General features: G+C 48.7%; 1 protein-coding gene across 1 annotated transcript; it reads right to left on the bottom strand.

Annotated features, from left to right (window-relative positions):
- Positions 1-7966: 7966 nt before the first annotated feature.
- On the bottom strand, positions 7967-43565 carry LOC125944038 (uncharacterized). Its single transcript, XM_049663775.1, has 4 exons — positions 43361-43565; positions 10644-10787; positions 8506-9387; positions 7967-8391 (listed from the first exon to the last, which is right to left on the bottom strand). Exons 1-4 carry the CDS (start codon positions 43563-43565, stop codon positions 7967-7969), a joined length of 1656 nt encoding a protein of 551 aa, XP_049519732.1.
- Between the last annotated feature and the right edge of the window lie 28524 nt (positions 43566-72089).

A 72089-nucleotide genomic window follows, 5' to 3' on the forward strand; every position in this document is an offset into this window, starting at 1 on the left:
TTCATGTCATGACGTTTATGTCGTGACCTATCACTTATGTTCATCATACACTCCTGTCATACTATGCCAATTTTGGTACTCACCAAGTTAACGAAACGACCATGAGAGCACCAAGACGTAGGCGGTTGCTTCATGACCTACATGACACGCATGTCATTCATGTCATGACATATCATTTATGGTCGTCATATACTCTTGTCACAGTGTGCCAACTTTGGTACATGCCGTGCGCAGCAGCAAGGCGAAAATTTTACCAGCTACATAGAAGACGTCATAGACTTGTGCAAACGCCTGAATCCGTCCATGCCCGAGCAGAAGATTAAGCACATCTTGCAAAGCATCGACGACGATGCCTTTGAAATGCTGGTGGCAAAGGACCCACGCACCGTAGCTGAGCTTACGACCTTGTGCCAGAGCTTTGACGAGCTCGGTAAGCAACGCGTCTTAGTTCGGCGGCCGACAACAGACGATTCCCTCGCCGCCTTAAAGATCGGTGGTGACTACGAGACGCTATTGTCGCGAATCAAAGCATATGTGCGTGAGGAAGTGGCACGGCAGCTCTCTTGTTTATCGTATCTGCCGACCCCAGAAGTGCCTACGCACAATCTTGCGTCGTCTCTCCGACAAGTTATTCAGGAGCAAGTCTACGAGGTGCTGCCGTCCGCCGCTGAGCCAACACCTGTTGCCTCACCACTCACTTATCCGGCTGCCGCTGCAAAGCCTCCGCGTTGAGCGCCAGCGTTGGCCCCTCAACCTCTCCGACAGCAGCACATCGTCAACCCGTGGCGCACTGCGGACACGTGACCGATATGTTACGCTTGCGGAAATCCCGGTTACGTTGAGCGCTTCTGTCGTAGGCGCTTCGCGGCTGCCTCGGGTGCACCAAGATACGGCGACTGTTCTTTCCGGCCCCAGTAATACACTCTAGAAGACGCGCCACCTGAGGTATACGCACGAGACCCCCAGCCTGTCTCCGACTTTCAACCCATTGCTTCCAGTCGCTCACTCTCACCACGCCGCCGTTCTTTGTCACCTATGTGTCGTCGACCCGCCACTGAGACGGAAAACTGACTGCCGCAGCTCCGGAGGCATGAGCTGCGTCGTCATCGACCTGTGTAAGTCCTCGCTTGTCCCCCACCAATATTGTCTAAGTTTTTGTTGCCGGTGTACGAACTCTGGCGCTCGTCGATGCTGGTGCCACTATATCCGTAGTTAGTCAGAAACTTTAGCGATCTCTTCGTAAAGTGACAACGCCACCTACAGCGTTTTCCATCAGTACTGCAAGCGCACAGCGAATCCATCCGATTGCAGCATGCGCGGCTAAAGTCGTCATTGGACACGTACTGAGTTTGAGTTTATTGGAGACGTATTGAGTTTATTGTGTTGACTTCGTGTTCACATGACATGATCGGTGGGATTTCTTGTCGTGCCATCACGCCGTTATAGACTGCGCTTACGCTCGTCTGTATTTGGCGATGTAGCTTCTGCCCATACGCCCGTGCCTGGTGTCGGCAAGCTTGTCGTGGCTGCTGACAATGCCCTTCCCCTCTCAGTGCCATCATTGTTCCTGTTTACTGTGCTGCCCTTACTGAAACTACAGTTCTGTTCACGCCGTCTGACGTATTCAGTCGCCGCCACCATGCGTCGCTGCCATTTGCCGTCCTATCACTTCACCAGGATGCCTCCGGAGTACTTATTTCCAACCTTACCTCATGCGCTCTCACGTTGCGTCGTAATGAGACGCTTGGCCACGTTGAGTCAGTCGACGATGATGTTATCGTGCCTATTGATTCCTACGAGCCCAGTCCGCAGACTGAGCTGAACGTGCTGAGACGTCACCTTGCGTCCGATGACGTGCCCTCGGAGGTATTTTCCCCTTCCATCGACAGTAACCTCACTCCGGATCAACGTGCGCAGCTTCTTACGCTTCTCAACGAATTTAGAAGTTCGTTTGTTTTCCCTCAAGCATCATTACGTCGAACGAACACCGTTGTTCACAAAATTCAAAACCGGAACCAACACCCCTTTGCGCCATGTACACCGCTATATCACCGGCGGAGCGTCGTAGAATTACGGAGCAAGTTAATGACATGTTTCAGCGTGGAGTCATCAAGCCTTCCTGTAGTCCTTCGTCATCCGCCGTTGTGCTGGTTCCATTAGGTTTTGTGTGGACTACCGGGGACTCAACAAAATTACTAGAAAATATGTTCTTCCCCACATAGACGACGCCCTCGATTGTCTACAAGACGCCAAATTCTTCTCTTCGCTCGACTTGCGTTCGGGATATTGACAAGTCTCGATGGCCAAGTGTGACCGTCCGAAGACCGCGTTCGTCAGGCCAGATGGCTTGTACGAATTCACAGTCATGCCATTTGGCTTTTGCAATGCGCCTGCAATATTTGAGCGAATGATGGACAGCATTTTGCGCGGTCTAAAATGGCAGATCTGTCTGTGCTATCTAGACGACCTCGTCATGTTCACCCCCGCTTTCGCTACACATCTCGCTCGCCTACGCACGATTCTCCAGTGCCTTACCAAAGCAAGCCTTCAGCTCAACCTGAAGAAGAGTCACTTGGGGGCTCGCCAGCTCACCAGGTCATGTAGTCTCAAAACACGGCATTCTTCCTGATCCTGACGAAAGTCGCGCCGTTGCGGAGTTTCCTAAGCCGACTACCATAAAAGAACGGCGCAGCTTTGTGGGCTTGTGCTCGTATTTTCGTCGCTTTGTCCGGAACTTTGCCTCCATCATGGCACCGCTTACAAAGCTACTTGCTCGCTCTGTTGACCTATCAAATTGGACCTCAAGTCTGCGACGACTCCTTCACTAAATTACGGCATCTGCTTACCTCTCCACACATTCTGCGCCATTACTACCCCGACTGCGCCAACCGAAGTACACACGGACGCCAGCGGCGTTGGTCAGTGTGCAGTAGTCGCGCAACGCAAACCAGGTTTTTCCGAATATGTTCTAGCTTATGCTAGCCGTGCCCTCACCTAGGTGGAATCCAACTACTCGGTAACTGAAAAAGAGTGTCTCTCGATTCTGTGGGAAATAAGCAAGTTTCGTCCCTACTTTACAACCACACTTTCGACGTGGTGACTGACCATCACGCTCTGTGTTGCTTGGCTTCCCTGAAGGATCCATCTGATTGCCTTGGACGTTGGGCTCTTCGCCTGCAAGAATTTGGCATTCGCTGTGGTGTACCGATCGGGGCGAAAGCACTCTGATGCGGATGCGCTCTCCCGACCTCCCGTGAAATCGACCGAAGAGCCGCATTCAACTGGTGCCTTTCCTTTGGCTGCTCTTACCGCCATAGATATGCCATCTGAACAGCGAAAAGACCCCTGGATTGCCTCTCTCCTGAATGTCCTTTGCGCTCTGCCAACTTCTGCATACCCACGTGCACTTTGCCGCCAAGCCACGCATTTCTCAATATGGAATGAACTATGATATCGTCGGAACTATCGACTTGATGGTCGTAAATGGCTGCTTGTCATCCCTAGCCACATGTGGTCCGATGTCTGCGCGTACTCTAATGCTGAACCCCAACATGCTCACGCCGGTGCGCTGAAAGCGCATGAGCGGCTCCGCCAACGTTATTACTGGCGTGGACTATACACACATGTCCGCAAATACATTCGGTCTTGCCAATCGTGTCAACGACAGAAACCATTTCCCCATTCGCCTGGACTCCTGCAGCCTTTGCCGTGTCCTGGGGCGGTATTCTGTAAGAGTCTGCCTAGTGGACTGTCCATTTCGGCTGTCGCTGATTGGCTGCTGCTTGACGTGCAGGAAGGTGCCAACCAGTTTCCTTCCTGCACGTCAAGCAGCAGCTAATCAGCGACAGCAGAAATGGACAGTCCACTAGGTAGACTCTTACAGAATACCGCCCCTGCACGCCCCTTTGACCATGTCGGAATCGATATTTATGGCTCACTTCCGTCCTCTGTTGCTGGTAACAGATGGGTCATCGTCGTAGTGGACCACCTAACGAGGTATACGGAAATAGCCGCGCTTCCTTCGGCTGGTGCTCGTGACGTTGGGACCTTCATCTTACGTCATTTTGTTCTGCGCCACGGCGCACCACGCAAGCTACTGAGCGACAAAGGGCGTATGTTTTTATACGATGTCCTTCAGGAGCTCCTTCGTTCATGCCGTGCAGTTCACCGCACATCTACAGCCTACCACCCGCAGACCAACGGACTAACAGAGCGCTTCAACGGAACGCTGGGCGACATGCTGTCCATGTACATTGATTCGGACCACTCTAACTGGGATGCCATTCTTGCGTTTGTCACTTACGCGTATAATACCGCGACGCGACGCAGTCGACCACCGGCTTTTCCGTATTCTTTCTTTTATATGGCCGCGAACTATGCACCACACTCGACACCATTTTGCCGTATCGTCCGGACGTCTCCGAATTCAGCCCAGTTTCTGAAATGGCTCAATATGCTGAAGAGTGTCGTCAGCTGGCCCGCTCATTTACTTCGGACAACCAAGCATTCCAGAAAGATCGCCATGACCGCAATCTAACAAGCTTTCGCCGTCGGCTCCCTCGTATGGCTACGCATACCGATTCATTCCCCTGGCTTGACTCCCAAGTTTGCCCCGTAGTAACAAGACCCTTATCGCGTCATCGAGTGCCTATCTTCCGTCACCTATGTTATTGAGCTGGTCAACCCAACCTCAGTCGGATAAACCGTGGACAGAGTCTCAGTGGTCGTGTGTTTCGGAGTGCGCTGCGTTGAAGCAATCGCAAACATTAGCCGCATTGCAAATGACGAGCAAGCGCGTAAGTGTGGTGGTGCTACGTCACTACGCGGCATTAAAAATATATATTTCCATGTTTTACAATGCCGTCGTGAAATGACGCACTGGTCTGACAGTGTTGCATTCTTTAAGAGAGGTCCGGCACCCATCTTGCTTACAATATAAGTAAGGCTTCGTGTAATATTGGCCCTTTGATCTAGCTGCAAAGCAAAGTTGGACAACGAGCACTCGTAGACATGCGTAGACATCTTCTTCAGAAAATATGGCTTCAAGCTGGAGGCTGTGTTGTTAGCATAACTTGCACTACGACAACAGTTCATCTTGAGTGCAGTAATTTCACTATTTTAGCATTTTGAAACGACCTTAGAAATAAATATGAGCCATAATATTTCTAAGCCGTTTGCGTAACACGAACAAAAATTTGTCTTTATAGACGCCATACTGGCATACTGAACGACTCCATTTGCAAAAATCTAGGGAAATCTAGAAATTTTTTTTATCCGAGTTTGGCCGAAACTGGCTTCGGAGGTTGGTAGCGCTGCGTCTACGTAACATCCCGTGATCGGCCTTTGATGGTTTCTGTAAGAAAGCTGTAGAGTTCAGACCTCCAGACTGTATAGTTAGTCCACGGAGGAAGAAAATAAACTAGGAGGGAACATTGCGTCCCGCTGCCAGCCTTCGCTAATCCCTCGCCCTGATGCCATATCCTTCACCTTTTCTTTCTCTGAATGTCTACTACACACGTGGCCCTGCTGGTCGGATTCGGTGCAGTATTGCTAGGTTCCAGGTAGGTTTTAAGGGTCACGCACTTAGCGTTCTGTGCACGTTTTCTCCCGATGTGCTTGCGGAATTTCTGCCGTTTATAGCCAAGCATAACACTTGTCATCTTCGTTGCAACGTGGGAGTGCGGCTGCGGCACGTTGCTGTATCACCTCCTTTTTTGGGAAGCGCATGCGCGCTGAACTCGGCGGTCGTGGCTGTGGGAGTCACTAAAACTTACTGCGTCATGTTCACGTTCTAGGCCGACTCTCTTGGTTTCAATTGTGCTGTGTAATGTTCCCTCCTAGCTCTTTCCTTCCTCCTTGAGTTACTCCTTTGGGAAAGAACTCGTACGAAACGTTGTGCTTCTTTGTTTCCTGCGATTCCAAGGACGTCACTGTGAAAGAGGGAAATCCTTAATGAATACAACTATGACCAGAAGTAGTGTGACTAGTGGTTCTCGTAGACTGCAAATGAATCTTAACTTGCCTGTGATATACTACCAGCATAAATTCAAATGCGAACAAGTCCAATGCTACTATGGTGCGTTGCTCCATTTCAAGATTGACCTGCATTCGTAACAGTAGCTTATTTCAAGCTCCGAAATGCGCACTTGCGACTAAATTAGGCTTAGAAACTGGCTACGAACTGGCGGAAAGTTGCACGGCTATGTGATTACGCGTAACATTTTTTTCGATGAGTTGTTTTTTGTGTCTTAATTCCTCCTGATTTTATGACTGATGTGTCATGTGTACATGCCTACGAAGGCATGTAAGCTGAAGCGAGAAATGTCTTTGGAACAGCAAGAGCCTTTCATTTTGAAAGAATTTCTTTTAAACAGTGACTTTTACTAGAATACCACGAATAAGTTTAACACTTTCATGTTGAAGTATCAGGTTAGAACGTCGCCTTAATAAGGAAGCAGTTATCCATCAAATTCGTGAAAATGTATGTGGTATTTTTGCAGTGTGACCACGGTCCATTCATCGCATTTTTTACTGCTAAGCTCAGGTTACAAATAACATAAAAATTGATTAATGAACCAATGGTGCTAAAGGGCTGTGAAGGAATGATCATGAGATCGTCTGTTTTTTATTCTATTACCATATAATGGATATTTGTCAAAATTTTTCACGACAATCAAGGGGCAACTAGTTATGTGTCGGAAAAAATACGTACATGAAGCCCCCATTTTCTTTTAAAATTGGTTCAACCTAGTCCCCGCAGGAAATGGCTACAAGCGAATTCTGTCAGTAAATATTGTTCAAGTGCCTCCATCAAAAGTTACGGCAAATGTTTCGAGTTTCATGTAAGACCCTAAGGTCTCGACCGAGTTAAGGCAGCACCTTTTGAATTATGTGTGTGTGTGTGTGTTTGCCATTCGCTTGTGACATCTTTTGCACTCTTCCCTTCATGTAAGATAGCATATGATTTGCATCTATACAGCAACGAAGCAGCTGTCATCTATACGCAGCATATCTGAAGTAAGCCTAATGTAAGTTAGGAGAAATTATCGAGCCTTGTGTACCGTGGCTGTAGTAGCGACAACTCCGCCGGTTTTAATCGTTCATGTTCATTGATCATTCAGTGAACATGATGGTGATGATGATTGTATTTTATTGGCGCAAGGACATCTAAGGCCAAAGAGCGCCAGGGCCTGTGTCTTGGTTTAACAAATTGTGAGTTTAAAACTATGATTTAAAATAAAGGCTGTAAAGAGGCCTACGCGTAAGATAGATGTATATAGATATTAGTGCATCGATTTTAAAATAATTAGATAATTTAGTGAACAAAACGTGCACGACACAACAAAATGATAAATGTAACTGGTATATGGTAAGTACTTGTGTATTTGACATTGTAGAGTTAAATTAAATTGTGGTGTTTTACGTGCCAAACCCACAATCTGATTATGAGGCACGCCATAGTGGGGGACTCCGGAAATTTGGACCACCTGGGGTTTTTAACGTGCACCTAAATCTAAGTACGCGGGCGTTTTTCGCATTTCGCCCCCATAGTTGATATTGTAGATTTCTTTGTATAGTGAGTACCAATATTTATTGTAAGTATGGCCTATCATTTTCACTTTCTTAACTGTATACACAGTGACCGTTAACTATACAGTGACCGTTGTACGCTGCCAATGTAAGGATCTTGAGGGATCCAGCCGAGTTACCTAGAACAGCTTTTAGCCATGTAAACTTTTCCAGACTCTCTGGAGAAATAAAGCTTGAACTTGAACTAAAAATACTCTTAATTTCTCTTAATCTGTGCTTGGCTTGCTTACTACCAATATGTACTGCCTTGCCGCACAATGGATGCTGCTGTTAAGTAGGATGCAGACAGCCTAGAGAGAGTCGTACTCATTAAGGAATGTTCCAGCATGTCGACGCATTCATTTTGTTTCCCACGCCGAGTGGAGACTCCAATGTATTACTCACCTATTAACGCTGTTCCACCCAGACTAAGTGGCAGTGTGATGATTCCGGTAATGCCCCAGCAAAAGGACAATGCATGAACGCCAAGAGAGTCACTCAGGAGCACGGGCTTCATAGCTACAGCGCAGCCAGTGGTCAGTCCCGTAGCCACCGCAGCTGCAACAACGTCGCTGAAAGATACGGCGTGTGGCATGGCGATGAGACCAACTGAAGCTCCCAGCAGGCACAGAGCCGCTAGGAGGCTGCGGCGAAGACGTAGCAGATCCCAGAAGAAGGGTAGAGCCATACGGCCTGCCATTTCCGCAGTGGCAACATAGGTAACGATAAGTAGGGCCACTTTTTTTTCGGCGCCCTTGTCCAAAGCGTAGTCAAGCACTGTCGCTTCGAAAGTGTTTGAGAGGTATTCGGCATAGCCGAATGCTACAATAAGGAGATAAAGGACCGGATTCCTTAAAAGACTACAAATACTGCTGGTGTGTCTGTCGATTACTGCGATTTGCGGGTAAGCGTGGTGTTCGCTGTCCAACGTGTTACTTGAACCACTGCTTTCTGCATTGCACCTGTTGTCCGTCGCTCCTTCAGCGGAGCGTTGTGGCTGCAAGCCTGTGTGAGGACGATTACGTGTGTCAGCGCATCTTTCATTGCTGGGATACACTGAAGGTAAAATGGTGAAAATGGAAGAATTGCACTGTCTGTGAAAAACAACTTGTTCCACCGGGTAGCTTGGGGTCGGCTCGCACAGAACGACTCTGGCTAGTCCAGTGTCCTCTTTGGTGTAAAAGGTGTTGACCTTATGTGCAGAAGATGGTACTTTCAGGACATCAGAAGAGTTGAGGCTCGAAAAGCTGCAGGAGCTGTTTAAGGTATGAGATGAGTTATACTTTGCATTAGAGCAATCAGAGCTAGCTGTTCCGCGCACTGCCTGACAGTCCTTGTTCACTGTCAGTCCTATTTCAGGAACAACTTCGTTATTTGAGGCAGTAGCCGCACAACTGGCTCTCCCTACGTGAGAGTCGCCATAGTTTTTCGGTGTCGCGCTCGTAGTCGTTATGGGAAAATTCTTCTTATTCTGAATATATTTTTGCTTTGTTTCCTTGGGAACAATGCCGGTATGTCGGTTATCCAGAATGCTTTGCTTTGCGTTGCACGCAGCTTTGTTTCGGCAATTGATGTTAACTGGCCGGGGATTATGCATAAGCATGGCGATAGGAATCATGTTCAGCATCAATGACGACAGAAGCAGCAGGGCACCATGCACGCCATACGATTCAATGGCTTTTGATAGCGGTATTGAAAAAAGAACTGGTGCCAAGGACGTCCCCGTGTACTTGAAACCGCTAGCTGCTGCGCGGTACTTCTCGAAGTAAAGCATTGCATAGATTGACAGGGTAAGAACGCTGATTCCCACAGCTGTGCCTGCATGAGAAGCAGTAAGGAAACAGTAAAACTCAACTTTCTTGTCTTCCACCTGTCGTAATAGGAGCGACAATTTCTATCTCGATCACACGAAAGTAATAATTAACCTCATTCAAAGCTGTCAGGGAGTTTTGCGGCATATCCGAGGTAATAAATATTCTCATATGATTTCATTTTGCTCAGTCTCCAGTAGTGTGTTTTCTACTATATTTACGCTTTAGAGCACGAGCAGCGCGTGAAGCAGTGAACTTCTGAAGATGGACCATTGTACAAATAATGGTGACTGTCTAATGTACTAGGGCATTCACGACGGGAGTAACGTTTTCTCGTGCCGAAGTTCAAACCAGTTTCGAGTACAGCTAATCGTTAAGTCCTCCGATAGATCGCTGGACGACTTGACACGGTATGGCTCTTTTCAATAATGGACAGCCTGAGCCCTTGCTGAATGATACGCGCAAATGTACATTAGAGCATGCTTTCTTCGTCTGGTGCAACGCATGCAGCTGCAGTACTTGTCTCACGATGCTATGTCACCTGACTACCGCAACAACCCTACGTCTACTTTGTTAGCATTACACTTTTGTAATAATCAAACACCCCTTCCACGCGACTGGTACTCAAGATTCTGTGTTTAGAAACTCATAACCTATAAATTCGTCTACTGTCACTCGTTCTCCCACACCACTGTCCCTTCTGGTAACGCGAACAAAACCAATTGCAGCACTGAAGGTTTCTTTTTTATGTAAAGGTTTCTTTTTATCCCCAACAGAAGCCAAATTTTGCGAATTTTGTGTGCTTATCGCAAGAGTCGCGTCAACTTACATTGAGTATCTTACGCACAACTGCGCTATGCATATGCTCACACTGTCATACGTCTTGATATCATGTACAGTTATCCCGATAGTTAGGCATACTAGTATTAAGTTTCCTTAGGCTGCTACGATGCTTGGTGGAATCTGTGATAGGGCATAACGTGCCTAATTACACCGTTCATCAGTTTTCTGATACAGTTAGGTGGCTTGACTCGTGAATGGTAACATCTGCTGAATGTGTGAGCATTTCAGGAAGGTACAAGATGAAATAGTCGCACTGTAATTTAATGTCATGCTTGGGTACCTAGTTTCCTAAGCATTGAAAAAAAAAACACTCCCAAAACAGGCTGCTTGTGTTCACGTATAAGCTGGAGGTAAGAAGGTGAATTTTGCAACCTTCCTCAGCCTTGAGGAAAATAAGAACCGTATGCTATTTGCACTAACCGCTCATAAATCCAACAGTGACGCACATCCACGTTATATTGGGTGCAAAGAAAGCGGCAATTAGAGCAACGAAGTTCAGGACGCTGCCGGTGAGGGCGATCTGATATATGGATAGCTTCTTTTGCAGAAGAGCCACGAAGAATCCTGCAAAGGAATTGATTTCACAGATACAGAACATTTCCTCTGTGCCAGAAGATGCGATACAACATTATACTCAAGTCGGCAAAATGTTTTTCAAAAAAACCTAACGAAGGCAGGCAGCCTGCGAGGACCTGCCAGCTGTAACAGCAGCTCAAACCTTTCGATCCTGTGCAGACGTTATCATTTTTTGCAGCTCATATAATTATTTGTCCAACAGAAGCCGAAGTTGAGTTGGCCTTTCTTGACACTACTTCCGGTTCACTGCTCGCATGATGTTTTGAAGTCCATGTAGTGCACAACGCTCACTGTTGCTAGGTGTCTCTGCAATGCTGTTGCGCGTGAAATCGTGTTTGCTTTACTAGGTCTTTATCGAGTATTGACTGTAAGGGGCTCGCAATGCGTGGCCAGTGAGCATTCTTTCAGGTAGCTATCCATTTTGTCTCGTGTTATTTCTCATTGCCTTGGGCCTACATACGGCTTTAAATAATATATAGTTAAAGAAAGCAAAATAACTCATATAACAATACTTGATGAAAGTAATTACGATTTCTTTAGGAGCCCAAGAAAAAGACTTCTCTGTCATGGATCTCTACAAAGCTCAAGCACGTGGTTTTCTTCCCTTAATGGCTTCTACACACGTTCACACGTGAAGGTTTGAGGCACTCTCACGTGCAATAAACTCCTGAAGAATTGTATATGAATAATATTAGCGATTCATTATCATTATTATTATATGATTAGAGATATAAATAAGTAAATCGATTTCCTTGACTTTGCAGTTATTTAAGACCATCATCGTCGTTTTTGATGTGGAGAAATAGAGGCTTTCCAATTTTGCAGGCAAGTTGAATAAGCGTCCGCCGACCGTATAGAGCCAATTTTTGTAGGGTACTTCTTCTTGTAGGGTAACAGTAGGGCCATCTCTACTGTTAGCTTCAAAAGGCCTTCATATTTTAAATACATATTGGGATTGCGTTATGTCTTGGTACATGTGTGCTCTTCTTAGTCCTCAGCGCTAGTTTTCTCTGCAATGGTAGCTGCAGTGTAATAAGATCTGTCAGATATCGGTGCTCTCTTAGGCTTCTTTACATTAACTCTTTGTTGTTGTTGAGAAGTGCGTGGAGGTTGCATTAACGGAGGTAGTTTTAACGCTCGTTACAGTCATAAGTTACTTACCACTGTCGTTGAAAAGAAAAGTGTAGAATCATTGTATTCTACCGGTGCTAACATATGGGACAGAAACTTGGTGGTTAACAAAGAATCTCGAGGACAAGTTCTTCTTCTTCTTTCTGGGGTTTTACGTGCCAAAACCAGTTCTGATTATGAGGCACGCCGTAGTGGAGGGCTCCGGATTAATTTTGACCACCTGGGGTTCATTAACGTGCACTACAACGCAAGCACACGAGCGTTTTTGCATTCCGCCTCCATCGAAATGCGGCCGCCGCGGCCGGGATTCGATCCCGCAACCTCGTGTTCAGCAGCGCAACGCCTTAGCTAACTGAGCAACCACGGCGGGTGATGACAAGTTAAGGGCCGCACAAAGAGCGATAGAATGAAAAATCTTAGGCCTAACGTTAAGAGACAGGAAGATAGCGGTGTGGATCAGAGAACAAACGGGGATAGCCGATATCCTAGTTGACATTAAGCAGAAGAAATGGAGCTGAGCAGGCCATGTAATGCATAGGATGAAGAACCGGTGGACCATTAGAGTTACAGAATGGATACCAAGAGAAGGGAAGCGCAGTCGAGGACGGCAGAAAACTAGGTGGGGGATGAAGTTAGGAAATCTGCAGGTGCATGTTGGAATCAGCTAGCGCAAGACAGGGTTAATTGGAGATCACAGGGAGAGGCCTTCGTCCGGCAGTGGACATAAATAGGCTGATGATGATGACAGTCGTAAGACATCGATATGTGATGAAAGAAACTGCAGTGCAGACACATTTTTAACGCACAGGTTACTAGCACAAGGCAGGGTTGTGATCTACAGCTTGTGTAACATGAGTTAAAAGAGCGTGCCGAGGGCCTACTGGCACATACTCGTACTCAAGAAGTATATCAAGGATGTACTCGGTAAACACTGGACAGAGTGCGTAAGCGCAAGCGCGCGACACACACACACGGAATGGCAGGGGACAAGCGTTTCTTTCCAGTTCTTCTTTGCAGAGTGTGTTTGCGATTACTATATCGAGTTCATGTAGTACCAGTGTAATTTATCCAAAAGCTTCCCGTATGGGTGATCGCATGGCCTTGGGATACACAAAGGACTGTAATATGAGCGAAAGAGAACGTTTTTCATTTTTCCTGCGAAGCTGTCGATGGCTAGGACCCTGGGATTTATTCATGGCGTAACGACTACAGAAACGAATGGTGGCCCGATCCCGGTTGCAGTGCAGGGCAGAGCAATGGCTCATACCCCCGTAAGCAAGCGAAAACGCGATGGTTCGTACCCCCGACAGGCAGAGGCTACAAGCACTCAATAAAGTGAAGCGAACAGCACATACCTTCTTTGGAATCATGCCTACAACATAGAAGGTAGACGTTTCAATAAAGAAAAAACTCAAGACAAGCATCCGAATGATGATAAGGTGCTCCTGATAACGATACGAAGCACGTAGCGCTCCCTCCATACGTTTCCCGGTAAAGATTACTGTTGCGCAAGCTGCCGCTGCAATAGCAGGTTGCGACGTGAGGAGTGACGTCCCTAGCCTTTCGTATATAATATAACTAGCCTAGAAACGGATTACATTACTACCATTACTCTAAAATAGCATTAGTTCAATAACTGTAACGCCATAAAGCATTGCATACCCACCTCAGCAATTGTAGTGGTTGTTTTCAACAGCTTCGCTGGACGTCTACTTTCGTAGGACCGGGATGGCGAGCCAAGTTTTTGGTGAACAATCTGACAAATAAAGACTTGATAACAAGGCCACATTAACTATGCAACATACCAGATGTGTCCCAAAGCTTCCTGCAGTGAGTCAGAAAAAAAGTGGAGGATGGTATAGCAGCGCCACTGTCTCGCTCTCGCCACTCGAAAGGACCCGTTTGATCCCTAGTACGAACCGGACTGCTGTATGACAAGCCAGAATTTACGCGGGCACTATTTGTGCAATGCATGTGGCGAACGGGAGAGAAGTCGCGGAACAAGGAGAGGAAAGAAGAAAGAGAAGCCAAGGCCAAGAAATGGCCTATGAACAAAGCGTAGATCTGTCATGTTGAATGTGTTTTCTGATAGCCATGAAATTGTGCGCGGCGAGACCTCAGAATGATTGTGTGCGCCGCGTGGGAACATATTTGTCAAGAGGGGCGCTGGATCCTACGTACACCACGATAATCTCCATGCGCTATCTGTTTTGGTAGCGCGTAATGTTTTGACATTCAGTTATATCTCGGCGCCGGAATGACTTCCCTGTTTGCCAGCTTTACCTCTTTCCGACTTTATTTTCATTCCCCACATGCAAATTGGTGCTCAGGGGGCAGCATTCAACGTATCTGACAACTCAAAATGCTACGAAATTGTTGTTGAAGAACTTAGTAGGAGAGGACTTCCAAGGATACAGCAAGCAATGGAACCAGAGATGTAACCAGCCCATTGTATCCAATGGGGAGTATTTTTAAGTCTCATCACACTGACGTATAAACATTTGTGAAAAGAAAAAAAAACATTCCGCTAAATGTACTGCACGAACTGTCGAACAGACTTCGTATGCTGCATAAATTATTTTGGGATCTAAATTTATAACGGCCCAAATGAAGCGAAATCTCTACCTGTTTCCTCGCCTGGCTTCAAGCTGCGCAGCCGGCACTCATAGCGACAAGGCAATGAAAGCGAGAGGCCATACCAGCTATCCCAGTAAACAAGTTGTTCCCAACACCAAATCGGGAACTGCTAGCGTTGGTCATAGCGGCCGCCCGATTTGATTCATCGCCGACACTTCAATAGTTTTCGTTGCTTCCTGGGTAACCGCATTTCCTCGGGTAAATATTTTTGAGCTCCCTTATGGTGTCCTAATTCCAATCGTCTTTGGCAATATTTGATCTATTGCAACAGCGACCACTTAGGGTTTTCACTTCGCGCTTTGTCCACTTAACCAACACCCAGTTCACTGCCGTGTCGACTATCTCTTCAGACCTTTCTACTACCTCAACCACTCGGCTGTGCTTTCTTCCTTCGATACGTATTCTGTCCCCGTCATTCATCACCGCATATTTCCTTAGAGCACCACGCAGTCCTGCTTATCTCTAGGTTCTATAATCGGGCACAACTTTAGAAGACAGGAGAGGCCCCGCCCAGATGACCGAAGCGCAGCAACCAATTGCCTTCGCGACAAAAGAAATAGTCCTGCTCAAAAAATTGTGACTGCTTCTAAAACGCGTATTTCTCGGTATAAATAAAATTTGTGTATCTTGATGAGTGGTTTGGTAAAACTGTCATGATGTAAATGGCTACAGCACATACGGGATCGCGAGAGAAAATTAACTCCGTGCCTTCTACAACGCTGTGCGTCGTCTGCTACGGAGCAAGATCGACGGCACCGGGCGCGTAAGTATAACGCAGTCGCTGGCTTAATAGCATAAGATTCATATATAATTTTTGTGTGTTTTCACAAAATTATTTTAACACGAAAGTGTTTTATTCCGGGGTCCACCAAGACTTCACTGACGTATTTCCGTCACGGAAATACGTCATAGAACATAATACAAAGAAAGAAACCAGAAGAAAAAGTTCCATAAACATGCAAAATTTAGGAATCGAACCCACGACCTCTCGGTCCGCGACGATAGATCGCCGAGCGTTTAACCCATTGCGCCACAAACGCATTTGCAGAGAGCTACACAGACGCGCCTTATATATCTAACACTCCTCCGTGTACCCGCGCTCTTGCTCGGGGCGGTGCCGCCGCCTACGAGCAGAAAAGAGAAGTACTGCATTATGACACTAAAGCCCGGGATACATGGAGCGAACTTTCTCGACGAACTTCACGCGTCAAGTAACGACGCGGCGACACGACGCAGGATGTTTGCTGTGTTGCAATACATGCGGCGAACGCCGCCGCGCGTTGGCCGCCGTGTTGGCGGCGGTCCCGGCCGCCCGCTTCGAACTGAATTTGGCGTTGTCCTTGTAGAATTCACTTAGTTGGAAGCAAATGACTGCGTAAACGGCTTTCGCTTAGTCTCAGGCCGCTTCGACGACAGAGTATTATGGATAACCTTGAGTAGTTTTCGAGATCGCTTCTCGTTTCGAACGCGTCTAAGCCTAGCGAAAGAAATATCCGATGCCAGCGCCATCTATCGGGGAAGTCGGGAGATAGGCATGACGACAGCATGTGGCCTCTGAGATCAGAAGATTTCTGTTGAAGGTTGTTGTAGAGAGCTTGCACTGCTTGTCTGTTTCCTCGCAGATCAGCGGATATGGGATGTACAAATACAACGCGATTCCTGAGAGATCATACTAGGAACTACTCAATCGGTGCAGAGACATGCAGACACGGCAACACCAACGCGATTGCAGACGACGCGAAAAGGCGCGCGCGCGCGAAACACCAGCATGCATTGCGACCGGAACTAGTGCCTCCTGATTGGCTATCGTCCACCGCTGCGCGCTAGACGCTTCCGGCGGCGGCGTTCACCCGACGAAAATGTTTGGACAGGCAGATCGGCTGCGGACGGCAAATTTCTTGACGCCGGCCGTCGGACGTTCGCCGCCCGACGAAGTTCTTCGCTCGGACGCCGGTTATTCGCTTCATGTATTCCGGCCTTAACGCGCACCGACAGTGAACGCTTCGGTGGTCTCAGCACTACGACGCCTCGATGCCAGCATTCGAAGGGACGCTGGCATCAAGAAGCACTACCAACGCCACCTAGGTGGCGTTCACCGTACTCAGCACAGCGGAGCGTGGCCTCCGCAATTAGCTCTGAAAATGTTTCTGAAGTTGATCGCGGAGGCTGCAATTACGACGCGCTGTACGCGCTGATTTGACTCGGTGACGATTCAGTTACGTGCTTTGTCTTGCGCGTTGTATTAGTGTGTCAGTTACGTGCTTCGTCTTTCGCGTTGTGCTAGCGTGTGCAGCGTAGTGCAGCTTCCATATGCACGACGGTTGCTCATGGTCATCGACGTTGGTAGTCGTGATGGAGGAGACGTGCCACCAGGCGTCAGCGTGGGTGCATCAACGCCTAAGGGCGCTTTAGCCACAAAACAGCAATAGACATTATATATCAATGTGCAATAAACATTACACTACTTCTGTGAAGACACGTTTCACTTTCGTGTTCTATACCGATTCCTATATAAGAGGGATCAACCACATTTTTCTAAAGTGTGTTAGGCTTATCTTTAATTACTATTTTTTTCTCTTTTTCTGCGGTTGCGAACCTGCAATCTCGTGAGTTCCCGCACGTTCGCGCACAGCATTCCGTGCCAGTTTTCCGCCACGGAGCCCAGCGAGGTGACGTCGGAACACGATCCTTTGTTGCCGAACGAGCCTTGTGTCGCCTAGATGACCACACCACCAAGGAGCCTCGGCAAGAACAAGAGCGGCCACATGCTGAACTGCGATTCACGCAACATGAATTTCCACTGCTACACGTTTTGCCGTAACAGGGAGCCTGAACGCAGCGTGGAGAACACGAGCAAGTTTGTCGCCGACATGCTCGGTGTCACCGAAAGGACTGTGTTCAGGGTGAGGGAGGAAGTTAAAGCTTGGTATTTTTCGGGTGGCAAACTGACAACGCCCTTGCGAAAGCGCCCACGCATAGCGGAGGAGAGAAAACGCAGCGCGAAATTTGACAGCTTCACGTTGAGCGCTGAGGTCATATGTGCACGATTTCTTTCGCCGCAACGAGATACCGACGGTCGAGAAGATAAATACAAAGTTCTCGGAGCGTATGGAACTCCCATCACTAAGGCGGTGTACTGTGCGTCGGCTGCTTGCCGAGATCGGCTTCACGCACGAAAAGAGAAGCCGCAACTCGCTGCTTGTCGACCGGGATGACGTCACCGATTGGCGGAATTGCTACCTCCGTGACGTGGAGTGCTACCGGTCGGAAGGTCGAAAGATCTCCTACCTGGACGAGACATGGATGACGGCGGGACACACTCGGTCGATCGTGTGGAGAGACACTCTGGTGCAGAAGCGCGGACGCCTGTTCGCTCGAGCAAATGACCTGTCGACGGGTCGAAAACAACTTTCTGGGAATGGTCAGCGCCTGATCGGGACGCACATCGGCAGCGAGGATGGCTTCGTCGACGGCAGCTTGGATGTATTCCGAGGCCAAAAGACAGGCGACTATGACGTGGAAATGGACGGCAATCGCTTCGAGGGCTGGTTCAATGACGTTCTGCAGAAGTTACCAGCTGGTAGCGTCATAATTATAGACAATGCACCTTACCATAGCCGGCGAGAACAGAAATTGCCGACGACGGCCTGGAAGAAGGAAAAGATACAGGAGTGGCTCACAAGCAAGAACATCACCTACGGTGAAAGGATGATAAAGAAGCAGCTGGTTGAGCTGGTGGCATCTGTAGAGTCACGGTTTCTGAGCTACATCATAGACAACGCAGCTATAGGGGCCGGTTGCATTGTACTCAGGCTCCCGCCATACCACTGCGAATTTAATCGCATTGAGCTTGTGTAGGCCAAGGTCCAAAATGGCATCGCTGTGGACAACATAGACTTCAAGCTGTCCATGGTAGACGCCATCTTGAGGGAGGCAATCAAACACATAACGGCGGAAGACTGGCGGAAGAGCATTCAGCAGGTGATGGATTTGGGGGCAAAGTTCAGACTTGACACGTCTGGGAGTGAGCACATTCAACCCATCATCATCTAGCTGGCTGAATATCACACTGAAAAAAGCGACTCTGACTGCGAGCTGTCTGGAATTGAACCACTCGACGAAGCATAACGGCTTCTTATTAACGAAAGAAAAGCCGTTTTTAGGGTTACCAAAATTTTGCCGGTGCGTTCGCAACAACCAACCATCGACTCCGCGACCTTTCATATAAATAAGCAGTTCCATTTATGACTTATTCCTTATAATAGAAGCTCAATTCTGATAAGCAACGTCCCGCACGCATCGTGCTCGGTTTAAGAAGTGGGATAGAAACACGTTTAAATGCTGGCATATCTGAATTGAAACACAATTGTTAACCCTGATTATCGTTGGCGGGCTCAAAATCCTCATTCGGGCAGCCACCATCGAGTTTGACGGGCCCCATGGTGAAATAACAGTAGTCAAGGCACGCTTCACGGCACTGTTAGCAGTCTGCACTGAAAATCGCAGTAATGTCATAGCCAATGTTGCTGAAATAGCAGTAGTCAACATGAAATTGACAGCCACTGTTAGCAACTTGCATGCCAAAGCACATTCATGTGGTTGCATTATTTCTTTTGGTTATCTGACTGAGACAAGTAATGCGAATAAGAGAACAAATATAAAACATCATCAGCTTAGTGAGGCCCGAAATGCTCATTCAGGCAGCCACCATCGAGTTTGACGTGCCCCATACTGAAATAGCTGTATTCAGAGCACGATTTATGGCTGCGTTAGCAGTCTGCACTGAAAATTGGAGTCTTGTTCTTAATTTATTGAGCAGTCCTCCGACGCACAGGATAGGCAACCAACCTAGAACTCGGTGGCGAACGTAACGAAAAGATCATGCCGAAGCTCCGAGATTGTCAACAAGTTCATCAGATCCCTCGGAACATGCATCCAGAACACTATCGAGGCAGACGGCTCGCCAGGGTAAACGCCATCAGACACAAGCACCGTAACGACCCGCAGGCGCGCTACGTGGACGCAGCCAAGTATCCGGGCCGAAACGCCTTCGCCATCAGCGTCACAGACTACAAGAGGACGACACTGTCGTTGGCGACAATTCTCGCCAAACGCGTGGACACAGCAGAGGAGGCCTCTATAGCACTCGCTACCCATACAAGTGAGGATGCCATAGTGGTCTTCACCGACTCTCAAACAGCGGCACGCAACTACATGAAGGGCAAGATCTCCATCAAAGCGATGAACATACTGGAACGTGGCGACATTCTTCCCCCCTATACCTGCATCATGTGGGTTCCGGGACACGAGGGACTCGAGGGGAATGAAGCGGCACACACCGCGGCCCGCGCAAGCGTCAACCAGGCCTCCCCGCACGAGATTCTCGACATGTCCCACACACCCAAATCAGCGGAGGAAGCGGAAACAATGCCGCTGACTTACCAAGCACTACTGCAGCACTATCGGCTTGGACGCAGTGTATACCCTCCAAAACATCCAAAACTAACTAGAAATGAAGGCACCGCCTACAGGGGACTCCAGAGCAATACCTTCACCCAAGGAAGCTTACTGCATCATTTCCACCCAATGCTATACAGGTACACCTTTCCACACTGCATCGTGCCAGACAACCTGGCGCACCTCCTACTGCAATGCAAGCACATCCTACTGCAATGCATGCAAGCATCGCAGCGACACAACCAGTAGCAGCAGACGCAGACCCAACCCTCCTCGCTGAAACGTGGGAGGCTGCGATCTCCAAGCCGGACCTGGTCGACCAGCGCGAACTCGTCGCCAGGGCCCGCAGGGCGATCTAAGCCAGAGGGTTCCTGGAATAAGGGACCCTCCCACCTCGACTGACAAGTAACGCGAATGCAAGCACAATTATTAACGTGAATAACTTTGCTAGCATTTTTTGTCATATTTACGTACCGGAAAAAGGCTCAGCAAAGTTGAACGTGTTTTAGTGAGTCACTTTGTTCCTTACAAGCCGTAGGCAAAGTGTCGGCCAGATTCAGACAGTGATATTGGTGAAGTAATAAATGGTGAAAGTTGCAAAAAAAAAGGGGGGGGGGGTTCTCAGAGCACTACTTTCCTGGACTCCATGCACCAAAAACTGCGTTTGTAATGATATATGTGCCCCCACATGTGACGGGCAGCGAAACCATCTGGTTATTATAACTGAATGCATCAATATAGCAAGGTGCTGTCTCACAACGTGGCACCCTTTCATTTGCACTTCTGGCAAGCTGCCGTATGCACTGATGCATAAACACATTCCCAGGGGAAAGAGACGAAGTTACCGTAAAAGCCACGTGATGCTTTTAACATGCTGTATTTGTTAATGTTTCTGTTGTTACAGCTGATAGAACTTTCTTTAGTGCAAGTTGGTTAATCGCGTTGCGGCAACAGCAACAGAAGCAAGGTCAGAATAGTAGGAGAAAACACAGCCAGATGGCAGACTAAGGTGGCCTGGTAGACGAGAGAGAAAAGCTTTATTGACATCGAAAAGGCCAGCCCTGCTATTCACAGGACTTGGTGCTTCGAATGAGACGACTTAATGAAATTGTAAAGGAAGATATGTCTGCAGAATGCTTACAAGAACAAGCGCAAAAACGAAAGGACAGAAATAGGAATAAACACATACACGCACGGAAGCACACACATATTCACACACATGCACACAAACGCGAGCGCGAAAACTAAGATCTGTAATACAAAAAAGGGAAAATAACAAATATACACAAACACACAAGAAAACACGCACACACATTTAACGCAGACGCGAGTAGAGGTATTAGGAGTCAGTTCACAAGCAGCTGTGCCTACTTTGTCGTACTTTTTATTGCGATAGCAATTATACGGAAACTCAAAGCGGATTTCTACGTACACGGGTGTTTTCGCATTTCGCCCCCATCGAAATGCGGCCACGCCGTAGTGGGGGACTCCGGCAATTTAGACCACCTGGCGTTCTTTAACGTGCACCTAAATCTAAATACACGGATGTTTTCGCATTTCGCCCCCATCGAAATGCGGCTACGGCGGCCGCATTTGGATGGGGGCGAAATGCGAAAACATCCGTGTATTTAGATTTAGGTGCACGTTAAAGAACGCCAGGTGGTCTAAATTGCCGGAGTCCCCCACTACGGCGTGCCTCATAATCAGAACTGGTTTTGGCACGTAAAACCCCATAATTTAATTTTTCTACCGTCGGCGTCGCTGTACGTTTCCGTATTACGTCAACGGCGATGAAATCGTCGCCGCGTGCCGGATGCCGTATGTGCGAGTGAAAGGGCGCGTGGGATGCGCGCTTTCTCGGGGAGCGCTGAGCCGTGCTCCCTCAAGGGCTGCAGAAGATAGCGCCAACCTTTCCCTTTCCCTCAAGAACCACTTATCATCATCGGGGAGCGAACGCACCGCGGAGAACAAACGCGCGTTCTGCGCTGGCGCTCCCTGAAGGGCTGCAGAATTAAGCGTCTCTTTCCTCCTTTCCATTCACCATATATATTGTAACGACGTGGGATCGACGAGGACGCGGAGCAGCACCAACAAGGACACCTTATCAATTGTCAGAAAAACCAACAACGTCTTCTTCGTCTCCTACGCTTAACCTAAAAGCCCGCGCTACATTAACCTCGTCCCCACTGGCACATACCCGCGGCAATATAGTTGTTCCATTGGCTCCCCCCGTAGAAAAAAAAATCATCATCCTGATGACAGAGGCTTGGCAAACTGCGATAAAGAAAAAAAAACTGCACAGTCTTGTCAGTCTTCATAGTACGGCTTCATACGAAGCACGTGAACGACCTCGGGTAAATGCCGTCGGCGCTTTGAACAGTGAGAGCCCTCCGGAACGACTTCGTAGGTGACATCACTGACGCGTCAAAGAACTATGTAGGGCCCGAAGTATCTGCGCAGGAGCTTTTCAGAGAGCCCGCGCCGACGAATAGGTGTCCAGACCCACACTTCGTCGCCGATGTTGTATGTTACGGGTCTGTGCCGAAGATTGTAGCGTCTGGCGTCACAGTCCTGTTGTTGGTGGATTCGCCAGCGCGCAAGCTGCCTAGCTGCTTCTGCTCGCTGTGTGATGTCTTCAGCACCCGCCTCGTTGTCATCAAATTCATGAGGGAGCATTGCGTCTAATGTTGTCGTAACCTCACGGCCGTACACGAGGCTGAAGGGTGTCTTGCGAGTGGTCTCTTGACGAGTCGTACTGTACGCGAAGGTAACACAGGGTAAAACCTCGTCCCAGTTCTTGTGCTCTACATTGACGTACATGCTTATCATGTCAGCCAGTGTCCTGTTGAGTCGTTCCGTCAGCCCGTTTGTTGGAGGGTGATGGCCGTGGTATTCCGGTGGGCGGTACCACTTAAACGTAGAACGATGTCCAAAAACTTGGCCATGAACGCAGTACCACTGTCCGTGATGACTACGGCGTGAGCGCCATGTCTTAAAACGATGGATCCAAGAAAAAGTTGCGCCGCTTCATCTGCTGTTCCCCGTCGCAGAGCACCTGTCTCGGCATATCTAGTGAGATAATCCGTGGTGACGATTATCCACCTAGTGCCGGCAGTACACGTTGGGATGGGGCCCAGAAAATCCATGCCTACTTGTGCAAATGGTGTTGCAGGTACTTGAACAGGGTGCAGAAGGCCGGCTGGCTTGATGGAAGGCGGTTTGCGGCTCTGGCAATCCAGACAAGTCTGAACATAATGTTTAACGACCGCAGCAAGTCTCGGCTAGTAGTAATTGTGCCGAATCCGTGCCAGTGTGCGAGTGTAGCCCAAGTGCCCAGTGGTCGGCTCGTTGTGGCAGGCCTGTAAGATTTCATGTCGAAGCGATGAGGGAACAACGAGTAAGTAGTTGCTGCCGCTAGGGGAGAAGTTCTTGTAGAGTACGTTGCGGCGCAAGCAGTATGACGCCAGCCCTCTTGAAAATAGCCTCGGCACGCTGTTGGTTGGTCCTTCCAGGTAATCAATCAGCGGCAGAAATTCAATGTCATCTCGTTGCTGGCGTGAAAGATCGGCAGTGTCCACGAGTCCCAGAAAGACCGTGTCATCGTCTTCTGCGTGCCGTTTTCCTGACTTGTATGCGACAGTATAAAGTCGACTTCTTGGAGTCGAATACTCCAACGTGCGAGCCGGCCGGAAGGATCTTTCAAATTAATGAGCCAGCAGAGCGAACGGTGATCGCTAATAACGGTGAAAGACCGACCGTACAAATACGGACGAAATTTCAGAACTGCCCATACCATTGCGAGGCATTCCTTTTCAGTGGTGGAGTAGTTAGCCTCCGCTCGGGAGAGCGTCCTACTGGCGTAAGCGATCACCTTTACGCTGTCGTCCTGCCATTGTACGAGCGCCGCCCCTAGACCGACATTACTAGCGTCTGTATGCAATATCGTCGGGGCGTCTTCATCGAAGTGTGCAAGCACGGGAGGCGCTTGCATACGTTGCCGGAGCTCATGAAATGCCCGCTACTGGTCTTCGCCCCAAGTGAAAGGGATATCTTCTCTGGTGAGCTGTGTTAACGGCCACGCGATGCGCGAGAAATTCGCAATAAATCGACGGTAATACGCATATAGTCCCAGAAAACGTCGCACGGCCTTTTTGTTTGATGGGGTCGGGAAATTAGCGACGGCAGCAATTTTATCCGGATCAGGTCGGACTCCTTGGTTACTGACGACGTGACCGAGGAACTGGAGCTCTTGAAAATCAAATGGCACTTTTCAGGCTTCAACGTGAGACCGGCAGATCGTATTGCTTCAAAAACAGTTTTCAGCCTGCGTAAGTGTTCGTCGAACGTTGCGGAAAAGACAACCACGTCATCCAGGTACACCAGGCATGTGTGCCATTTCAGTCCAGAGAGCACAGTGTCCATTAGACGCTGAAATGTTGCTGGCGCTGAACACAAACCGAAGGAAAGGACCTGAAATTCATAAAGTCCGTCAGGCGTCACAAAGGCGGTTTTCTCACGGTCTCTCTCATACGCTTCGATCTGCCAATAACCGCTTTTCAAGTCCATTGAGGAAAAGTAGCACGCGTTTCGCAATCTGTCCAAGGAATCATCAATACGTGGCAGTGGATAAATGTCCTCCTTTGTGACCTGATTGAGCTTCCGATAGTCGACGCAGAAGCGCAGGCTACCGTCCTTCTTTTTCACTAAAACTACAGGTAACGCCCAAGGACTATTAGATGGTCGAATAACGCTATCTTCCAGCATCGTCTTCACTTGTCTTTCGATTGTCTCGCGTTCCTTTGGGGCCACGCGATAAGGGTTTTGTCGAATAGGTCGGGCGTCGACATCAGTAATGATGCGATGTTTGGTAAATGGCGTTTGACCTACTCTTGACGCAGATGAGAAACAGCCCTGGTACTGGTTGATGAGCTCAAGAAGACGGTTTCGCCTAACGGCCGTTAACGTCGAACTAACGTCTACAATAGGCGCAGCTGTTGGGATCATAGATGTCTCCTGCGCTAAGTGGCAGTCTTCTATCGGTATAACTTCGTCGAAATAAGCCACAGCAGTGCCTCTCACGATGTGTCGACGCTCCTTACTAAAATTCGTCAGCAAGAGTTTGGCGCTTCCGTCGTTTACATTGATAAGTGCTCTGGCAATGGAGATGCCGCAATTCAGTGCTGTCGCCTTGATGTGTTCAGCGACTCCAGTCCCATTCTGCAGGCTGTCACAGTGCACGGGTACGAGAGAGCAACTCCGCGGCAAAAGTATCGCGTCGTCTGCAGCTATACGTAAGCGACGTTGTGGATGCTCCTCATGCGTGACATTATCCGAGTTCGTGACAAACGTGACGCTTCTGTCGCGGATGTTAATCACGGGACCGTACGCATGCAGGAAATCCATCCCCAATAGAAGTTACTTGCAACACTCAGAAAGAATGACGAGGGTGGCGACGAAGGTTGAACCGGCAATTAAGAGTCGGGCTGTGCATTTCCCGACAGGTGTCATCAACTGACCTCCGGCGGTTCTTATGTTGGGTCCGTGCCACGGCGCAGTAGCGCGCCCAGGATCTCTGCCAGGGGGGTGACAGTTTGCCAATGCCATCTAAACAGCACTAATTTCGACTTCTTCACGGCAAATGGTAAAAAAGAAATGCGCTTTTTGCGAGTGTGCAGACGATTGCGCGTCTTACATCTTAGTTGCAGTACTGAAATGCGTAAGGAAAGAAAAAGGGTTAAACAAAAGGGGCGATTTAGTCGGCCTCAGGGGGGGGGGGTTACAACCCCCGAATCCCCCCCCCCCCGTCGGTGCGCCACTGCCACGGCGTCTTCACCTTCCTTAGTTTGTCGGCGAGCCGTAAACTTATGATTCAAAAATGCGAGCCAGTGTCAACAACACACTAAACATTTTCACACCCTTAAGGGTGTTAAAATGGATGTTTTCCGCATTTACACCCCCGTGCACACCCTTTTAGCACCCATTTTGTAAAAAACACCCTATCATATGGGTGTATACGGCACTTAAGGTGTGAAGTTGCTCAAAGAAGGGTGTTAAATCGACGACTGAAGGGTGTTGAACACAAGGATGCATGCATAAATCTGGCCATAAGAACGCGCATACGTCCGCGCAATGAGCCACGTGTCTATGTATGTCATTTTTTTCTAAGATACTGATGTTAATGGCATGACGGGCACTCCAAAACGTATTACCTTGAAAAGTAGACACATTCAGTTGCAATTTCATGAAATATCATTAGATTTAGTTCTCACTGTGATACTACAGTGCAATTAGACACTTTTAATACAAACTGCAGTAATTGAATGAAAACGCGCAAGCAACTCGCAAAATTTTGCAGGAATTTAGCGGTGCCCTTAACAGCCCAACAAAAAGTTGAGAACCCCGGTGAAATGTCTTTTTAAGCGATTCAAGGTAGTAATTAGACACGCAGGCATAAAAATTAGGCTAATTCACTTGTCAACCAACCAAGTCAGACAATCCTGCTTACGTAATTGAAGCCCATCATCGATATAGTTCATAAATGGTTCTTTGAATGCCAAGAACTGATGCCGCTAATTGCTTCAGTGTAATGAATTCCGGACTATGAAAATATGGAAAACCGAAACATGCACTGCGGAAGAGCACAACTGTCACTCCTTTGGCAGACGCCACAAGTGATGTGAATGCTTGCGCCTCACACGTGGCACGACCAATAATGTAATGTAGCGCTCTTATCGAGCCACGATCTCGCTGAAACTTTATGCTGTGACCTGGCATGGTCTCCTTGATCGGACGCAGCTGGTATTTTGATCGTACCTGTAGAAGCGCGCTGATCGGCTCACTCACGGTCAAGATTTCTGCGATGCACTCAAAGTCATGCAGCCGAGACATCGTAAAAAAAGAAAAAAAAAAACGTAACGCTCGACACGAAACGTATTCGCCACTCCGAGCTCACCGGTACAGCTAGAGACCACAACGAAGTGGCAGCAAGCACGCGGCCACGCCAACACGCAAAGCTGTGAGAATAAAGGGGCAACGGCAGATCATTTTTATCGTTCGACTGAGTTCGGCGCAGCGCGATTTACGCGGCTGCGCCCTCCCGACTGAAAAGCGACCGGAACTGACGCTACGACTCTTTACCGTTGCCTAGACAACCCGGCGCGCGGCAGGGTGGGAAGGCGGAAGCTGCTACGCCACCTCATTGACTCTTGTTTCAAAAGATGCGTTGTCTCTTTTTTGTCTGTGTCCGCGTCTCGCGCTCTGGGATTTCATTTTAAACGTGTGATTGGTATTATATGCGGTCTAATCAGAGACGTGGTCCGTGCGTTGTGTATTAATCGTGCCCCACCTCAACTCAAAGCCTTGGCATGCGCTGGAAGATGGATCCACGGAAGCAGATACGAGCAGTTGCAACGTGCCCCGTGTCGGCGGTCGGTATACTACTGTCAGTATGGAAAGTTTCAGGCAAGTGTCCGTTCATTTGGTGTTTCTTTATTTGATTACGTGTTATTGTTGGCTGTAGAGGTATCTCATTGTGATCCGATAGCATATTTCACTAATGTAAGCGCAAAAGCATTTGCACGCAGTACTACGGCAAGATGGCTACCTCGATTGCCCCCGTGTGACTAGCAAGATGGCTACCTCGATTGCCCCCGTGTGACTAACGTTTCTGTGGCCACGTCGGGCGTGGTGCGCCTACTTAATCGCCGCTTTGTTTCTGAGCGCTTGAACTATCGGAAATGTGGTGTTCTTGCGAGTTCAGCGCGGCTTATAACATGGTCGTTCGTTTTGTGTCGAGTAGAAAAAAACACACCGCATATCCACGGGGTGAATGATGATGAGTGGGCGAAGCTCCGGAGGGAATCATCGGTAAACCGTGAATCTTCCGTGTAATTCGCCCAGTCTCGCCACACTAAATCGAACGATTGACTTCCACCAATGACACGTGCCATATGTGACGTCATTTCTATTTTATAACAGCGCCCTTCATTATAATTGCACCATCTCCCGCTGAAGGGGACGCTATCACAAACGCGTTAGAACCGTGCAGTACTCGCTAGTAAGGCGGAGAGGCCACAGCGTCTTACGCAGCCGTTTACACATGCCGGAACGTTCACCGCGTTTGCCGACGCCATCATCGTTTATGAATACGGGGGTAAGGAGGAGAGGCCACAGCGTCTTACACCAGCTTCTTACACGGGCCGTAACGCGCTAGCACAAACGCGTTAGAAACGCGCAGTCTTTCGTTAATGTGGGGTATTTATTGCCATCGTGGTGCGTGTGTCCATGTGCGCTTCGTGGCGTAGTGGTTAGCGCCGCGCGTTCGAAGCGAGGGGTCCATGGTTCGATTCCGCTACGGACACAACTTTCGGAATTTTTTTTTCTCATAAAAGTAGACGTGGCTACCTACTACCACGACGACGACTACTACTACGACGACGACTACTACTACTACTACTACTACATACTACACAGGAGGGACAGACCCACACCCTAAGGAGCTTCGCCCCTAAAAGAAGTGACGACTGGCTTCGCCTTTCGAAAGTACCGGCGCTATATTGGCTCTCCCTCGCGCGCCCGCGTACTGCTGCTGCTGCTTGCCGGACGCCTTCTTCAGCGTGTTTTGGGCTATCTTTCTCTCTCCGTTTGTGTGTGTTTGTGGTGTGTGTTAGCGCGCGCGTACGTGTTTTGTAAGCGCTTTACGTGTGCGTGCGTGCGTCCGTGCGTTTTATTGCGATAGCAATTATATGGACACTCAAAAGCAGATTTCTGCCGTCGCCGTCGCCGTGAGGTTCCGTATGACGTCAATGGAGATGAAATCGTCGCCGAGCGCCGAACGCTGTATGTGCGAGTGAAAGGGCGCGAGGGGCGCGCGCTCTCACGGGGAGTGAACGCACGGCGGAGAACAAACGCGCGTTCTGCGCCGTGCTCGCTTAAGGGCTGCAGAAGTAGGCGTCTCTTTCCTCCTTTACAATCACCATATATGTAGAGCAAACGCGCCTTCTTCTGACGCGCGAGAGGCCGTGGGGGAGGGGGAGGGGGAGGGGGAGGGAAGGGAGGCGACGTTTAGCTGCGGCACCAAGTGCCTATTTATATCAGAGGCTCCGGCAACAGTCACCAACGCCGCACGCATTTTGAGCGAACGCGGGCAAAATGCCGACGGCGTCGACAACAGTTCTGCGTGTCGCCGGTGCTGCTGCATGTCCAAGTTTATACAGCTGATAAAGCTAATATCATTACTACGTATAGCTCTCTACAAATTTGCTATCGCAATTGATGCTTCGCCTTTCAGGTGAAACTGCGACAACTTTTTTTCTGAGCGCTCTGTACGTGCGTTCGTGCATGTTTTTGAGTGTTTTGTATGTGTGCGTGCGCGCGCGTGCTTGTATGCGGGTCTCTATGTGCTTGCGCGTGCGTGCGTAAGTGCGTGTTTTGTGAGCGCTTTGTATGTGCGCGCGTGCCTGTTGTGAGTGCTTTGCATGTGTGCGTGCGCGCGCGCGCGCTGCTGCTGCTTTGCGAGCGTTTTGCTTGTGCGCGCGTGCTTGTATGTGTGTATCTATGTGCTTGCGTGTGCGTGCGTTCGTGCGTGTTTTGTGAGTACTTAGCGTGTATGCGTGCGCGCGCGCGTACGTGTTTTGTGAGCGCTTTGCGAGTGCGGGTGCTTGTATGCGGGTCTCTATGTGCTTGCGCGTTCGTGCGTGCGTGTTTTGTGAGTTTTCTGCGGGGGCGCGCGTGCTTGTGTGTGTGTGTGTGTGTATTTATAAAGTCGGTAGTTTTACACTCAATAAACCTCTTCAAAATTGGTACAGCGGCTGTCCCCGCCCTGTAAACCGAGTTTGGTGTCGAGCCACCCTGGAATATATGGAGGCGCCGGAGGACCAGTGGAAGGTGTAAGTTTCCTCCTTTTTCCCCCCTCTACCCTGATGAATCCACTTCCTTGATTGTTATTGTGAATTAAACGTTTCATCAACAGCATAAATACATGAATCAGAAATCTGGAAAGTGTGTTTCACGATTACACTAATTTCGATCGTGAAACGTGTACCTTGGGTTAGCCCACATTTCCTTGAAGTAGGCAACTGCTTACGAGGCGGCGGCGGGCGAAATGCTGCCGCCCTTTTCGCCCGCATAAAAATGTTTTGCCTACAAATGCAAAAACGCCCGTGTCTCGTGCATTAGGGGCACGTTGAAAAACCCCTAGGGGTCAGGATCAATCCAGAGTCACCCGCTATCCCGTGCCCCTTAATCAAATTGTCGTTTTGACACGTAACACTCCCGAATTCAAGGAGACAACTGCTTAAATTGTGAATAGCTGGTTATTCGCGATATTCCGCATATAGCAATTGGTTTAAGCAGCTTTTACTGAAGATATGAAGTGCTAAGATTTAGGTCTCTCTGGGGTGGTTCTCATGCCCTTCGAAAATTGTCCTCTATAGCCCAATTATAATTCGTAAAAATGGAATTTATAAGGCATGCCCTCGGACTCGAGAATGTGTTTGATTGAGCTGTAGGTTTAATTGAGAAGGTTGCAGTGAGTCCAATAATTTTTTAATGCTTTTTCAGTAGGAGCGTCAAAGTGTAAAAAAAAAAGCGTATGTGTATGTGTAAATTGTTGAAAGCGAGTCATGTGGTGCAGGTGTGCGTGTGTGTGTGTAAGACTTCGCTCCTCGAAAGGGCAGGACTTGTGTAAAGTGAATTGTTGAACAACACTTTGCAAATGTGGTGAACATGGTTTAAATAATGGATTTGAGACCTGCAAGGAGTTGCGACATTCTAACGCATTCCTCTTGCATTTACCACGGATTTGCCACTGAATTGTACAACTCTCTGGTGCTGTTTGGCCAGAAAAGGCAAGGAAACAATAATTAATCTAATTTGCTTCATTCACACTATTTATAGCCAACATAGTAGCCAAAGTCACTAGTGTGATCGAGTATATATTTGCAATGTGGCACTAAGATTACCCATTACATTCAACTTAGCCGCTTTCATAGCTGGTAATAAACTTAGTGAGCACTAAAAGAAATATTAAACAATAGAAATACCGCTGGCACAGCACTGGCAACAGTGTATGAGCAGGCAAACGTATATGTGTGTGGAAATTTCAATGCAATGAACTTTCACTACAACATGTGTGGTTTGAGGCTTTTTTTTTCTCAGTGAGCTGTACCGAGTCTATACTTTGATTTTTCTCTTGCCAACCAAAATCACCTTTATTGCCAGTGATCTTGTCTCTCGTTCTGGTAGCATTTTTTATGTGGAACTAAAAATGTCATTTCTTGCAGGTCATCCAGATGACAGCCTCACAATTCGCAGCCTTTGTGCTCTCCATCAAAAACCCATCAGGGGCAAGTCGCTTATGTTTGCCTTCAGACAAGACAACATTGTAAGTAGATATAGGCGTGTAGTCGAATATTCTGAAACAAGTTTCCATTAAATACTGTGAGGCTCCTTTGATAGCCTTAGGTTCATATTTTGTGCAGTTGTGTGTATGCAGTTTTTAGATATTGCCGATGGCACAGTGCACATTGCAGATATGACGACTATGAAGTATCTACTTGCAATTTCATCATTGCCTTTCATAATGAAGTTTTTCTTTTGTGCAAGGATATTCAGAGATTGGGGCATTTCAGCATCATATTCTGTATTGTGTATTCAGTGCTCATTTTAAGTTACCCTCCTCCTACCAATTTATTTGCGGGAAAAGAGTATTTGTTTACCCTCTGCAATGCGATTCTGATTTGCTCATTGCGTCAAACTCCTCTACCTTTAATTATCACATAATTATCACAACCTCAAAATTTCGGCTGTTATTGTTTTGAAAACAGTATCAAAATCAAAATGTGCTAGATTGCTATCAAGACTGCAAGGGAATTGATGAAATTGCAAGAAACCGTGGTTTCTTATGGTAGTTGAAAACCTCTTTTCAGCAAACCATGTGCCTATTTCGTTTACTGAGCTGCTCATGAAATTCGCAAGCATGTTTGATTTAACACAGTCGTTACAGGAGAAGATAATAAAAAGAAAGATTAACAGGAGCACTTTTCATGAGGATGCAATGCTTTTGGACATTCTCCAGGTGGCAAAATGTACATTTAGGAGAGAGAGTGACCTGGAATCGGAGAGGGTGGGGCAGGGAGCCAATTTGCAGTCATTGTGACTCATGCATGTAGTGGCAACACAGGATGAGAAATAGTTGTGGCACTGCGGTCTAGTAAATAGGTCAGCACTTAGATAAATTCCCCCACAGTGAGGGGTAAACGTAGGATATGTTGTCCAATAAAGATGGTGCTTTTAGGAGACAGCAGAAAATTTTAGGCTCTAGTTGAGCAGCTACAATATGAAGGACCACGTAAATTGTAGGAAGCCAACATAAACTGAGTAGAAGGACATACGTCACTGTTCAGAGCACGAAGTAGAAATTCGGAGCATCAGGAAGGATTGTAAGTATAAATAAGGGAATAGTACTTGTCAGCGTATTGCCGAGCTAACAAGGGCAAAATCTAGTTGGCAGGACGTTCTATATTTTCCAGGGAAATGTGCTGAAACACTGATTCTTACTCAGTCAGTAAAGAAATATACAACAATAAATAAAAATAACTGCGTATACAGAAAAGGCCTTATAGACTGCAGTGGAGAGTTGGACATTGTTGAGCTAGATGCAAGTACTGCTTTGCTACTGTAACGCAGGGCAGGTGAGAATGCAGTTGGGGGTTTCGTTATTTTCGTCTGTTGTGCACTCTCTCTGTACAATAGTGCTCTTCGTCTCGGAGTGTATAAATGTTGCATTCAAAACAATTCTCATGCCTTGAGCACAGCAGTCTTATTGTGTCTTCTCCCACGAAGTCTTCTGCTGCAGTGCTTCTGAAGTGTAATGCACAACTACATTGCAGATTTTATATTGTGAGTTTTATATTGCGGTCACATCCATGCTCCTGGAGAAATGCCCATTGCTAAGAGACGTCGTTGGTAGAGTCAACATTTTATGCTCTTATTTTCCATAGTGAAAAGGCTACTGTATATTCATTTTTGCTTCTATGCCATTTTGTATTCACGATGACATAGTGATCGCGGTTTCTAAATTTGAAAACTGGAACTTTTGCCGAATTGAGCTGTGCCTTGTGTTCGGTGACAATAATTAGGGGTGTTGTTTTCAGAAGCTTGTTGCCTTATCAAATTCCCCGCAGTGTATAGGATCGTAATGAAATGTAGTCAACTCTCATGATTCTGTTATTTTGCTAATGCAGGAAGCAGGATTCCAGCACAGCCATCTCCTGCACTTATGGTCAAGATGCTCAGACAATGGAGTTCCTGTTCCTTGTGGTTAACCGTGAACAGTATTCTCGCTTTTATGAAAGCTAAAGGTGATTTCCTGCATAAATTAGGATTTTGCAGCTCAAATGTATACACTTTATTCTAATTTGAAGCAACTAATATATGCTGTTTAATACTTTCATACTGTTTGGTACAATCATTTCTTGTTGGCAAATATTAAGCATGATGTTTAACATTTATTTATGCATTACTGGCTGATGCATGATGGCCTGTGTTTAAAAAATGTGAACTCACACATTTGAAGCTTCATTCAGTAACCAGAGTATGGCTGCTTTAATAAACATTATTTGCTCATTTATGTACAAGCCCTAATCTTCCATTATTGCACCAAGTACAAATAATTTAGAAATTGGCAATGTATCATCCGCATGTGGCCAGTAGAGTACCTTAATGAACAGTGGTTTGTTTTTATAAGGCAGCTATTGATACGGCACTTCTCACCTAAACAGTAATAAATCTGGCATATTTAGGCTGTCTTGCAGTAGAAAAAAACATTTTCAAGCAACATTTTATAACAGACCATGCATTGCTTTCGCATTACAAAATTTAAGGAAACCAGAATTGTAATCGGAAAATCTGCTACACAGCATTTTAGCTCAGAGAACTCTATTTACATTTAAAAAAAATGGTTTAGGTGGGAAAAAAATTTTCTTGCTCAAGGAATCTTGTTTAGGAGCGAAAATTCATCTTGATGCTCCTGGATCAAACCTTATTTAAAGCAAGTTCATGTGTGAAACATACGGTGCTTCAGTATATCAAAAATGTGCGCCAGTCAAGCTTTATATCGACTTTCCAAATCAGCTTTTCACAATGATTTGCCATGACATTGGTGTACAAAATAACAGGGTGTGTTTCTTGTGTGCGTGCTCTACTTCCCTAATTGACCTTTGCAATATATATATATATATATTTTGCAAGGCCACCAAAACTAGAATTTTTGTACCTGAAATTTAATATTGAAAATTTATTCCTTTAAGTGGCACCAAACAGGCTGTTTTAGGGTTACCATATATACAGGTTGTTTCAGTTAACTTAAGCTAAACATTACATAAATGCAAATGCTACGTAGCTGGACAGAACCAAGGTAATGTTGTTCGCCATCGCTTGGAGATACTCGGACTATTTTTTGTACTCGGCCTAATTCGATAATTAGGCCTAATTAATTATTCAACTTCTCAATTATAATTAGATGAAAAGTGTGAATGAGGAAATTGTAGAGCAACATGAGAAACTCCCAATACAGCTTTCTGTTGCTCAATACGTGCAAAATAAAATGGTTTTTCCGAGCGTGAAAGAAGCCCGTGAATATACGCAAAATTTTCGTCCGACTGGCCGCTCGAGGCACTTTATGTGTATTCGCGGGCATCTTTCACGCTCGGAAAAACATTTTTGTGTTGCACGTATTCAGCAACAGAAAGCTGTATCGGGAGTTTCTCATGTTGCTCTATACAATCTTCTAATTGACACTTGTCATCTAATTATAATAGTTGAGGAGTTGAATTAATAATTAAGTCTAATTAGGCGGAGTACAAAATATAGTCTGAGTAACCCCAAGCGACGGCAAACAATATTACTTTAGTTCTGTCCACCTACGGAGCATTTGCATATTTTTAAAGTTTGTCCCAAGTTAACTGAAACACCCTGTATATAGGACAGATTTGATCAGTTATATTTAAAAAACATTTTTGTAGGAAATGTAAATTTTCATGCACTTACAAATGTATTTGGTGATTGCACATTTTAGGTTGTTATGTATTATGTAGTTATGTATTCTAGCATGGAATAAATATATTTACTTTCCTTGAAAATGCAGTATCATATATGTGTTGCTGGTTCGTATTACATTTTATATGGATATGTAAAGCGTAATAATCATTGATGTAGATATGCACGCTCAGAAGTTATAGTATTGCTAGGTTGCATTTGTGCAGTGAAGACAGGTTTGGCCCTGAATTACTAATATTTATTGTCATCCACACGTATAAATGTTGTGTACGCCTATCGAAACTTCAAGCTTGGCTATCGGACGCCGTGCTTGGTAGCTGAACTTGAACCTTCTGGCACACACGAGTTATGCCTGGATCGCTCTATATAGTCATAATTCAAAGTATGTACAGCTGAGCCTGCCTTCCCTATACTGTAGAAATAAAGGGTGTACACCCTTTCAACACCTATGAAAATGGGTGTTAATGAGGATTAACACCCTAACACCCTTCATAATTTTTGCTGGACACCCTTCCTCTAGGGTGCTATAATAGCACCCCAACTGTAGGGTGTAGGAAACAGCACCCTTAGGGTGTCCCTCTGGCGACAAACTGATTTACACCCTTAAGGGTGTTAAAATGTTTAGTGTGAAGAGTGGCTACTTGGCGGCCGTCAATGCAAACTATGAGGTCGGCGCTGAAAACTTCAGTTACGTCTTTCGTAGTTGAGTCCGTCGTATTCGTCGTTGCATTCGCCGTCTTCACCGTATTTGTCGTTGCATTCGTCGGAGTCTTTACATCGTCCTACGTCGATAATGGGGGATATGGAGAACTTCGAGTACTGGCAACCTCACCCCCGGAGGTCGCTGCGTCTAGTGTCCCCGTCGCGGGCTAGGGGACCTGCCCCTAGTGACGTCGGCAAAACTGCGACGAATCGGTGAATTGTAGCGCGTAGCAGATGGCGAAGAAGAACGTGATCGGGGAGTCGTCGTATTTTGCGGCTGGACGTTCACAGGAGCGTCGTAGGCGCGTCGACCGTCATACGGAGAATAGGCGTAGTTGGCAGAAAAGCTTGGATATTGGGCGGCGCGGTAGTTATTCCATTCGTGGCAAACTCGATAGACGTGTCCAGCTTCGCCACAATGGTAGCACACTGGTCGGCGGTCGACGGTGCGCCACAAATCGGTTTTCCGACGCTGATAGTTCGGTGGCAACTCTCCATGGATCCAAGGATTGGCGTGCGTGTGTCGAAGATACGGCATTGTTTGTGGTGGAGTGATCGGCGAGGTCGGTAGAGTCAACGGGGTTGACGATATCGACTCTGTAGCGTAGGTGATGGTCTCGTTGTGGGTGTCAACGGCGGCGAAGTCACGTTGACTGGACGGCGAACAGCCTTCGCATAAGTAAGGCGCCGAGGGGCGTTACCACAGTCTGGCGATGAAAAAGCTTGCCGGACTTCTTTCCGCACCACATCAGCTACAAAAGATACCGCTGGCGCCGGTTCCGTACCCGTAGTAACAAATCCGAGCTGCCGAAGCTCTTCTCGCACAACCTCTCGGATAACTTCACGCAGAGGCTTGTCGTTACTCCCAAGCAGTACGGAAGTGTTCAGCCGCCGAGTTACTCGTGTCATGCTGGCGGTATCGTTGCTGTAGGGCCCGTTCAATGGCTGTGGCCTCTTTTGTGAACTCCGCCACTGTTTTCGGTGGATTTCTCACAAGGCCGGCAAACAATTGTTCTTTCACTCCCCGCAAGAGATACCGCAGCTTTCGCTCCTCCTGCATGTCAGGGTCTGGCCTACGGAAAAGACGGGCCATGTCTTCTGAGAACATAGCAACGCTCTCATTGGGTTTTTGAATGAGGATTTCAAGGAGCCGCTGCGCATTTCCCCTCCTGTCAATGCTTGTAAAAGTATCCAGCAGCTGTGTGCAGAAGTCGTCCCAGGTGGCAAAGCTTCTCTCCCGGTTGACGTACCACGTACGAGCATTGTCCTTCAGATAAAAATAGGCGCTGGAGAGCTTGTCCGCCGAGCTGGTCATACGGTTGTACTTGGCGACGCGCTCGAACTGGTCTAGCCAATCTTGGACGTCTTCAGAGGCATCACCATGAAAGCTCTCCGGAACCATAGGGTTCTGCAGGTTTACTTGCGCTGCAGCCGCGGTGGCCATGGTAGTTGCAGGAGGCAAACAATTTCTCGAGGTTTCTTCAGGGCACCGGACTCGGGCGCTAGGCCTAGTAGGCGGCGACTGAACCGGTGGACCGGTGTTTCGATGCGCAATGGCGATTCCGGGCTCGATCGTTGGCTCCGCGAAGGGGTGCCAAGCATGAAGGATGGAGACTACCCAGCACCTCCACCAGTGTAACGACGTGGGATCGACGAGGACGCGGAGCAGCACCAACAAGGGCACCTTATCAATTGTCAACAAAAGCAACGTCTTCGTCGTCTCTACGCTTAACCAAAAAAATGTCACAGTTTCGCCCTAAGGGCGAAGCAATGAATGCGATAGCAACACAGCAATGTCATACGAAGTAAGGTGAGCGGCTTTGGTAGCAATATGAATTGTAGTAAACATGAGCTGATTAAGTAAGCAGGTGTGCTGCGGCGTAAGTAGACCGACATGAAGAGAGACTCGATGACCACGAGAAGGCGCGTGTGAAACGGTGGTGTTGATGAGAAGCGCTTCCCGTGGGCAGCGCGTGCGAAGGGACACACCTGTAGCGCTGCACTGCCGATCCGGGCAGCATTGCGTGTATAGCGTGCGTTGGAAAATGTGGCCCGACTATTACGAACTGAATGAACAAGCGTGGTGTGAGCGCGCACAAACACGAAGAGATCACACTGAATGACAGCAGACAACGACTGTCAAAACGCTGGCAGCAAGCATACGCCGCAGCGGGCGAACGTACGTGCGGTCTATCGCTTCAACGGAAACTGAGCGGCGAATGCACTTAAAGGTCAGAGCCGTGTGGAGATAAGAGACGGTGCGAGCGAGCGACGAGCGCGGTTGTTGGCAGAGAAGTGCGCCCCCCCCCCCCCCCTTGCTCCCTCCGGCGCTGGCTTCCTGCTTCCTTGCTTGCGCGTGGGAGATTGAGTGCGTTCGCTCTCCGTGATAGCGCGCGTCTCCGCACGCTTCCTCTCGGGCAAACGGCGCGCGGCGAAGATTTTATCTATAGGGAACCTCACGGCAACGGCGACGGCGACGGCGACGCCGACGGCAGAAATCCGGTTCAAGTGTCCATATAATTGCTATCGCAATAAAAGCCCGCGCTACTTCAACCTCGTCCCCACTGGCACATACCCGCGGCAATATAATAATAAGCAAACGCGACTTATTCCGTCACGCGAAAGGCCGTGGAGGGACGGGAGGGAGGGAGGGAGGGAGGGGAGGCGACGTTTCGCTGCGGCACCAAATGCGTATTTATATAAAAACGTTGCGAGGCGAGAAAGTGGTAAAGACTTCCGACGCTGCTCGACGAGGTACCCGTACTGAGCTTGTAGAAAACCTCCGAGCCGCCCCCAGAGGCCCTGGCAACAGTGACCAACGCCGCGCGCGTTCGGTGCGAACGCGGGCAAAACGGCAACGGAGTCGACAACACTTCTGCGCGTTGCTGGTGCTGCTGTATGTCCAAGTTTATACAGCTGATAAAACTACTATCCTTACTGCGTATAGCTCTCTAATAAGTTGCTATCGCAATTGATGCTTCGCCTTTCGGGTGAAACTGCGACATTTTTTAATGTACATATTGACTCTGTGTATTGACTCTCAAAGGAATTTTTTAGTTGCAACATATCACGACAATCGGAAAGCATTGCAAAGCTGTGTTGTGGGAAAGCAAGTCGAGCGCTGGCAGCACAACTTATGCGTGATTGTGTCACAGCAGGCATTCTACAGCTGGAGCGTGCAGTGAGCGAAGAGTTCTAAGCGACACAGCGACGCGAATTCATGCCAAGCTCCCTTGTAAGGGCACCAGTGTATCAGTCATTATTTGATATTAGTAGTGAGGCTGACATTAAGGAAACAAACACTGCTACGAACCGCGTGACCGTTAATAATCCAATGACATTCGCTGAAGCAGTGCGTGTTAGTCACTCATGGTTACCATTGGTGACACTGCTGCCAACGATCGATCACTCGCGCGCTGAGCTGGCAGCAACGAATCTTTGCGTTGGAGGTTGCTTTCGCAAATCTTTTCTGTTCAGAAACTCGTAGGCTGGCTTCATCCGCGCACACTTTTCTCATTTATCCTGATACTGGTTTTGCTCCATCACTTCGCCATGTCCGACGAGAAACGCACGGGCACAGTACACGTAAAATCACATCATCTCACCCTACGGGCATCCATGGTGGGATGCGAAAGCATCGAGGGGGGTACGCATCGAGTTTCCATTTCGTTTCACTTAGGCAACACAACCCCGTGAAAGTTAGAGTGAGAGAATGTATTGAGAAGAGAGGAGACGTTTGTACGGGGTTGCTGCATCTTTATTTAGAGATCGTACGTGATTCCTAGCGTCGGTGCGCGCGGTATCTTGAAAACGATGGCTTTGTGGTTGGTGAAGTGTAGCGTCAATGGGTCTTGCTGCAGAGGGTCGAGTTTGAAATTTGCGAAGACGAGGTCTATGCACGTTACCCTGATGGTGGTGGGTTTCTTGTGATCTTGGGAAATGCATCGCAAAGAGTATACGTCCTTCATGTGCTGCACCAGCCAATCGGTTGTCAGTATGTCTACGTTGAAGTCCCCTGCGAGTATGAAGGGCGCGTGTCTGTAGGTCTTGGTGTACTCTACCATGCTCCTTGCGAGGTGAAGTTCGAAGCTTTCTCTTGAGATGTTGGGTTTGAGATACAGCCCGAAGTTCGGGGTCCGCTTGCCGACGCTGACGTTTACGTTCGGCTTCCCGAGCCTTCCTCTGCTCCGCGGCGGTGGCGCTGCCGCTGCAACTAGCGCCGACGTTGTTCATGGCGTTTCGCACATCGTTGCACAGAGATAGAATGACGGAAGCACAGTGAACGCGCGCTTTATACTGCGCCGCTACACTTGCGCCGCCTACCGGCGTACCCTTAGAGAGAGAGAGAGAGTGAGAGAGTGAGATGGACAGTTATGTGTAAGGATTTGCTGCGCCGCACCTGTGTTGGAGAGGGGGAGAGGAGGAGAGCTCACACCAGCATAGGAGAGGAGAATGAGGGAGAGTTGCGCATGCGGAGTATGGATGCGGACGCTGCAGGACGGACACTGCCCCGAGCATAAGATGCTCTCGCATCTAACACATTCGCCGCTCACAGTAGGTACCAGACTTTTAAAACTCTCCTCGTTGTAACTTCACTTAGGAGCAAAACAAAACACAATGTAACAAACACGCACTATGTTTGTTTGCAGCGGTTTGTCGCCGCGGGATCCTGTTTCCAGACGAAGCGCAGCGCCTTGTCGCCGATGTTCGCTGCAATCTTTCTTCGTCGGCTACACGGCTCAGAACAAACGCATGCAGGACAAATTGTGCATCGTAAGCTCACAATAATATTTGCGGCATGACCGACCCCCACAAACAATTCGAATTCACTCTGACGAAGGGAGACGTACACAGCTGACGCGACTCCGCCCAGTTCGAAGCGAGGGCGGGCATGTTAGGCATGTTCTCCGTCGGCGGTGTCACCGGCCTGCATGTCTCATGACTGTCACCTGAAGTGCGTGCCTACTGGTGGAGGCTCGTGTGCATCCGCCTTTGAGGGGCAAATGCCACTGCCTTCTAAAGTTGTACCCGACTACAGATACTTTAATTTTGGCTAAAATATCATGGGCCGAATTCATAAAAAGCTCCGTCGCATGCCCCCGCGCGAGGGACACGTGTAAATGCAGAGCATAGTGGGGTTCCGTGGTGTTGGTGTTGTTGGTGTGGTGGTGATGGTGTGGTGGCGGTGGTCTGGGTTGAGAGAGAAGAGAGAATTGTAATTAGGTAACGTAAAGTTATTATTTTATTGGCATCACTGCTATTCTTATTATTATATTATATTATTATTGTTTCTCTGTCGTTCTCTTCTTTTCTTTCTTCTTCTCTTCAGAGGTTGCGTCGACGAGGGGGATGCCTCCGGTTACGTCCATCCCTCTCTGCGGGGCGTCTGTGGAGCGTGGTCGCTGAGATGGTGAGTGGTGAGACCTCGGGGACCTCGATCGGCACGTTGACCACCTGCCCCCTGATGCCGTACTGATGCCCGCGTCAACCGCCGGATGCTCATGAACGGCAGTCGAGGCGAGATCAGCCGTTCTTCCACCGCGTTGAGTTCCGGCAGGTGCGCAGGACGCGGAGGGTACCTGTAGCCGTAGGCGACGCACATCGAAGGGACGACGCCTCGGACCAGCGAGTCCTTGCACGAGGCGCACACCGCGAACGCCCGGAACCGTTCCAGCGAAGCGGCGTCCGCGTCGTCGATGTTGCTGACGACGGGGATGACGCGCGCCAACGCGACAGTGCCGTCCAGGCATCCGCCGGCGTTGTTGCCGTTGTTGTTGCCGGTGCCGTGGTCGCCGCCGCCGTTGACGACGAAGCCGCTGAACCCGTCGTTATCGTTGACGCTGTCGCTGACGTTATCGCCGGTGTTGTCGGGCTTGTTGGCGGCGTCGACGACGAACGCGCTCCAAAGAAGCCGCAAGGCGTTCGTGCGATGCGCCGCGTTACGCATGTTCCCGACCGTGGTTAAGTTGTTGTCGAACCACAGCCGGTCGCACACGTCGCAGCTGTGCCCGAAGCTCCGGTCCAGGAACTCGCGTTTGAAGCGCGCGTCGGCACCCCCAAAGTCCCTTTGACGTTGCCCGACGGCTTCCGCGGCAGCGCCCTCCGTGGCGACGGGCTCCGCGGCGGCGGCGGCGGCCTCCAGACGACGACGCTTGCTCGCCGCCGCCTCTCGTTCCCGTACGCCGGGGTCCGCGGCCCGACGCTGACGCCTGCCCGCGGCTTCTCGTGCACGCTGCTCGGGATCCGCTTGTCGACGTTGACGCCTGGCCGCGGTTCCTCGTTCACGAAGTTCGGCGTCGGCAGCACGCTTACGACGCGTGTGTTCGGCGTCGGCAGCGCGCCGCCTCGCCGCCTTGTCTTCTGCTGCCGTCGACGAAGACGATGGTACGATGTCTTGAACTGGTGCTTCGGCGCTGATGTTGGATTGCGTCGAGGTACTAGTTGAAGGTCTTGTTTCCATCGCTTATCAACTGCGACCGCCGACGAACGCAGAAGAAGAGAGCGCAGGAGTTGACGAGTGGAGCCCGCGCCAACCCGCTTTATATTCCTAGCGCGCGCGTTAGAGGGAGAGGGGGTGGAGAGAGGGCGCGCTTGGCGCGCTATCACGCGAGCACCTGCTGTTGCTACGGTGCTTGCAGCGCCGGAGCGCGACTCAACCATATACGACACTGCGCGCGCTGCACATGTGCTGCAAGCGTGATGCGGGAGAGGAGGAGTGGGGGAGAGGGCGCACCTGTGCTTGAGCTGTTGCGGACGGACGGCGCACGCTACATGTGAGTTAAAGAAATGCTCTGCATTTAAAAGCACTAACGCTGCAATTTGCCATAACAGAGGTACTGGGATCGATACCCAGCACCTCCACCACAATGTTACGCGAAGGACGAGTCAGTAAGACGAACAACTATTTACTGGTTATATTTACAACAGCGGTTGCAGTGCTGACCGGTTAGATTCACAGCGCGAGTCCAGCTCGTTCTTCCTCTTCTTTTCTCGAGTGATGGCGCCCGCGCACCTCGTTCAGACAATCAAATACCACAGGCGTGTAGCAATATGTCAGCCAAGCTTTGTCGCAGACATAACATAAGCAAATGTTACCGGCCAATGCCAAACATAGCTGACGGAGGAAAAGCTTTGTGAATGTCGCCCCATATGTCTTAAGTGTTTTTTGAATATATTTAGGCAGTGTGCATTATTTCCAGCACTAGCGATGTTTATACAGTATTTTTTCTCTACTGAACTTTTGTCATTACCTCCAAATTTATTGTCCGCAAGTGTGAACTGGCTAAATACTGTGATTACGTCATCTCACTCTAGGCAATACTAGTAAGAAGCTGTTTACGTCACGAGATTAAACCGAATTATTGTGTTCAAATTCCCATACCAGGGAAGCATGTTAAGAATTAGCAAAAGCTAGCAATAAACGTTCTATTTTGCTTTAGGCGAACAGATACAGCCACGACAAGGCAAAAAAAAAAGCTTCTCTAGCCAATACCGAAGAATTCGCGCATCAGCTTTTGCAAAACTAAAGCGGCTTCTGAAAACAAACACCAAAGCTGCGTTGGAAATGAGACACGTACCAGAAATCTGGACCATGATTGTGAGTAGTGTAATTGGCAAGCTGGCGCTTTGGTGATCCACCCCAAACTCATCCATGAATGCAACGTAAATCACTGCGCTGTTCTTCGATACCATGGCTGCCAGCAGTGCAAATATTATGGACAGTGGAGCCAGAGTCCAGCAGCAATCCGTCACGATGCCGGCCGGGTAGAGTCCCTTGGCCATTATTTGCTCTGAATGTGCGGTTGAAAAACATACGATGAGCTGCTTCACATGGGCGTAGTGATGTACTTGCGCATAGTAATTCACATGCATGAAAGAACAAATACCCTTTAAAACAGGGAGAGCAGAACACTGGAGGCAAATTATGAACGAATCATTTTTACATACAGCGCTTTTAGCACAGCCACCACGTTAGCACAAATACGTAGTAAATACTGAGGTGACCGGTCAAAGCCGCGCAAACGCTGCTGGCGCTTTTACTGGCGCATAACCACAACGTAAAAAAAAACGAATGCAAACCAACAAAATGCTAGAATAAAAAGAGGAAATAAAAGAATTGAAAACTAAAATCTCGGTGCATTCGTATAATGACGTATAAGCTACAAAGGTGAATCGCACGGCGCATTTCTGCGCCGTGCGATTCACAGAAAAGCACGCATGCCCATAGAGAACTCGAGTCTGCGTGTATGACGATAGTTGTAGGCAGTTTCGTTCGTAGATTGCATGGCATAAACGAAGAGAATATCAGTAGATTCGGCAATTAAAGTTTTCATAACTATCTTGACACAAGGCAGTGCAGAGAGAGAAAAAGACAGGAAAAGCTATTCAATGAAATGCAGACTTCTGCCGAACAGTCGCCTACTAGCTAATTTGCATGAAGGAGAGGATGAAATATGAAAGGCCCTCAAATAGAGGGCGTAAAAAAGAAAAAGGTGCGAAAATGATGGGCTTCATATTTACATGCAAAGTGATGTTCGGGTGCTACTTTTACAATGAAGAGGATGTGAAATGACATTTGGTCAGTCTAATGCACGGTGTAAGAAGATAGGTGCTCCGACGGCGCGCCCGCGCTGGGGCGAGAGAGCGGCCACTTCTTGTGACCGGAAGTGAGCGCCGCCGCTAGGGGCACCACGTGTTCAGGAGGCCTTGGAGCAGCGGCACAAGAGTAGATAATTTACGACCTCCGTCAGCATTGCAACATCCATACCTAAAGATATGCAATTTTTCGTTATTCAGACGCCAAATCCTGAGCAGGTAAACGGTTTCATGCCACTTACTGTCAAAATACAGTCATTTCCAACACGACAGAGACGCGTCGTCTGCTCGAGCAGACGGCGCGCTGCTCTTGCCGCTGCTAGCCACATCTGAGTCAATTGGTATGTCGGCAGAAATATAAAGGGACGTTACTCCAACCAAACAGAGTCGTTTTAAGCAGGCGAACGACATATATGCATTGAAATAAAGCACCTCTACCGCGCGTGCCCATAGAAGCGCCAGCAAAGTGACCGAAAAAGTGGCCCCCAAAACAGGTGCTGCCCCTTGCGGCAGTGGCGTGCGTAGAGTCACACTAAGTGGCCGCGCCTCGCGCCGTCATCTGATCACCTGCCTTCTTACACCGTGGTCTAATGCTTATATATAGCATTTCGTAAATCCTTGCCGAGAAAGATAATATTCAGAAGATCAGTGAAGATCGAATCCCGGCCGCGGCGGCCGCAATCCGGCCGCGGCGGCCGCACGCCCGTGTGCTTGCGCTGTAGTGCACGTTAAAGAACCCCAGGTGGTCAAAATTAATCCGGAGCCCTCCACTACGGCGTGCCTCATATTCAGAACTGGTTTTGGCACGTAAAACCCCAGAAAGAAGAAGAAGAAGGAGCTTAAAGTATGTCGTCGCTAGAACGACAAGACATATGACCTAACATATTTCTGAGTTTCAGGGGTACCCAACTAATTTTTTCAATTTGGATTTCATTATAGATTGTTTCATTTCTATACGCCTATAAGTGTAAGAGGATCTGCTTTACTGTTTTTATACCACCACAGTTGTCTCAGTGTGGGTTGATGCACTGTCGAAGACGGCACAATAACTGATGTAAATGCAGCGTTCAGGTGAAAACGATGAAGCAAATTTACTTGCCACCTTGGAAGTTGGCGCGGAAGCACCAGCAGCAGCAGAATCATGTACGACATGATTAAACACTTTCACGAAGAAACTCAAATGACACTGCTTGCACTGTATAATGCTATATGGGCTGCAGGACATCTCCCATCTACATGGAAAGAAGCCATAGTAATCCCGGTTTTAAAACAGGGCAAGGACCCATCCTCTCTGACAAGTTATCGCCCAATTGCGCTCACTAGCTGTCTATGTAAGCTATTCGAAAAAATTATTAATCGTCGTCTTCAACATTTTCCTGGAATCTAACAGATTGCTTGACCCTTACCAATGCGGTTTCAGAGAAGGCCAGTCTACAACCGACCATCTCGTGCGCATCGAAACAAACATTCAGGATGCTTTCATACATAAACAGTTCTTCTTATCTGCATTTCTAGATATGAAGGAGGCGTATGACACAACGTGGCGTTACGGAATCCTGCGAGACCTCTCGGCAATGGGCATCCGCGGGAACATGCTAAATGTTATAGAGAGCTACTTGCAGAATTGTACTTTCCGGATCAAAATAGGTAATGCGCTGTCCCGTTCATTCATACAGGAAACTGGGTTACCTCAGGGCGGCGTGCTCAGCTGCACGGCTCTTCGTAGTAAAGGTGAACTCACTCCGCACATCATTGCCTTCAGCCATATCTTATTCCATGTACGTTGACGACGTACAGATAGGTTATAAATATTGTAACCTTACAGTGTGCCAACGACAGGTTCAAGTTGCCCTGAACAAAGTCTCTAAATGGGCCACAGAAAATGGCTTTAAAGTAAACCCAAATAAAAGTTCGTGTGTTGTATTCACACAAAATTGAGGGCTCGTAGCAGACCCTGAAGTGGAACTACACGGACAGCTCATACCAGTAAACACAGAATATAAATTTTTTGGCTTAATTCTAGACTCTAAACTGACTTTCATTCCCCACATAAAGTACATTAAAGCCAAATGCTTAAAAGCAATAAACATTCTCAAAGTATTGTCGCACACCACATGGGGCAGACAGACAGTGTTTGTTAAACTTATACAAAAGCCTCATTCGTTCACGCATAGACTACGGTGCGATAGTCTATCAGTCCGCCGCCCCCAGTGCTTTAAAGATGATCGATCCTGTTAATCATTTAGGCATCCGCCTGGCAACCGGAGCCTTCAGAACAAGCCCTGTGCAAAGTCTTTATGTGGAATCAAATTAGTGGCCCCTAAACCTTCAAAGGTCCTACTCTAGCTTTATGTATTTTCTGAAAGTAAACTCACACTGCCGACATCCTTGTTACTTCATGATAAATGACGCCAGGTGTGCCACACTTTTCCATAACCGACCTACCGCAACGGAACCCTTCTCACTGCGGGTGAGGAAACTCTGCCCAGAAAGCGGTGTTCCACTGCTTCGGCATCATGTAATGCCTCCGGCAAAGCCGTTACCGCCGTGGCAATGACAACTTAAAGAATGTGACACATCGTTTGTTGAGGTCTCGAAGTATGCTCCGGAAGTACATATCCGGATGCATTTTCATGAACTTCAATCAAAATACTCTTGCCCGGAATTCTTTACTGACGCACCAAAGTTACATGCTGGAGTGTCCTATGCGGCAATCGGTCCATCCTTGTCTGAATCCGGTGGAATGCATCCAGAAACAAGCATATTTACGGCTGAGGCGCATGCCCTACTCTGTGCAGGGAAGCATATAATGAAAACAAAGCTTCAGAAATCTGTTATATTCACCGATTCCTTAAGCGTAGTAAAGGCACTAATGTCTCCTCGTAAACACAAAAACCCTGTGCTCAGTGAGCTCTATTCAGTGCTGTGCACAGCATATACGTCTAACCAACGTGTCACTATATGCTGGGTACCCGGCCACAGAGGTATTGAAGGCAACATGCTTGCAGATGAAACTGCAGTTTCCCTTGTAAGGAAGGGGAACACCTCCTTATAGCTGTCCCTGCAATAGGTATGAAGCATTTCCTGCGCAAAAGCCTTAGGAGCTATTGGCAGCACTTATGGGACGCGGAAACAAGAAACAAACTTCACGCCATTAAACCACAATTAGGGAATTGGCCACCCACTACGAAAACACGACAAACCGAAGTCATTCTTTGTCGCCTCAGAATTGGCCACACGTATGGCACGCACTCTCACCTGTTGACTGGTAACCCCCTTCCTGTAGCAAATGTGGCGAGACGCGAACTGTGATCCATGTTTTAATAGAGTGCTAGGAATTAGAGCCTCAAAGAAAGAAATATTTCCCCTTAACATACAAACAACACGTTCCTCTACACCCAGCAATGTTTCTGGGCACAGAACCGTTTTTTGACTACAAGTTAGTTTTAAAGTTTCTTGAAGACGACGGTACATTGCGAGTAACCAGCCCCCTACATTCGTAGCACACGCTCTCTTCAGAGGCTGCTGCTGCGACAATATTATAGAGCACGTGCCTCTCAGGCCTTGCGTTCAAGGGTCCTGTTGAGGCACCGCTGCTACTTTGACGTACACTTTTTATGACATCATCAATTCAGAACAAACCATCCATGGTCATTTCCCACATCTCCAGTCACTGTCATCATTTTAATAGTTATATATTTTATGCAAGCTTCAGCGACTGATTTTAGGCCTATTTACAGCCACTCAACATCCACCATTCACAGTACATTTCTCTATTTTATAAACAGTTTCATTGCAAACTCATTACCATGTGTATGGCGCTCTTTGGCCATATCTGGCCCTTGCGCCATAAAGCACCACACATCATCATCATCATCATCATCACCAGCAGCAGCGTACGAAAGTACGCTGGTGGATTGGTTGGGTGCAGATGCGGTTCCTTTTCGGTCGAGCAGGACTGGTTGCTATCCCCGTGGCATCGCGTATATCGTTATATATATCTTCAACTGAAGAGCCTTGCGGGTCGCGTCACCTGTTCTCTCACTTCCGTGCAGGCCACAGTGTCCTGGCACCCACTGGAATGTAATGGAGTAGCCAGGAACGGTGCCTATAGGCGGTGAAGGTAGCCTATATCTCGAGTTACAAGAAGGTGGTTCCAAATCCTCTTCATGCGGCAAACTTTTTGCAGATCTGCTGTTCAATCTTGAAACTTAGCCTAATGACGTGGTGGTTGCCGCAATACGAATCCAATGACCTTCCAACTTCCAAAATGCTCTGCTGTAGTGACACGCTTCTGTAGTGCTTGACGTTGCCCCCACAAAGTGGTATGAGATCCGCTGAGAAGCGTATGGTACGAAAATACTGTGAAGCATAGGCCAATCTACCGGGGGCGGGGGGGGGGGGGGGCAAGACCCCCAGATTATACGTGCACAAGCACGTATATCGTGCTTGTGCAGCGAGAAGTGTCTTTTGCATATTCTCGGGAACGCGCTGTAGCGGATGACGCGCGGAATTTGTCACACAGGCTCGCGTCGCGGAGATGGTTTGGCGCTTGGCAGGTTCGCCCTAACATATGTCAGCTTGCGCTCTTGCATCATGCCTACTTTTTGGGACCACTATATCCGCATTTGAAAACTGAATCAGCTTGCTATATTTACCTGCGGGCGCGGGGGCGGTCCGGATGAAATATTACAATCAGCCGGGCCCAACAACTGGTGTGCTTACAGCATGAAATCGTTGGATTATCACATGCTGGAACTACTTAATCTCTATCCAGAGATAGTCTACATAGCTTTGCAGTCTGACAATGTTATCATCATCAAAAATCTAATAAAACATTCTAAAGGCACAACTGTCGAATTTCATTGTGTAATCACGACTTATCGCAGATATTTTCGTAAAAATGACCTTGGTGGAGCGCGCAGAGCCATTTCAATAGCTGTGAGTTGAATTTTTTATTAAATAATGTGTCACTTCCGACATTGTCGATGTCATTTTCAAGGCTGTTTCTAAATAAGGCTACACTGTTAATTTTTTCCCGGCAGGAGCAATAACAGCAGATATTTCATATTTTAAAAAATGAGGGCCACTTTTGCGACGTGTACCGAAAGTTTGCACAGTGTAGGTTGCTTATGTGCTCTAGAACAAATTACTGAATAGTCGGTTTCTCCCAATTTTTAAGCGTTACACAGAGCATTTAGTTGTTTTCTCCCGGTACCCTCAGTAAACTATGCGGGGCAAAGCGTTTTTATTTATTTGAATTGCGAAGAAATGTTCTGAGTGACGCGTGATAAATGCTTAATGTGTGGAGGTTCATTGCAGCCTTTGTAAAAAGTTAATCATTGAAGCATTCCAGGGTGCCATACTGCCGCTAATCGAAATGTTTTTTAGACTCCTAACACAGCAGCATGACGAGATACGGTCGAAATTCCGTGAAAATAGAGACAAGTTTAAGCGTAATGCGTTGAGAAACTTTCACTTTCCGGCTTTAAATGCAAGTGTTGCAGGTAATATACTAATCTCTCGTTCTTCCAGGTGCTTTCGCACATCATACCAGATTCGTAGTTTGTTTCTCGGTGCTCTCGGTGAGCTAAACAAGACATCTTGTTTATATCTGGGGAAAGTTAGGGGCATATGATATGGGTATCGTGTAGGCGATGTTACAAATAGGTCGGTTGAATGCGTGTTTTCTAATATGATACGTATACAAGTGGTCCATAGCGTTATTTATGTGTTATGCGAGTGGTGTAAACTTAGACGGCTGTGCTGGCATAATTACAACTACAACTGAGGTCAAATTTTGTGAACATAGGGGGAAGAATACACCAAGTTTACGTGCGATGGTAAATGCGTGTTTATCAAATACAGCTTTAAAATAAATTGTAAGCAAATGTTCCAAGGTATCACGCTGCTGCTATTAGCTAGGTTCCCCAATGTCCCAAGACAACTGTGCGTTTCAGATATTTTATACTTTGAAGGAATAAGCAGCATTTAAGTGCAATGGGTAGCGTAGTTTTTAGGTTTTCGGTTTATTGAGAAGCGTTACGAATAATTATTGAGCTCTCATCTTCTTGCTTTTTCATGCGTGATACATTAGGTTTGCCTGGGGTCCTCAATAAACTAAAGGAAGCAGCTTCGTTATGTTTGGTGACTATATTATAAGGACAGGTTAATAGGCTGTGTGTAGGTGAAGTTGAAAGCAGATGGGCAGTTGGGGCTTTCGTGATAAATACGTATGCAAGCACTCTAGACCATTACGAGCGTGTCTAAAGAGTGGGGGAGAATAGAGCATGCTGCCCTGGCAGAACTATAAAAGCTACGAAGACAAAATTTAGTGAGAATTGGTGGTACGCTATGGAAACTCTCTGTACAAAGCGGTTGGATTAAATGCGGTTGGATTGCAAATGTAGCCTTTGTCAAAAAACTGTCAGCCCTTCCAATAGGGTGGAGATGGAAGACCAGCGAAGCTGTACTACGGTGGGAATTATGTATTTCCAATTATGACTATTAAGATGTAATGCTGTAATTGGTTATTTGAACTAATAAAGAATGAGAAATATATATGATCCGGTGGTTTTCATTTATTTAGTGACCACAGGGACCATGGCCTTATGGTCGCTAAGGTACACCGCCATAGGGTATACGGCAAAGGATGGTGCGTTTTTCATAAACACGTCACCAAAGCCGCGTGCGTTCGGTGCGAACGCTGGCAAAACGCCGCTGCCGTGGACAACAGTTCTGCGCGTTGTTTGTGTGACCGCACACAACCGCTGTCAAAACGCTGGCGTGAGCAAGCTCGCCAGCAGCAGCGGGCGAATGTTAATGCGGTCTATCGCTTCAACGGAAACTGAGCGGCGAAAGCACAGCGCATGCAAAGGTAGGAGCCGTGCAGCAGATCGCTTTCAAGATACGATGCGCGCGACCGCCCGGCGCAGCTCAATGTACAAGTTGCTCGCAGAGCAGAAGCCGTAAGCTCTCCCTCCCTCACTGACTTCCCGCTGTCCTCCTTTGGCGTGGGAGATTGAGTCGCCAGTTCCCTGTCGCTCGGTGCGTTGTTCCTCCGAATGAACGGCACGTGGCCGGGCCATTGCGAGTCATAAGGGCAACTGATAAGAGCGCTATCGGAATGTCTGCGTGACGGAATGGCTAAACGCCGTTGTGGATACTAGAGAATTTTAGATTAGGGGGACGCAAGCGTAGGGACCCCTTAGCGCTTGGGGCCGCGGTACTGCGCACGCGCAGGCTGGTCTACGCGTGCGCAATACCACGGCCCCAAACGCTAGCGGGCCCCTACACTTCCGTCCCCCAATCTAAGACTCTACTGTTGGGGGAGAGCCCAGAGAGAGTCGGCGGCACCGGCGGCAGAGGCCGGTAGGGCTGCACGCATGCGCCGCAGTGGGATAGTGGGCACGCACACGCACAGTCTAGGGTGCCTCGATCCCTCCTCGCCCAACGCTCCCCTTCCACTGGGAGGTCGCGTTTGCTCTCCGCCGTGCGTTCACTCCCCGTGAAAGCGCGCGTCCCTCGCTCTCGCACGCTTTCACTCGCACATACAGCATACTGCCAATGAGCGTTTTTTTCTACATCCGGACGCGACCATCGAAGAGTGAGCCGTTAACAGCTTCGCTGTAAAATATTCTTATTCAAGTGTTCGAGCATGTGACATGGCAGATATCAGCTATGCCTCCCAGTGTCCCGACATATCTGTAGGCTACAACAGGTTTATATTTTGTGGAAAGGGAAGGGGGACATAGTAACTGCAGTGTGAGACAAAATTTTGGCGTTCCTGGTCCAATTAGAAGCGTTGCAAGTAATTACTGGGCTGTCGTTTTTTTTCCTTATCTTCCGACGTCATAACACGTTCCGACTTGGTTTTAGCGGTGTCCTCGATGAACTAAATAAGGCATATTGTTTATATTTAACGAAAACAAAGGACGCGTTATGGACAATAAGTAGGTAAACTTCAAAGACAGGGGAGTATAATTATGACATTTGCAGTAAATTACGCATGCAAGCAATCCGGAACTTTATGAATGTGTTTTGCGAACAAAGAATATTTATCTCGTTGGCCTGGGAAAACTGTGAACTCAACCGATATCAAATATAGCGGAAATTGAGTCAGCGTGGAGGGCATCAGGGAGAGAGGGAGGGAGGACACCATGGTAAATGCTATGGCGAAGCAACATGCGTGTTGATGAATTACTGGCGTTTTAAAATTTCCCAACAAGAAGTGCTCCACAGCATTTCATGCGGGCAAGGTTTCCAACGGAACATGCGTATACGGGCAACATTTTAATATATGCGATATAATTACAAGAAACTGACAGTTGTATTGCAACTGTTCAAGAGACAGAGCTTCGCTTGATGTGGGGTTGTAATTCTCCAAGGTCGCCCACATTTGTATTTTTCTTGTGAATATTGCAAGTCACCGTTTGTCCAAAGTGAAATGGCCCTTCTAGGCCCGCTTCTGACATCTGCCAGCAGAAATAACTGGGTCATAGTCGCGAAAGACTACCTCACCAGGTACACAGAAACTAACGCACTTCCCATGACCGCCATGGGAGCGGCCCAGACATCACTTTTTTTCCCGTGCTCACGTTGGTTTAGACGGGAATTCAGGGCGCAGGCTCCTTTCCCAAGCGCATCACCCCAGAAGTAAGCCGAACGCCAGGCCGGGGCACGCTTGTACCCATTTGAACCAGTGGGTGCTCGGCGGCGGTGGGTGGTGGTGTGTGTGATATATATATAATGATGACGCTACACATGATAGTTCCTGTTCTCATTGAACCGCGATAATATATATATATATATATATATATATATATATATATATATATATATATATATGCACACAGCTCGCGGTGCACTGAGAACAGGAGCTTTAATTGCGAGAGCTCGTGAACAAGGGGGAATGCATTCTTCTATTGAGCCTGTGCGAACTCTCTAGCAGATCGTCTATGTCGTCACCACCGTGGCTCGATGCAGACAGGAGCGCTGCATTAGCCTCCCTCCATAGCGAGCATCGTCCCGATACGCGGCGAACAGTAGTCAGCGCACAATTGCAGCGTATATATATATATATACAGAGAGAGAGAGATTACCTTTAATCACAGATGCACTTGAAGACACTTCATGTGACCTCATAGTAGAACAGAGTTCAATTTCACAGCCTGAGTCCCCGTGCTTCACCAAGACATTGGCAGCTCTCTCATTTTTTTAACTGTGAATCCCGGTATGAGCGCTGCTGCGCATGACTTCTATTGATTCTGATTTCGAGTGAATCCGACGTGGCCTCATTTCGGTTACGGAGTGGATTATATGTATTTATGACTTCCGCATGCAAGTGGAGATGTTTGCATCCCTAATAGATGTTGTGAATTACTAGAAGACGTCTTTTTTTCATGGGTCCTTAGCATTGCCAACTGCCAAGAAAAGCAATATTATGACACTCATCGTTCGCGTGCATTTCTCACGCGGTTGATAAAAGACTCTGCCGAAGGGGTCACTGAAGTCTGCTTTTTTTTTTGTCAGGGTAAAAATAAAAAACTGAAAAAATAGACAAAGCAATTTGAAGCGATGTGAACATATAGCAGCATATTAGTTTCCTAGGCATATATTATCCATACAATTAGAAATAATTGTTAGTTGGCTATCTCCTTCTCTTTACAAATATAATAAACGTTTTCCTGTGTATATATTTACCTATATTGCGTCGGTGCATGCTGTCCAGAGTGAAAAAAATAACGTTGATGTGAAGAATGCGGATGAGGTAGCCGCCGCTAATTGTTCCAATATGCATGTCCTCCTACTGTCAGGAGTCGTAGAAATAAAGCCAAAGTTTGAATTGAAAGCCGTGCACGTCCGCGCCAACAATGACGCAGTATGCTTTTAGACACAATCAAATTTTCAATGAAAAGGTGGAGCCAACTCAGAGATACCTCAAATGATATGGGTAACAGAGCTGTGGTGATGACACTTCAAGGTGAGGGGGGGGGGGCGGCTAGTCTTCGGCATTGCGGGGGGGGGGGGGCGCACCCTTGAAAGCTTTGGAAGGGGGGAGGGGCCTGAGCCCCCACCCCTAGTCGGCGGCAATGGTTTATTGTGTAGAACCAAGTACGAGAAAGACTTCCCATGTTCCATGCCATGTATCGCGCTTACGCTGACGTTTCAACATCCTGTGCTCAAAGCTATATGCGGCATGCTTCCACTCGAAATAATGGTTTGTTTATAACTGCGACAGCTGCACTGGCAGTGTAATCGTGGGCAGGCCAGGGACACCATCCGGAAGTGCCGGCGGTAGCACACGCTGTTGTTTAAAGGTTATGCCAGCTTAGTTTCAGAGAGTTTGTCGCGCTGAAAAAAGTACGCGAAAGACTTCCCATGTTCCATGCTATGTACGAGGGGGTATCCAAAAGTAACCGGAATTATTTTAAGAAAGCTATGTATTTAGTAATTTTTTATAAAACAGCCTTATCATCTTCAAAGTACTCTCCTATTACACTAATTTGTCGAATCTGTGATTCCATTCTTCGAAACATTTTTTTTTTTCAAATTCGCAGTTTTGATTGTTGATAACGAATTTCTCGTTTTTTGCTTGACCTCTTCTATGTCGTGAAATCGCCGTCACGATCTTTTTCATTCGAGGAAAAAAAACAGTGGCACGGAGCGAGGTCAGGTGCGTTAGTTGCGTGGGGCAAGGGAGTCATGCTATATTTTTGCCAGAAACTTTCTAACGCTTGAATACATGTAACTGGTGTATTTTATTGCGTCATTATTACCCTAGTGCACCAACACCCTCTGTAGTACACACACGACGTTGCACGTACGCATGCGGCTGTGTCCCGGATACAGTCTGCCCTATTTTTTCAAGACTAATGAAGGGTAAATCTGCCTAACGAAGATAATCACTGTAATTAACGAGGTAATTATGAATTATTTATTAACCCTATTAAAATGTATTTGCGGTCAGTATGATTAGGCCTAATTAGGATTATTTAAGGTAGCAAAGAATAATTAACCCTGCTTTCGACTTATATTCCATCGATTAAGGGTAGTTAGGATTATATAAACCTAATTAAAACTAATTACTACATTACTTAACCCCGATCAAGAATAATAACGGTGATGAAAGTAATCTATTCTCATTAATATACCTAACCCTAACTAAGAGTTTTACAGCATGACATGTTATGGGCTCATTCCAATAGCCGGTTCCGTTTGCGACGTTGACCACCGCCTCGGTGTCCGTGGCAGCTATAGCCAGCAATAAGGGAAAAAAATATAGGAAGTTCCCGCCGCCATCTAACCGGAGCCCGCTGTAGTCAAGTACTCTACAACTGAGCCAAGCCTGCGCTTGCTAAAACATGCCCTATACATGCTTCCTAGCATACGAGGAGACACGCGATGTGAGATGCGCCCCGCGTAGCGTCAGTGCGTTCGCACTTTGCATTGAAGTTGTATACCAAGTGGCAAGCCATGTAGCAGTTGCACAGGTAGTGGTACAAGGTGGATAGAGAAGTCTTCAGGTACGAAAATAAGATTAAGATGTATGTATAAACATGTTGAAAAGAAAAGTGTACAATCATTGCATTCTACCGGTGCTAACATATGGGGCAGAAACTTGGAGGTTAACAAAGAAGCTCGAGAACAAGTTGAGGACCGCACAAAGAGCGATGGAACGAAAAATGTTAGGACTAACGTTAAGAGACAGGAAGAGAGCGGTGTGGATCAGAGAACAAACGGGGATAGCTGATATTCTAGTTGACATTAAGCGGACGAAATGGAGCTGGGCAGGCCATGTAATGCGTAGGATGGATAACCGGTGGACCATTAGGGTTACAGAATGGATACCAAGAGAAGGGAAGCGCAGTCGAGGTCGGCAGAAAACCAGATGGGATGATGAAGTTAGTAAATTTGCAGGCGCAAGTTGGAATACGCTAGCGCAAGACAGAGGTAATCGGAGATCGCAGGGAGAGGTCCTTCGTCCTGCAGTGGACATAAAATATAGGCTGATGATGATGATAATGATGTATAAACATCTAGAACGAAAAAAAAAGTTGTCGTAGTTTCACCTGAAAGGCGAGGCATCAATTGCGATAGCAAATTTGTAGAGAGCTATACGGAGTAATGATATTAGCTTTATCAGCTGTATAAACTTGGACATGCAGCAGCACCGGCAACACGCAGAACTGTTGTCGACGCCGTCGGCGTTTTGCCCGTGTTCGCTCAAAATGTGTGCGGCGTTGGTGACTGTTGCCGGAGCCTCTGATATAAATAGGCACTTGGTGCCGCAGCTAAACGTCGCCTCCCTCCCCCTCCCCCCCTCCCCCACGGCCTCTCGCGCGTCGGAAGAAGGCGCGTTTGCTCTACGTATGTGGTGATTGTAAAGGAGGAAACAGACGCCTACTTCTGCAGCCCTTAAGCGAGCACGGCGCAGAACGCGCGTTTGTTCTCCGCCGTGCGTTCACTCCCCGTGAAAGCGCGTGCCCCTCGCGCCCTTTCACTCGCACATACAGCGTTCGGCGCGCGGCGACGATTTAATCTCCATTGACGTCATACGGAACCTCACGGAGACGGCGACGGCGACGACGACGCCGACGGCAGAAATCTGCTTTTGAGTGTCCATATAGTTGCTATCGCAATAAAAGAAACGTGTATGACATACCTGATTAAATCAAGCAAGCTGAGTGTCGCCACGACGTTTGAAAGGGGATGCCAATAAATCACCATCATGATCATTAACATCGTATCCTGCCACTTGTCACGTGATGGGAGATGTGCGCCGTATAGCATCGATACGTGCAAACTTTGCATTTTAGTTGCATATTATAACACCAGGTGTCACGTTATGGAGCTTTTGCATATGTAGCAGTACAAGGTAAATAAAGAAGGTTTGATGAAGAAAAGTAAGGGTTAAGGAGACGTATACGAAAATGCTGGAATGAAAAACATGTATAGGTATAACGGATTAAATCAAGCAAGCTAGGCGACTGTCGTCACCCCGTTTCAAAGGGGATGCCAATAAATCATCATCATCATTAGCTTCGTATCGGGCCCCTTGTCACGCGATGCGACATGCGCTTCAGGTAGCGTCGATACGTGCATATATTGCATTGCCGTTGCGTGTAGAGTAGTAGTGTGTAGTAGTTGCAGGTAGCAGTTGTTGCATGCTGCATGTACCTGGACCTGGTTAACTCAAGCAGACGAGCTAATTATTCGTCACCGCCCCCTTTGAAAGGGGATTCCCATAAATCATCATCATCAGCAACAGCATCGTATCGTGCAACGGGTCAAGGAATGTGGCATGTGCGCCGCGTAGTCTCGATACCTGTCTCGGCTCTCGGCGCTTCCTCGCAAAGTACGATCCACTGCAGAGGAAGGGAATCATACAGCTACGCGCGCGGCTTCGACCAGGCAACACCGGGCTCAGCAGACCGCTGTGCAGCGGGCAGCAGAATCCGCAGCTCGCTGTCAACACTGGGCGGGCAGTTCAGTTCGTTCTCGTGAAAATTACGCCAGAGACTTCGCCGCGAAGACCCTCTAGTGCGTGCTGCCAAAAATAGAGCTTCTATGGAGCCGCTCCTCCAGCTTGGGCTGTGGCTGTGCTGCGTGTGCCGCGCAGGCATGTGAGATTCTTTATTATTACAATAATTTCGTCCAATACGATTGATTCAGACTAATTAAGTTCATCAATTAGGTGATTGCAAAAGGTGATTGAAATACTTGCAGCACAATGCATCGTGCTTGACACAGTGGACCGCGGTGTGCGTAACTAGGCCACTCAACCGATCATTCATTGCAAGAGTGCAACATGAACGATTGGAATTAGTGCTTCCGCATTATTTGACAAGTCCCACTAGAGGCTCGTCAGATAATGTCAGATGACACTGAACACATGCTTGTGACACAAAAACATCGCATTGAACCGCAATGAAAATAAATAGTAGCGCCTTCAATTGTATATTTGTAGGTTAGTTGAGTAGCCTAACGACATTATGCGCAAAAAATTGACTTCCTCGGAAAAGAACTGATATTACTGCATCGCAAGTTGATGCACAGCAGAAGACGAAGGATGACGAAAGGAACACAAACGTATTGCGTGTCCCTTTCTTCGTCTTTCGCCTTTTTAATGCGCTCCAAGTCTCGATACAGTAATCCTATACCAACTAACCCACCTATTCATCCTATGAGAAATGAAATTATCAGCAGTCCAACGACTTACGCATTGCTTTGTTATCCGTGGTGAAACGATGTTGGCAGTGTTTCCATTGCCAAGAGCAGGAAGCTCGCTCCTGCGTAGCAGCGATTCAGTGAAATACCGCAGCCGCTGCGGCGAACCCTTTGCTTGCATTTCGCGTTCTTATATTGTTGAACGCTATTTTCAAGGGCCCATTCTGTTTTCGCACGTGGAGAGAAAACCAGCGAGCGCGGGTGCCGACTGTGATGACGTTAGTCGAAAGTTTGATAAAATGCCATCTGGCGAGAGGAATAAAAACAAGAGGGAACTAACACTTGCCAAAATACGAAAAAAGAAAACAGAAAAGAAAAACAAGCCACACACCACACCATGGTATGACGTTACAGCACGTGTGCGTAAATACACGGATCGCAAGCCTTTTATGGTGCCACAAAAAAAGTTAATACTACCAATTTAAAAGGTCTTTGCCATTTCTATTGTGATATGAATTGATTCAGTTTGTCAGACAAAGACAACATAAAAAGCAGCGGGGATAGAGTCACTCCCTTGTTGATATTGTTAATACCGCTATCACGACGACAGGCCAATATGCTTCAACAGGTATAGGCCATGTTTCCCTACATTTTCGGTATCGCTGGCCATCGTCACCTTGTCCCGCGTACACTTAGCGCCCGGAAGACAGATAGGAACAGAAAATGGTGTTGGGCTAGTAAAAAATTACGTAAAATAAAATAAAGAGTTAAGCCCTGCCTGCTGCACCGAAGTATCGCAGGCTAACTCCCGGAAGACCGTCGGCCCTCTTCGTTTCGTGCTCGCAATGTGCCACCGCACCCTGATGTTCCTGCCCCGACTCCACGCTACGACCGCTCGCCATCCCTACCGAACGGCGTTCGCGCTCGTCACTGCCCCGTCGGAAAAACAACGTTAAACAAGCTATCTGTAATGAACGCTCGCCTTTCTGGTCGTCTCCGCAAGGCTCATACGCCCGCCACTTCAGCTGTCGTTTGCGTTGCCAACGGAAGGTACATATATATATATATATATATATATATATATATATATATATACCATATATCACAATGGGGATGTTTGCCTAGCAGCACTCGATCTAGAGCTTCAGCGGTAGACCGAAACAAGTCAAAAGGGAGCTATGGCGAAGCGGGCGAGCAAGCGTTGCTTGTCTTCTTCCTTCACCAGCACCGTGGCCCACTGCCTTCAGTACAATCACTCCCCACCGAAAGAGGAGCCATCCTGGCGACCTAGGGGCAGGATAAGACAGGGGGGTCGTGGCACTGCTTGAGGCGGGAGACGTGGACAATTTCCTGGCCGCGACGACGCTGGTCGGAAGACGCGTCCATCGGCTCGATGAGGTAGTTGACTGCGGATGTTTGTCGCAGTACCCGATAGGGACCGTGGTACTTGGAATGCAGCTTGGAGGAAAGGCCCGGTGGAGTAGATGGCACCCACAACCAGACCAGCGAGCCGGGAGCAAAGGATGTAGCCGTAGTGGACGCATCGTTGCGGTGCTTTTGGCGCCACTGGTCCTGGGATGTGAACGAGCGATCGAGCTGGCGACATTCTTTGGCATATGCAGCCCGCTCGGGAAACAGTGGTCGACTCCGAAGCATCCGGCCGGTAGGGTAGAATTGTGTCCATTGTGCATGAAGGTTCGTGTCCGTAAAGAAGAAAGAAAGGTGAAAATCCAGTAGTGCTTTGCGTTGCAGTATTGTATGCGTATGTTACGAAAGGCAGAATCCGATCCGAATTCAAGTGGTCAGATAAAACATACATGGCCAACATGTCGCCAAGGGTGCGATTAAAACGCTCTGTCATGTCATAAGTTTGGAGATGGTATGCCGTAGTAGTGCGGTGAATGATGCGACACTCCTTTAGCAACGCTGTAATGACGTCAGAGAGGAAAACGCGACCGCGGTCGCTTAGTAATTCTCGAGGTGCTCCATGCCGTTATATCAAGTTCTGAAGGATAAAACTAGCAACGTCTTTTGCTGTGGCAGATGACAGGGCTCAAGTTTCTGCGTACCGCGTAAGGTGGTCGATAGCAACAATAACGCAGCGTTTGCCGCTGGGAGTGCTGGGAGGCGGACCGTATAGGTCAACGCCGACGCGGTCGAACGCTCGAGCAGGGCATGGTAAAGGCTGCAAGGGACCGGCAGCATATTTAGGTGGCGTCTTGCGGCGTTGGCACAGGGGGCATGACCGTACATACTGGCGAACGAAACGCTACACACCGTGCCAGTAGTACCGAACCTGGAGGCGAGAGTATGTCTTCAATACCCCAGCATGGCCGCCTTGTGGGTCATTATGGATAGTGGCGCAGATGTCGGAGCGGAGTTGTCTGGGAATAACAAGCAACCACTTGCGGCCGCTGGAGTTGTAGTTGCGGCGGTAAAGCAGGTTATGCCGAATAATAAAGTGCGTGGCTTGGCGACGGAGCGTCTGAGAGATCGGCGCTGGCGACCGGCTAGGCAGGAAATCTAGAAGCGAACAGATCCATGGGTCCTTGCGCTGCTCTGATGGCATGTCGGAAATGTTGAGGGCGAAGGCACCGCAGGCGGAAACAGACGAGCAGATAGGATCAGGTGACAGGGGTGACCGGGAAAGAGCGTCTGCGTCGGAATGTTTTCGGCCTGAGCGATAAACAACACGGATGTCGTATTCTTGTAGGCGTGCGAGCCCAACGAGCGAGCCTACCAGTTGGATCTTTGAGTGAAGACAACCAGCATAGGGCATGATGGTCCGTCACGATGTCAAAAGGGCGCCCATACACGTAACGTCTAAATTTAGCGATAGCCAAAATAATGGCCAGACATTCCTTTTTCAGTAACGGAGTAGTTCGCCTCAGCTTTCGTAAGGGTGCGGCTGGCATACGCTAAGACGTACTCATCGAAGCCACTCTTGCGCTGTGCAAGAACAGCGCCTAGTCCGACACCACTAGCGTCCGTGTGAATATCAGTTGGAGCAGAGGGATCGAAGTGGCGCAGTACTGGCGGTGAGGTGAGAAGGCGGCGCAGTTCTTGAAATGCGTCGTCACATGCCGGGGACCAGTCCGGTGGCTCGAAACGGCCGGTAAGGAGCGCGGTTAAGGGGGTGATTATGGAGGCAAAATTGCGGACGAAGCGTCGGAAATACGAGCATAAGCCGATGAAGCTGCGAAGCTCTTTCAGGGTAGTTGGTTTGGGGAACGCGGACACGGCCATATGTTTCGTAGGGTCCGGGAGGATACCGTCTTTTGAGACCACATGACCGAGAATAGTAAGCTTGCGAGCGCCGAAGTGGCATTTCTTCAAATTTAGCTGTAGTCCTGCAGCGGTGAGGCACGCATAGACTTGCTCGAGGCGATTGAGGTGTGACGCAAAGTCGGTAGAAAAAACTACAATGTCATCTAAGTAACAAAGGCACGTGTTCCACTTCAGGCCTCGGAGAATGGTGTCCATCAATCGTTCAAAAGTGGCAGGCGCGTTGCAGAGGCCGAAGGGCATGACGGTGAATCCATATAGGTCATCAGGTGTTACAAAGGCTGTCTTTTGGCGATCGGCCTCTGCCATCGGCACTTGCCAGTACCCGGAGCGCAGATCCAGCGAGGAAAAGAATTCCGCGCCCTGTAGGCTGTCCAAGGCATCGTCGATGCGCGGCAGAGGATAGACATCTTTGCGCGTTATGCAGTTAAGGCGGCGATAGTCGACGCAGAACCTTATGGAGCCGTTTTTCTTTTTAACGAGGACAACCGGAGATGCCCAGGGACTGTTAGAGGGCTGGATGATGCCACGCTGCAGCATGTCGTCAACCTGCTGGTCGATGATGCGGCGTTCAGCGGCCGACACACGGTACGGACGCTGGCGCGAAGGGGTTTGTTGACCGGTGTCGATATGGTGAACGACTGCTGACGCTCGACCCAAGGACGGTTGGCCAATGTCGAATGAGGCCCGAAAACGCTGGAGGAACTTGATAATTTCCGCGTGCTGGACAGGTGTGACTGCCGAGTCGACGGCATGAGCGAAGACGTCCACAGGGGCATCGGTCGCGCCAGGAGGAGTGACGGCGCAAAGCGGAAGTGATGCCGCATCGTCAGACATGGTAGCCGGGAGGACGCAGTCAAAATATTCAGAGCTCCCCAGGCACTCACCGCGGAATATGGATGAAGGGCTCGTGGAAGGATTGCACACATAAAGGGCAGCAGTACCGCCGCAAAAACAGACGATAGCAAAAGGAAGCAGAAGGTTCCGACGGCTCGAACAAGAGGTTGACGGCGTAAACAAAACAGATGAGTTCTCGACAGAGTCACACGACACAGGGACCAGAGCGGCTGAAAAAGGTGCGATGTCGATGTCCGAGGCAGCAACAACTTTAGTAGACTGGTGGTCGTCAGGGTCAAAGCACGGCGCTGACAACGCAAGTTCGGCACGAGCGCAGTCGACAACAGCATGAAATTGTGTGTGAGGAACGGGATAGGACGACAAATTCGACAACATACAAAACGCCTTGAATGACGACTCGAGCTGTGCATGATGCTGAAGGCTGAATGCAATGCGAGGTTGCCGTACGCAACGATAGATAGGTAAGTGGAGTGGTCACTTTGTTCAAATTGCGGCAAAACTTTTCACTAATAAAAGAAACGGCGGCTCCGGTGTCAATAAGTGCGTGTACGGTGACGCCATCTACGGACAGTTCAATTTCGTTGGAGAAAAATGAGGCCTTGAAATGTTCGACGTACACGCAGTTCTTGCCGCGGTAACTGCGACGGTTAGTTTCCCTCGCGGGCTGGACTAAGTCGACGAACCATGGGGGAAAGGGATCGACGACGTGGGGACGGCGACCGGCGTGAATCGAAGGAGCGGCGACTAGAAGACGAGTCCGGAGGAATATTTGACACATCATGACGCGGAAGTCGAGCAGGCATGTAGCCGGAGGCACTCCCACTGTCAGGGAAACGGTAGTTGCGACGGCGGCACAATCGTGCTACGTGGCCCGGGAAACCACAGGAATAGCATATTGGCCGGTTATCAGGTGTGCGCCACGGGTTGACGACAGAGGCTCCAGCGGTCGAGTATGGAACCGGGACCGGACGTGAAGGTGGTGGCGGTACAGGGAAAGTTCCGGTGGTCCGGTAGGCGTCATGAGCCGGAGGAACATAAGGCCGGGCGACAACGTTGGCGTAAGTCAGTGGTCCAACAACGGGCTGCGGATGAGGGGCAGGTGGTAGCGCCTCAGCAACTTGCGTTTGAAGCACCTGACGAAGCGAAGGAGCCAAGGATGTCACCGGCTCAGGAGGGCTAGTCGCCAAAGACAATTGCCGCGCGACTTCTTGGCGGATGAACTGCTTTATTTGCGGCATTAAAGCAGAATTGTCGGCAGCGTCGCGGCTGAAACCCAAGGGAGCGAGATCCGCGGTATCCTGCTGAGCAGCACAGCGTGTTGAGGCACGCTGCTTGCGCAGCTAGTCGTACTGCTGACACAGCTGAATTACCTCGGCTACCGTCTGGGGACTCTTGGTGACGAGCATCTGGAAGGCGTAGTCATCGATGCCTTTCATGATGTGCTTGATCTTGTCAGCTTCGTCCATGGATGAGTTGACGCGCCGGCAGAGCGAGAGCACGTCTTCAATATAGCTGGTAAAGCTCTCGTAATTGCGTTGAGCCCTACCACGCAATCGCTGCTCAGCACGAAGGCGGCGAACGACGGGACGGCCGAAGACCTCGGTCAAAGTGCTCGTGGAATCGGACCAGGTGCTAAAACTGGATTCATGATTTCTGAACGATAGGTTCGCCACGCCCGTCAAATAAAAGCCTGCATTAGTGATCTTATCGCGGTCGGCCCACTTATTATATGCGCTTACACGGTCGTATTCGGTGAGCCAGTCCTCGACGTCGAGGTCGTCTGCTCCGCTAAATATAGCAGGATCGCGCTGCCCGGGCAGATAATGGTCGGGGGTACGGGAGCAGCAGCCTGCGACGGTCCGGGATCATTCATCGCAGGAGCTGGTGGTAGCGTCCGACTGCGGAGTTCCAGGATGTGGAAGAAAAACCCAGCGCCTTCACCAGATGCAATGGGGATGTTTGCCTAGCAGCCACTCGATCTAGAGCTTCAGCGGTAGACCGAAACAAGTCAAAAGGGAGCTATGGCGAAGCGGGCGAGCAAGCGTTGCTTGTCTTCTTCTTCCTTCACCAGCACCGTGGCCCACTGCCTTCAGTACAATATATGTGTGTGTGTTTGTGTGTGTGTGTGAGTGTGTGTGTGACGCGAGCAGGAGCTTGCGGACGGAAACACATGGTCACCCGAACAATGCCTTATATTCTTCGTCTTCCTCTCCTTTCACCACTAATGCACCGCATCGTCCTTGTGTTCGTTACACACTTCCCCCTCCCCCCGAGAGAGCCATAGATACAGGGGAGGATGATACCATCTTAACCTTCTCACATGAACGCTGTCAGTCTGGTAGTCCGGTGACGTCCAGAAGGGCTCAGGTGGCCGAGGCTGACCTGTGTTCCGGACGACGTCTGCATGCGCCGCTGCTCGTAAACACTGATCGTAGTCCACGCTTGCCTCCTGATGCAAGTGCGTACTGTTCAAGCGCCTTGAAGTAGCAGGAAAGGTGGTTGCTCTTCAAACTATTGCGGAGGAAAGGATGTACGTTGCGTGTTTTCTTTAGTATATAGCGCGCACGTAAGAGGTACCGTTGGCGCGCGGATTTCCTCGTTTCTGATGGTTGTGGATACGTGTTTTATGAAATGTCAGCTCGTTGTTCGAGGTGTCTGAGGCGAGAAAATAGCACCCGTCCTTTTCGCCGTCACACGCGGTGTCGTCGCAGTTGTCCTCTGAATAGACGCAGTCTTGAATGGCGGCATTGAAGATTTCCTTCGTGACGTTCTTTTCTACAAAAATAGCGTACATGGGTTTGCCTCGTCTTTAGTTGGCTTGGTAGTTCACTCCTTTCTTGGTGTCGCATCCGTGTCTTCGGAGACGATCTTCGTCGTTGCCTGTGCCGAAGTCGTCTTCGAGGTAGTTGAAGTTGATCTTGGAGTGACTGATTTAGACCTTTCTAACGTGACTGCGATAGCTTATTATGTAGCACTGATTCAGGAATAAGCCTGGTGTCTATTTGGCAAATTTGTATCGCCAGCGGCAGGCAACTGACAGACTGCTTGCTTTCGTGTGGCTTATCTGATGGCGAGGTCAATCTATGAGGTTCTTGAGAAGCCACTTATGAGGCTGCCATCCATGCGCCGTCGTGCTGAGCGGAGCCTTCTGTTAGTTGGTAATGTGCGATATCAGGTGCCCTCAATGACTCTGCAATGTTATCAGTTTGCTGGGGTTCAGTGTGCACGGAAGGGCTTGAAATATGCAAAGGAGCTTGAACTTCAGATGTATTTGACTCCAAATTGTCTTCGTCCTGAAAAGTACATGCGATGGTGCTGGCCCTGGTATTGTGATTTCTTCTTGGCAGAAAGCACGTTGGTTTCGTATTATCAGAACTGATTGTTGCGGTATTTCATCGATTTTTGCTGCTGCTACCAAAGTTTGTCTTCATGCAGTTTGGAATTCCTGGTGGCTGATTGCTTGGTGGTATCACAGCGGGTCTGGCTTTGCCATGTTGTTTCAAAGAAAAGTCGTCTGCCTGCGATGCCGCGACGTAGTGCTCAATTGTGTAGAGCATGTACCGCGGCCTAATTTTCATAGAAGAGTTGTGTCCCTTGAAAGTGCGTAGTGGCCCGCGCATTCGAAACAAGTGATGGAGTCCGTCAGAAGCTGTAACTGACGACATAAGTGCTGCAGCGTGCTTCAGGCGTAGCGTATTGTTGAAGGATGTGCGGCTGTCAAACTTGGTTCAATGTTGGCTATCGAAGGAACGAATTCGCGTGCATGTCGCTTAGTGCGCAGTGGCTTTGCTTTTATTGGGGATGTTAAGTTCATGCTATGCGTGCGATGTCGCGCCTTCACTCCGGAAGAATCAGGACAAGGAAAACTCGCAGACAATCTCCTCACATGATAATGAAACTTTTGCGCACACAACACGAAACCACAACGAAGAAGTACACAAGGACTAGCGCTAGTCCTTGTGTACTTCTTCGTTGTGGTTTCGTGTTGTGTGCGCAAAAGTTTCATTATGATGCCAAACCAACTAGCCCGCCTATCCCGTTTTAATGCTCCTCACATGATTGCGCTCATCAGCGCAACGTTGCGACTGTGTGTGACTGGGATGACATAATTCAAATACTTGCTGTTGGTGAATAAGGCAAGGGTCTCCGTTGTATACATTAAAGCGACTGATCATCTCTTCTTTGATTTTCTCCCGCGATTTGTTGTTTTGAAAGATGTGCGTGAGGTAGAAGCGAAATGCCTCATCGGTGACGTACTCATTGAAGTTGGCGACCATCTCCCGTTCCGACCATGATGCAGCGGAAGCGTGGAACTCGAAGAGGCGGAACAAATCTTCCACGGGCCCATCGTCCGCTGATCCATCGTACTTGGGGACGCCTAAGTTTTCCAATGATGCATTCAAGATGCTGGTCTGTTTTGGTGGTGGATCTGTGTGCTGAGGTTTCACAGAGCGGCGTGGAATACTTTCATGTTGATGTGCGGTTGATGAGCTGCATCATACGCATCAGCCTTCATCCTGTCGACTTGTGTGACGCGAGCAGGAGGTTGCGGATGGAGACAAACATGGCCGCCCGAACACTGCCTTTATTCTTCGTCTTCCTCTTTGACCACTATTGCACTGCACCGTCCCTGTGTAGTTCGCTATATATATATATATATATATATATATATCTTGTGACGTCTCGGTTGGAACGATGTTTATTAGGCCCGGGAGCTCGTCAGCGAACCAGCGCAGCACACAGGCGATGATGATGAACACATATACAGGCGGAGAGGAGGATAGGTAAAAGTGCGACGATGATGATGATAACATACAGATGAGGAAGATGTGCGTAATAAACGCCCACACTAATTTCCCCCCGACGTGAAAGCGGCCATCCTGGCCGGCCGTCAAGGTGTCGAGGCACGCCGCGTGAAGGGCTTCATGCGGGAGACGTGGACAACCTCGGTATTGCGGCAACGGCGGTCTGTGGGGGCGTCAAGAGGAGTAACGCGATAGTTGACAGGCGAAGTCTGTCCAAGGACTATGTACGGCCCGATAAACCGTGGCTGGAATTTTTCGCATAGACCAGGGGTGCGAACAGGAGTCAGGAGCAGGACCTCGTCACCAGGTCGAAAAGATACAACGCGATGGCATTCGTCGTAAATATTTTTCCGGTCTTGTTGTCTGGCCTCTGTGTTCAGGCGAGCAAGCTGGCGACAGTGGTCGAGTCGGGAAATGTACTCTTCGCACGATGATAGAGATGTATTAGCCTTGGAGTTGAAGAATGAAACGTCCAGAAAGAAAGTAGGGGAGCGTCCATAAACGAGGTAAAATGGCGAGTAGCCAGTTGTGCGCTGCACGGCCGTGTTATAGGCGAAAGTGACGAATGGTAAAAGAACATCCCAGTTTTTGTGGTCTGGTTGAATATAAGCGGCGATCATGTCAGCAAGGGTGCGATGAAACCGCTCGGTTAGGCCGTTAGTCTGGGGGTGATAGTTAGAAGCTGTCTTGTGGGCTGTGCCGGAGGCTCGAAGAACTTCGTTTAGCAGTTGGGAAAGGAACGCCTTTCCACGGTCACTGAGCAGTAGACGAGGAGCACCAAGGCGTAGAATAATGGCTTCAAGAACGAAGTGAGCAACTTCCGAAGCAGAGCCAGTAAGCACAGAAGCTGTCTCAGCGTAGCGCGTCAGATGGTCGACATCAGTCACTATCCATCGATTGCCAGCAGTAGTGACCGGAAGGGGCCCGTAAAGGTCGATCCCAACAACCTCGAACGGGGCTGCAGGGCATGGAAGCTGCTGTAATTGGCCGACAGGAGCAGATGTTGGGAGCTTGCGACGCTGGCATGGAGAGCAGGAACCGACGTATCTGGCGACGCTAGCAGAAAGGCCAGGCCAATAGAAACGACTTCGAATGCGGTCATAGGTTTTATGGAACCCAAGGTGGCCAGCTGTCAAATCATCGTGAAAGGCGTTGAGGACACGAAGTCGGAGAGAGCGTGGTAGAACTGGCACCCAGCGTTGCCGGTCAGGATGGTAAATACGGCGATACAGCACGCCATCGTCCAGCTTAAAGTGCGCGAGCTGGCGACGGAGGCGCGCGTTAGGTGGACGAGAAGCCCCAGAGAGGTGATCAATGAAGCGTTGACAGTACGGGTCAGCCAGCTGACGAGAGGCGTATGATTTCGAAATCATACTCTTGGAGGCGTAAAATCCAGCGACCCAGGCGTCCAGACAAGTTCTTGAGCGTGGAAAGCCAGCATAAAGCGTGGTGGTCCGTAACGATGGTGAAATGGCGGCCGTGGAGATAAGGGCGAAACTTCTGTATCGACCAAACAATAGCCAGGCACTCTTGCTCAGTGATCGTATAGTTCTTTTCGGAAGCGCTGAGTACACGGCTGGCGTATGCAATGACTCTCTCTCGCGAAGAGTTGTCGCGTTGCAGAAGAACAGCACCTATACCGCGGCCGCTAGCGTCTGTGTGTAGGAGAGTCGGTGCGGCCTCATCAAAATGGCAAAGCACAGGTGCAGAGGTGAGGGCGTCCTTCAAGCGTGCAAACGCCAATTCGCATTCCTGTGACCACAGAAAGGGTACACCGGAAGCTAGTAGCTTGTGTAATGGAGCTGCGATAGAGGCAAAGTTCTGGATAAAGCGACGGAAATAAGAGGCGAGGCCAAGGAAACTGCGCAAGTCTTTGGGTCTGTCAGGACGAGGAAAGCGAAGAACTGCAGCAGTCTTGTCAGGGTCCGGCTGAATGCCATCCCTGCTCACGACATGACCCAGGATCTTAATGGCTTTGCTGGCGAAACGGCATTTCTTGGTGTTCAGCTGAAGACCAGCGCGGGCGAGGCACGTCAAAACTTCATCCAAGCGTTGTAGGTGCTGATTAAATGTGGATGAAAAAATGACAATGTCGTCCAGATAACACAGGCAGGTCTTCCACTTCAGGCCACGCAACACGGTGTCAATCATGCGCTCAAAAGTCGCAGGCGCGTTGCAGAGCCCGAAAGGCATTACGTTGAACTCGTACAGTCCATCGGGGGTTGCGAACGCCGTTTTTTCTTTATCGTCTTCGTGCATGGGGATTTGCCAATAGCAGGAACGCAGATCCAGGCTGGAAAAGTATTCCGCACCTTGGAGGGAATCAAGGGCGTCATCAATGCGCGGCATAGGGTAGACGTCTTTTCGAGTTATCTTGTTGAGCGCCCGGTAATCGACGCAAAAGCGCACGGAGCCATCTTTTTTGCGGACCAAGACAACAGGAGACGACCAAGAACTAGCCGAGGGGCGAATTACCTTGCGTTCCAGCATGTCTGCGACGTTGTCTTCGATGATTTTCCGCTCGGCTAGAGACACACGGTATGGGCGGCGCCGTACGATAGATGTTTTGTCTGTCAGAATGCGATGCTCTGCAACGGTTGTTTGGCCCAACGTTGACGAATACACGTCGAAAGAATTGGCGTGCTTTTTCAACAAAGCCAGCAGCTGTTGTGTCTGCGCGGGTTTCAAGTCAGTGCTGATGACTGCTGTAAGGGCGGCGGCCGAAGAAGAATCACCAGAGGATGGGTCCCCAGAAGAGACTGGTGTAAGCGGCAAGACGCAGACAGGCTCCATATCGGCGACGGATGCAACGGTTGTGCCTTGCGGAAGGAGGATTTTTTCTGGAGTTGCGTTCGTGGCAGTGACCAGTGCAGATCCATTGTGGAATCGAACAACTCCTGATGTAAATGTTATGCCTTTAGTAAGGCAACGTGAAGAAGGGAACACCAAGACGTCACCATGGTCAATGTCGTCGGATAGGAGAGTAACTAGTTGGATTTGTCCTGGGAGTAGTTCCGTATCTTCCGCAGCGGTCAGGTGAAGTGGCGTGTGGGTTTCTTCGCCAAGCAAGTGTTCGGTGTCGGTAAGGTGTATCACACGCTGCCCACAACAAATAGCAGCAGAGGCAGAAGATAGAAAATCCCATCCCAAAATCAGCTGGTGAGAGCACGGGTATAGCACAGCAAACTGTATGTGATGGAGAATGTCATCGATAAGTACACGCGTAGTACAGAAGGCAGCAGGTCGAATAGTGTTCCCTTCGGCTGCAACCAGCGTGGGACCATCGTAAGGCGTCATAACTTTCTTCAGACGGGAACACAAATGAACATTCATAACCGACAAAGCCGCACCAGTATCCACTAAAGCATCCACGGGTACCCCTTCAACGTACACACGAATCATATTGGATGGGCGCGCTGGAGGAATTTCAGTCTTATGTGTGTATGCAGTTTTTCCTCCGGAAACTGCATCGCTTAGTTTTCCGCGCGAACGGTAGAGGTAAGAGAGGCAGGCCTAAGTGGTGACGATGAGCGGCGGTAGGGTGATGGAGAACGGCGTCTGGCCGAACGGTAAGCGCCTCGTGCATCAGGTGATGCAGGCGGAGATGGCGAGCGCTGCGAAGGTGAAGAGTAATGCCTCCCTTGGTAAGAGGCCCCACAGTAAAAATCGCGCTCACACATATCGTAGCCCCGACGCTCGTCTTGCTGGCGCTTGCGGCAAAAGCGTGATATGTGGCCGCGATAGCCACAATAATAGCACGTAGGACGAGACGGACGCCAAGGGGGGTAGTAGAGGGTGTTCGGTGTACCGTGTGACAGGGAGGTCAGATGGGCCGATGAAGGCTCTGGCGGTGATGACGGGAAGTGAACCGTGGGCGCAGTAGCAACCGACGCGTAAGTTGGTAGCGGCAACGGAGAAGTGACGTGGCCGACAGGCTTGGCAGCAACTTGCGCGTATGTCGGTCGTGTGGTAGTTGGTAATGCGTGAGGGACAGGAGCTTGTGCTGGCACAGCGCAGGTCAAGGACGCCAGTTCTTCCCTGATAACGTCACGCAATGACGCACCAAAAGGTTGGCTGGGATACGTCGAAGGTGAGGTTAACCCCATCGATTGTAACTCTTCGCGTATGAGCGTGCGTATCAGTGTACGTAGGTCATGGTCCCCCGTAGAATGGGCATCGTCAATGTCGGGCTGTAGGCGGACAGACTCGAGCTCATCGAGGCGCTGACAAGTGATTACGACGTCAGCGACGGTAGCCGGATTCTTAGTGGCGAGTGCATTGAAGGCAAGAGTTGCAATGCCTTTGAGAATGTGGCGTACCCTGTCCGACTCCGACATTGAAGAATTCACACGTCGGCATTATGCAAGGACATCCTCGATGTAGGAGGTGTACGACTCGCCCAGGTGTTGTTTGCGAGCATCGAGGCTTTTCTTGGCGAGAGTGGACCGAACAGCCGGTGTGCCGAACACTTCACGAAGCTGGAGCTTGAAGAGAGTCCAGTCGGTCAATTCGGGCTCGTGGTTAAAGAACCACGTCTTCGCCATGCCAGACAGATAGAAGGAGACATGGCGTAGTTTATTAACATCATCCCAGT

The sequence above is a fragment of the Dermacentor silvarum genome, chromosome 3, assembly GCF_013339745.2.
Source record: "Dermacentor silvarum isolate Dsil-2018 chromosome 3, BIME_Dsil_1.4, whole genome shotgun sequence".
Classification (NCBI taxonomy): domain Eukaryota; kingdom Metazoa; phylum Arthropoda; class Arachnida; order Ixodida; family Ixodidae; genus Dermacentor; species Dermacentor silvarum.

Bases quoted from the DNA above. Each gene is read 5' to 3' on its own strand.
- LOC125944038 (XM_049663775.1), bottom strand. From the start codon at position 43,565: ATGGCCAAGGGACTCTACCCGGCCGGCATCGTGACGGATTGCTGCTGG. The intron at 10,788-43,360 runs GTACGTGTCTCA...ATTCCTTTGCAG, and splicing joins AATCATGGTCCAGATTTCTG to GATTCTTCGTGGCTCTTCTG. The intron at 9,388-10,643 runs GTTAGTGCAAAT...CTTCTCATGCAG, and splicing joins CACTGTTGGATTTATGAGCG to GCACAGCTGTGGGAATCAGC.